Source organism: Anastrepha ludens, chromosome 3, assembly GCF_028408465.1.
Source record: "Anastrepha ludens isolate Willacy chromosome 3, idAnaLude1.1, whole genome shotgun sequence".
Taxonomy (NCBI): domain Eukaryota; kingdom Metazoa; phylum Arthropoda; class Insecta; order Diptera; family Tephritidae; genus Anastrepha; species Anastrepha ludens.
Genome location: NC_071499.1, coordinates 41511954 through 41584042, shown reverse-complemented (window position 1 = coordinate 41584042; position 72089 = coordinate 41511954). Strand labels below are relative to the sequence as shown.

The 72089-nt window shown below is 37.4% G+C and overlaps 1 protein-coding gene across 1 annotated transcript; it reads left to right on the top strand.

Moving 5' to 3' along the window:
* Positions 1-24557: 24557 nt before the first annotated feature.
* On the top strand, positions 24558-47189 carry LOC128857813 (SET domain-containing protein SmydA-8). The gene is made up of 2 exons (XM_054093590.1): positions 24558-25816; positions 46274-47189. The coding sequence occupies exons 1-2, from the start codon at positions 24965-24967 to the stop codon at positions 46718-46720; spliced, it is 1299 nt and encodes a 432-aa protein (XP_053949565.1). The 5' UTR covers positions 24558-24964; the 3' UTR covers positions 46721-47189.
* The last annotated feature ends 24900 nt before the right edge of the window (positions 47190-72089 follow it).

Below are 72089 nucleotides of genomic sequence, written 5' to 3'. Positions count from 1 at the left end.
TCGACCATCAAAATATAGTGCCTTTGGAGCAACGACATTGACGCGATATTTGAGTTGAGAGATCAAACCAACATCTTTAAGTACTGAATTAACAAGTATTGCCGTTGCTCTATCACTTACGTCATATCGCTGGCTTATAACTGCATTTTCCTGTAATCTCATACGCATTTGAGAAGTAGAGGGTAGAATCAAAACCATGAATAAGTTCAGCTGACTAGTATCAGAATTAGAGGTGTGACTTTCTGAACCATCATTCACTTCCGATATATTGCATCCGCAAGTAAGGCAAGGGGGATTATTTTCTGGACCACAGAATTTTTTTATTAGTAAAATGCTTGGTCATCTCTATAAGTTTCTTTGTTTCAGGTATGTCCACTATTTCGATACGGCCTATACGAGCACCTCTTTGGTCTGACAGAAAAGCTTGCTCTCTTTGAGGAACTTTTTTCTCTTGAACATGAGCAAGTTGTAAAATCTTGTAACTTGACTAGCTGAAATATCAAAAAGTCGGGAAGCATTCGCCTTAAAGTCATCAGCACGTTTTTTCAAAGCAGGACTTCTATGTGCAGAATACAAACCCTTTTTAATTTCTCTGTACTTTTTATGATACTCATTTATCACGTATATTACGCGTGAATGTGAAACTGTGGGAATAGAAGCCTTGTTATAAATACAAATGATTTTCTTGGCAACTTGTCCGGCTGTGATCGAAAAGGCCGGCTCTCTGCTTCCTCCTGACTTTACTCCCTGTTCCCGTCTTTGAAAAAAACAACATCTCATTACATCTTCATAGCTTGGAAGTTGATGATCTGCAAATCTTTAGCACTTCCAAACAATGGGCAATTAAACTTTTGTCTTAGGGAAAATTTGGTTAATGCCATTTTCGTCATATAAACTTTTAATAAAAGATACAATATCTTTTCAATAAAGCGGAGTAATGGCTGTAACTTCAATTCAACTCGCAGTGCAAGGACGAGCTACTGTGAGCTCCATAAACGTATTGCTTGATCAAACAAACTGAGTGGAGTGTAGTGAATTAAATTGTTTCGGTGGGCCTTTTCATATAAAATTTGTATTTAACATATACCAAATAGTATTTTTAAAGAAGTTAAATTTCTTCAGAATTTAAACTGAAATTTCTAAATTTGAGGTCTCTGCTGGGGACAGAAGATATCGCTCGATTGGGCTGAAATTTGGCACACACTTTTTTAGTCTAACAGTGCAACTTTTCCGCACTATTAGAATTCGATCCTAAAAAAAAAATTTTTTTTTGGCCCACCCTAATGTACATACATATAATATATGCGTATCAACATATAGGAAAATTTACTGTTCGCCGAGCAGCTGCAAGCAACCGCAAACGATGTACGTGCCACATTATACAATATTTATGCACTTACCTCACCCAATGATTGCACTTACAGAATCGCTTTAATCATATTTTTTCGCTTAAATCAACTTAATTTAGACGCAATTAAAGTCATTAAAATGTAACATTGCATTCGAATCGGCAATAATTTTCAAATTATCTTCAAGACTATTGAATTTATGTGGTAAGCAAAATTTACAACCATCAATCCGCAAGGATTTGGTGCACGGACATGTTTTTTTGCACATACACACACATGCACATACACGTGCGTATGTATTTATTTGTTACATACATCTACTTGTAAATTATAGTCATTTATTATTGCTTTATATAACAAAATTAAAATTTCACAAAATGCAACAGCGTCAAATTTTAATGACAGTCCAAGTCACCACCAACGACGAATGGACAGTGGCAGCTGCATTGCGCTTAATGCATTAATTATTCGGTAAAAATTTAAAAAGTAAGCCACAACAACACCAGCAACAAGATCAATACTTGCTCTCAACACAGAGATTAAAATAAAGACACATGTGTGTGTGTGTGTGTGTGGTATGTGTACAGCGGCTGTCAAAAATAAGTAAACAAACTCATCAAGTTGGCTTTGCTTTAAAAAAACTACGCGCTTTGCTCTTCATTGTTGAGAATTTTTAATTATTCTAAATAATCAGCTGCTTCTTTCTTATGATGAGTGAATGAAATGCGTTTGGCGCATTTTAAGTTTTTTGTACGAGCAACAGAAAGTAGACCTAATTTGCGAACAGCACTAGAATAAGTAAAAAATCATAATTGGCAAGTTCTTTTAACCCTGCTAAACCATCGACGGTCTGGTGAGACCATTTAGATAAAAGGTAAAAATTAAGTATTTGGATGGATGTTTTGTGTGCTTGAGTCGTGAGTTGCATTTTCATCGCTGAAATCAGATGTGAATTATCATGAACTGGTCGTGAATTCAAACATGAATGGTAGGTGAACGCGACAGGGGTTATACACGAATTCGAGATATAAGTAGAAAAAGATGACGAGATAGTAAAATGGAAAGAGATGGCGGGCAGAGCACAACATTAAAAATACCACTAACAGAGCAAACAAACCAACAATGCATGTCAATAGTTAAGAAAAAGAAGGAAAAAACTACACAAACAAAATACAAATGTATAAGTACAAGTACAGTTAGGTATCTTCGAGGTATCTTGATACTTGACTCCAAACTCCATTGGAAGCTACACATTGAAAATCGGGTAGAGAAGGCCAGTTGAGCCTTCTAATTCTGCAAATCTATATTCGGCAAAAAATGGGGACATAATCAACAGGTCGTGCTTTGGATGTAAACGTAGCGGTTCCGCCAATTTTAACATAATAATACCACTAAACTGTATTGCCATCACCGAAGCATGTAGAACTTGCCCCAGTGCTGCCCTGAATGCCGTTTTGCGCTTACATCCCACCAACTTTCACGTTACTTCCATCGTTGCTCAAAGTGCAATCAGGTTAAAGGAGATTGGCTTCTGGAGACAATCTCTCAAGGGACATAGTAGTATTTTGAGGCAGTCAACACCGTATTTCGCTGAACTTCGGACAGATCACTCTATCCTCCAACTGGAGTTTGGAGGTCGTGCAGGGCAATATTTTCAAGTAGGCCGGATTGGAGCGAGGGAAAAATCTGCACCGAAGCTGGCACCTCAGTGTTCACTTAGGGCTTCCAGATGATATGGGGAGTCGGAGAAGGGGTTTTTTCTAAATCAGCCAATTTATTTCTTTAAGGGGGTAGTATGGTTAATTCGGTGTAAAACAAGCATATTTTTCGAAATTTTTTTTGTCGACACAGTTGATTTATTCAAAATTTTAAAATTACTTCATTATAAAGTCATATTTAAGGAATATTGTGTGAAATTTTCATTGATTTTTATGAAGAAATTAGTTGGTGGCAGCGAATCTTCGCGGACGTCTCATAAAAAAGTTTTATTGCGGTGCCCCTCAGAACTCATTACTGGATCAACTAAAATCAAAAAACCAAATTGACTTCATCAGCTAATAAAGTTTCGCAGGTAACAACGTCGAATTTTTTTTTTTTTTTTTTTTTTTTTTAAATTTTTTAAAGCGCTTTGAAGTCAAAACACCGATTTTTCATAAAAAAAACTTGAAAACTTTGTTGTTTTAAAATATGACAAAATTTAAAAAAAAAAAACTCGACGTCATTACCTCGTGAATAAAGTAAAGAAACAAAAAAACCAAATTTGAAAAGAATCGGTGCAGTAGATATGAATCTACAGTGGACACCGACCGTAAAAAAGGCAAGTGTGAGAAAAACGCGTTTAAAGATTTGTGAAGATTTTTACAGCGTGAAATCCGGTTGGAGAGGTAGATACTTAATCCTTTGTGTCTTTGTCAATTTTACTCTAATGCACTTCAAACTTTCACACAATAATCTTAAGATGTTATAGAATAATTTGCGATCCTGCAGGTATGCAAAACGCTTGGGGAATCTGTGAGTGAGGGAGATATTAACATTTTTACCGATAGCCAAGCCGCCATCAAGTCTCTGACAACGCAGATCTAAACTAGTCAACTCATGTAAGTTGAAGATCCAATATCTTGGGAGTGCAGGTAACATTTATCTGATCTGGGTTTCAGGAAATAGGAGTATAGAGGTAAATGAAATTGCTGACGAGCTTGCCAGGAAGGGGACTGAATTGTCCTCAGAGACCTTCTACCCGGCCATGCACATCTCCCTGGCTGTTTTTAAAGGAGAATTACACAACTTATTTCTTGGGAAAGCGCAGAAGAGATGGATCTAAATTTTTTCATGTGTTATTTTGATAACCCTTGGGCCCCACAGTACAATAGACGGAACACTGAGAAAACCTAGGGACCCATAGAATTCGATTTCTAAACTCGTTGCTGTGTTTACCGGTCATTGGACGATCGGCTCCACGCGGAAATGCTAGGTTTACCATTTAACCCCCATTGCCGAAGCTGTGGGGACTTTTCAGGGAAGGAGACTGAGAGCATTTTCACTGTTAATGTCCGGGCTTGCCAGCTAGACGATTAAGGTCACTGGGCGCTCCTTTCTTCGACAGCCTGGGGCAGTGCGCCAACCTAAATCCAATCAATTTCCTCCATTATATCAAAAGCTCTGGCTGGCTGTAGATATCTGCCTATTGGAAGTCTCATAATGGTATCAGAACGGCGCTTTAGTGCTACTTGGGAAGTGTCAAAGAGGTACTTGAACCATTTCACCTACCTACTTATAAGTACATAGGCTACGTGAACCACCTTTATTGCCACAAGATTTTGTATGCCCAGGATTGGCGGCGAGTACACGCGATTTAACTACACTCTCAGAAGATCTGATAAGGCCAGAAAACTTAGTCGACAACATGATGATTTCAAGATATGCTTCGGATAAGATTTCGTCAATAATGAGTGATATGTAGCATGCATTAAAGCATACAGAAATGTGGAGGGCATTCGTCAACGAGGTCTGCGGCAGCGACAGATGAGACTAGACAAAGAAACGGTCTTTTGAAGTTTACAGGAGACAAGTATGGTGGAAGGTTGCGGCGCGGCGTGGTTTCTGAAATTAAAAAAAAAAACGTTAGGAAGATTAAAGTATATGCAACTTTTGATTGATTGCTTGCGATCAGTAACTGACTTAGTGCCTAGTGCTCAAAGAGCCTCCCGCTGATTTACTTAACGATAGTAGCGCGAGTGGCTGCCTTAGCCGAATGGATTGGTGCGTGACTATCATTCGGTAGGGTCTGGGTTCGAATTTCTGGTCATGAAATAACAAAGAATAAAACCAATTATTTCTATTAGCGGTCGACACTCGGCAGGCAAAGGTCAACTTTCGAGTGTATTTCTGACATAAAAATTCTCCTCATAAAAATCCATTTACCATTCGAAGACGGCTTAAAACTGTTGGCTCCTCCATTTGTGGAACAACATTAAGACACACACCACAAATTGTAGGAGGAGCTCGCAACTACCCAAAAAGAGGTCTAAGAGCCATCTATATATCCATATATAGAGTCGGGAAAAGATCGGTATTTAAATAGAAGCAGGTCTAGTTCGGGTTAAAGACCAACCGTGATTGAGTAAAAGCTTTCGATACTTCCTCATAAAAAAAGTCCAATAAAATGGTTTTAGCAACGATTATTGTTGGCGTGCAGTGAAAAATGGCTTTAAAATCATTCAAGGGAATCTACAGTGCACTCATTGGTACAGTAATAAAATCTGGAAAAGTGTATTAAATACTTTTTTTACCTCCTGCCATAGAATCAATATCGGAAACGGAGTCATCCGACCCGGCGAAAAACGCAGTGCCGTGAAGACATGCGAGTTGATAGAAAATTTAAAAGAAATTATATTTTGCAATTAAAAACAGTGTAAAATACAAATAAAAAATAAATTGCATCACCATCAGTGGTGCTGGCGGAGGTGTTATCTGACTGACACAGCCCAGTCGCAATTACTACAAATGATGGCATTTGGAAACACCAATTGAAGTACCACTGCTTTTTATCAGTCGAACCATTTTGAATTAGAAACAGCACTTCTGGAGCCTCTTATTAGTCGAGTCCTCTTGATTTGACTATGAACCTGCCTATGTCGTTTATTTTCTTTTCTGCAATTTCTTTCAAGTTAACCATCGAGAATTCTCCCAGTATTCTTTGTCGTAGAGCATCCAAACTTAGGCACTCATACAGATAGTGAAAGGCTGATTCCTTAAATTCTTCTTGATTGCAGATTCTACATCAACCGTTGTACGGCCACACCATCTTTCTGGCATGGTCTTTCAAAGCCCAGTGACTGGTTATTGTTGACGTAATTCTGAATATGTTTGCTGATGACTTTCTTAACAAATCGTCCGTACTGGATTTGTTGAAATTGAAACGTTTATTTATTTTTTTAGTATCCTTGTGAGTCCATCTGTCAACGGCCTGCTTCTGGAATAGCGAGAAGATCCTGCTTTTGCGCACGCCTTACAGACAGCCTATTTCTACTGCTTCGGATTCGTTATAGGATGCTCCTTGCCTTGCCTTGCCAGTTCAGTAGCTTTCTCATTTTCTTCTATGTTTCTATGTCTAGGTACCCAGATGAGAGTGATGTCTGTCGTGCACACACAGGCATTAAGCTCCTCTTTGAGTTGTCTGCCGATTTTTGAATTGGTTGTAAGTGACTTTAAGCTAAAAACAAAAACATACTTCCGGTAGTCGTTGTGGATGGTTTTTAATTATCCCTTACGATTCCTTTACTCCGAGAACTTCTGTTTGAAAGATACTATTCCGATTTCTCAGGCGAAAAGACTTGGAGTTTTGAGGTCTTTTGAATACACAGCGGCGTCGAATCCGCAATCCATCTTGGATCCGTCAGTGTAAAGTGCAGTGGTATTCTCTTTGACCACTGAATTCAAATCCCATTTATTTGGCGTGGCGAAATATTGGAATGGTGAATTCATCACCAAAAAATATTTCACCCATTAATTCACACCTGAATGGTACTGTTAAGAATTACGCCTATGATGAATTCATTAAAAAGGTAAGATAATGAATGCGGAACCAATGATTTTATCTGAGATGCGCCTTGCAGGCTGTGTTTGGGGCATAAAGCTTTAAAAAAGTTCATAAGACGAAGAGGACGCTCTCATTTTTTCTTATTTATGTAGCATTTATGTAGCATTGATTTGAATTGCTTTGTTTTAAAAATAAAAATTATAAAAAAGCGCATTTTAAAATTTCAATATTCATTTTAGATCAGCAACTAATGGAGGAAATACATCAAAAAACATTCATTGTCATGCCTTAAACATATTGGATTCATGAAACTTCTGATGCCCCAGAAAAATTTACGAAAATGTCCAAAATATAGTAACTGTATCACTGAAAATGTTATCGCTCATTTGCATTATATTTTTGTCATGGATTGTATGCACATCCATATGTAAGGTAAATAAATATTGTGCTTAATCTATGCTTACGCCAAATATGTAAATATTGCATTAACTAATTAGCGAAAATGTTTTCAAAATCCACCAAAAAAAATATTTACATATACATAAATCCATCTACTGCGTTTAGTTCACATATTTGTTTATTTATATTAATTTGTATATACATATGAAAGTTCTACGACATGTCAGGCGTGTGACAAATTGTACATGTAAACATTTATCAATGTTCTAAAAATGGTGTAAATACGATGAACAGTGGACAACCATTTTAGTGAGAGGCTGCTGTTAGTGTCAGAGCTGATAGATGATTCTGAATGGCCTCGGAGCAGTGTTGGAGAATGGTTGGTTAGGAGGAAAATCTGCATATGAACAAATTGAATTAATTTGAATACATAAGTCAATATCAAGTGAAATCCTTGATCTCCTTGTGTTTATTACTTGATTTTTAAGCTATTAAATAGAACCACTTTTTAAATTTTTGATTTTACATTTTATTCAAACTTTTTGTCTATTTTGGTTAACTGAATTTTTCAAACTTTATTTTTGCTGAATTTTTTTAGATTTGTTTCTCTGGATTTTTCTACATTTATTTTTCTGAATTTTTCTAACTTTTTTCCCAATTTTTTAAAATTTATTTTTCTGAATATTTCTAATTTAATATTTTTGAATTTTCCTAACTTAATTTTTCTAAATTTGTTTTTCTGAATTTTTCTAACTTCATTTTTTTGAATTTTTTTAAATTTCTTTTTCTGAAATTTTCTAGCTTTTTTTTCTGAATTTTTCTAACTTTATTTTTCTGAATTTTTCTAATTTTATTTTTCTAAATTTTTCTAACTTCATTTTTTTTGAATTTTTTTAAATTTGTTTTTCTGAATTTTTCTGACTTTATTTTTCCTGAATTTTTCTAAATTTATTTTTCTGAATTTTTCTAAATTTATTTTTCTGAATATTTTTAACTTTATTTTTCTGAACTTTTCTGAATTTTTCTAAATTTATTTTTCTGAATTTTTCTAAATTTATTTTTCTGAATATTTTTAACTTTATTTTTCTGAACTTTTCTGAATTTTTCTAACTTTATTTTTCTGAAGTTTTCTAAATTCATTTTACTGAATTTTTCTAAATCTCTTCTGAATTTTTCTAACTTTATTTTTCTGAAGTTTTCTAAATTCATTTTACTGAATTTTTCGAAATCTTTTCTGAATTTTTCTAACTTTATTTTCTGAATTTTTCTAACTTAATTTTTTTGAATTTTTTTAAATTTATTTTTCTGAATTTTTCTAGCTTCTTTTTCTGAATTTTTCTAACTTTAATATTCTAAAATTTTCTAACTTTATTTTTCTGAATTTTTCTAACTTCATTTTTTTGAATTTTTCTAACGTCAGTTTTTTAAATTTATTTTTCTGAATATTTCTAACTTAATATTTCTGAATTTTTCTAACTTTATTTTCTGAATTTTTCTAACTTAATTTTTTTGAATTTTTTCAAATTTATTTTTCTGAATTTTTCTAGCTTCTTTTTCTGAATTTTTCTAACTTTAATATTCTAAATTTTTCTAACTTTATTTCTCTGAATTTTTCTAACTTCATTTTTTTGAATTTTTCTAACTTCAGTTTTTTTAATTTATTTTTCTGAATATTTCTAACTTAATATTTCTTAATTTTTCTAACTTTATATTTCTGAATTTTGCTAACTACATTTTTTGGAATTTTTTTTAAATTTATTTTTCTGCATTTTTAGCATTTTTTGTGAATTTTTCTAACTTTATTTTTCTGAATTTTTCTAACTTCATTTTTTTGAATTTTCTTAAATTTATTTTTCTGAATTTTTCTAGCTTTTTTTTCTGAATTTTTCTAACTTTAATGTTCTAAATTTTTCTGACTTTATTTTTCTGAATTTTTCTAATTTAATTTTTTTGAATTTCTTAAATTTATTTTTCTGAATTTTCCTTACTTTATTTTTCTGAATTTTTGTAACTTCATTTTTTTGAATTTATTTTTCTGAAAATTTCTAGCTTTTTTTCTGAATTTTTCTAACTTTGTTTTTTTGAATTTTTTTTAATTTGTTTTTCTGAATTTCCATAGGACCACAGCAGGTTTCAGACCCCAGGTTTTACCAAAGGCTCTGCGGCATTGTTGAAAAACCCTTAATGCGCGATTCACCTTCAGTGAAACGTGTGTCTCTCAAGTCAGCTTCTTATCAAATATTACGCGTAGATATTTAACTTCATCGGAAAGACCCAGTGTGACACCTTTCAGTGTTGGAAGACTGAGTCCATCCAATTTTAGTCCAAGTCTATGGTGGTTTTGTTCGGATTAACGGAAAGACCTTATCTCATGCACCAGTCATCGATTTTGTCCAGAATCCTCTGCACTTACGTGCAAAGGCTCCTTAGGGATTGCCTCCAATGTTAGCGCACAGACATCCTCCGCATTCGCTTTGACATGAAAACCGAGTTCCTGCATGTCCGTTAGTAGAGAAATCTTCCATTTAATACAATAACTTTTCTTCACTGACAAAATTCGGCATTTCGCCGCATTGTGGGAATAAAACTAAATTTTAACTTTTTCCATCATTAAATATTCTAATGGAATTTGATCAGAGCAGCTATTTACTTACAAACGGCATTTAGGTGTCTGAAAATTAAAATTATGATAACTTGAATTTGCTTTTATTTTCACTCGCCAAAGTTCAATGAATGGGTTGCAAGCACATGTGCAACATGTTAATTTGCGTGCAAGTGCAATAAACCGTTAAACACTTAATGCATTACTTTATGTGTTTGAAAAAAAAAATTACATGAAATTTCGAATAAAAATTTTCATCGAAATACTTCAAGAGTGTAACGTAAAAGCTTTTGGATTTGTTTTGCCTGAAGTGCTCCAAAAATCAAAACAAAAGCAGCGGAAAAAATCTGGCAGCCACTTTGATTGGCATGTAAACAATTGTGCGTCAACAACAAAAACAACAACAACAAGCGCATTTACTTCGTGAAACGCTAAGTGAAAATTCTGGTTGTGCATACGAGAGTGTGTGTGTGTGTATGTTTTCATAATGTGCGCACAAATCACCTAACAATGACATGATGGAGCAGCATTTGTTTATGCCGTACCATCGCAAGCAACAGCTAAGCAAACAAATCGGTGAGCACACCGCTAGACACCAACGGAAAATCGGTCAAATTGGCTCAGTGTGTGGGCGTTTAATTTTATAATGATACAGTGCGTATACGTAACATAACTTCCGACACACATTCTTACATACAAACATAAGTTAAGTGACTGTCAAGTAACAGTGATACAAATGAGCGGCTGCTGCCAAATGCGCTAAATGTCGCTCACTTTCCGAAAGGCTGCGAAAAGCAGAAAAATCACTCAAAGTGCACACCCCCTTCTCGCATTAGCTTTCGTGCTTTTTCAGCGGCAACAGCAATTAATTTCCACAACTTCCGCAATCTGTCACTCACTTCGGCCAAACATTTAGCCAGGCAAAGAAAATAAACGTTCTGGCCATACAAGTAAACAAATTTGCACATTTATGCAATATTTACTAAGCAAACAAACAGCAGCTAAATGTAGGTGGCATATTGAGCTTTTAAGAGTCGGATGTGAGTAATGAGCGTCGGCGGAAGTGGTGCATGCCGTGGTGTTGCTTCGTGTTTTTAATTCAGTTGGCCTCTTGTAATTTTATGTTTTAATTCTTATTTCTTGCAATTTATGTGTGGCCTGCAATTTTTGTGCATTAATTTTAATGACTTGTTCTTTTTCGAATCACCGTTCGTTTTTTCTTTTTGCAAACATTTTTACTTCTTGGAATTCTGCATTCAACTTTTAGTTCACACTGCAAATTTGTCTGCGCTGTCATATTCGAGCGCACACACCCACACACATGCACACATGCACATAAATCACGCTCGATTAATAAAAATGTTCACGCTGACTTGATTGCATGCTGCCTGACAGGCGACGTACCAGCAACAGCAATAGCAACAACAATGGTTGCGCTTCGTATGCGGCAAGTGTGAGAGTGAATGCTGTGGCCCAGCATTGCTGTTGGTTTGAGTGCCTTTCGTGTGCGGAAGTGCGTGGTGCCAACGCCGACGTGAGGCAGTGCAATCGCACCGGTTATCAGAGGCGCGTGAATAAAAATGCTTGCATTTATACATAGAATAAATAATGCAGATACTTGCGGATTCCGTGAACTAATTCAAAAAAAACTGTGTTCATTTGTCTAGGCGTTTGCAATACTCGATGGGCTTATGCATTGTTTGTTATATATTTTTGTCAACTGACAGCTAGTTGTTGTTGTTATAGCAGTGTTGCTAGTGTGCTAAGCTTACTGTGCAAATTTAATTTCCCAACTCCCTAAATCAAACTGGGCTTCGTTTAAGTTTAATACAACAACAAAAAGAAAAAAGGGTTTTAATTAAGAGCGATCGGACATTGAAATTAAATAAAACAACTAATGCCATATGCGTGTGGTGAATATATACGTACAGTAATATCTGCGGCCCCCATAGCTGAATGGGTTGGTGCGTGACTACCTTTCGGAATTCAGTGAAAATGAATAAAGATCTTTTTCTAATAGCGGTCGCCCCTCGGCAGGCAATGGCAAACCTCCGAGTGTATTTCTGCCATGAAAAAGCTCCTCACAAAAATATCTCCCGTTCGGAGTCGGCTTGAAACTGTAGGTCCCTCCATTTGAGGGACAACATCAAGACGAACTCCACAAATAGGAAGAGAAGCTCGGTAGAACACCCAGAAAGAGTGTCTGCGCCAATTATACCTATATATATATATAATACCTGCGAATGACCACCGCAGCTTCATCCTAGCGCATGCAAAGTCAGTGTCGTCGCAGTTTGGCGACAACTACTCCGGATGAATGTGTTGTTGCGTTATTGTGGAGAAATAGCACCTTCTTTTTCGCCAAATATGGCCGTGTCTCCTTCAATTTATTGTGAAAGCGGGCCAATAACTCACTGTAGTATTTTTCAGTGATCGCTCTTCCTTTTTCTAAAAAATCCAAAATATCACCATGACCTTTCCGGTCAATGGGACTGTCTTCCTCTTCTTTGGAGCAGATTCACCGGGGAAAATCCTTTGCTTTGATTGTTGGTTAGTGTCTGGTGTAAAAAGATGAATCCAGGTTTCTTCAATGGTGACAACTCGATACAAAAACTCCTTCAGATCTCGCTTAAATTGCTCCCTCAACACTGCTTCGAAGTTAACAGCTCCATCCGCTTGCTGTTGCTTGTGAACAATCGCGGCACCCATCGGGCCGACAATTTTTTCATCGCCAACTTATCGTGTAAAATATCCACCTTCCGGTGGACAAACCTACGGCCTCTGTTACTTAGCGCAGCTCCTCTGGGTAGCTTCCGAACGAACACCGGTTCGGGAGTGAGCTAAAGTGAGAAGGCTGGGATGTTCCCAGGATAGCTGGTTGTGCGCAGGGCTTCGGACCCGCCATTTAAAAACCTCGCCCAATGAAAACATACACAAAGCCTCGGATAAGAACTTCCAACACTGATGGCGACCCCTGCAAACGAACTAAGGACTATGATTTGAGGGCATGCACCTGGAATGTTCAGCCCCTTAATGGAGAAGGTGCCTCTGCCCGGCTGGTTGATGTCCTCCCCCTGGACGAGCGTCTCGCAACAATCCGCATCAAAGTCCGTTTTCTTAACATATCGCTAATTTGCGCCCACGCCCCGACGGAAGAGAAGGACGATGCGACCAAAGATTCCTTCTATAAGCGCTTGGAATGTTCCTATGAGCGCTGCCCCCACCAAACCGTGCTTGGCGACTTCAACGCCAGGGTGGGCAAGGAGGGAATTTTTGGCCCCACAGTCGGAAAATTCAGCCTGCACAACGAAACATCCGGTAACGGACAGAGGCTGATCGACTTCGTCGGGGCCCGAATCATGGTAATATGCAGCACGAGATTCCAGCATAAGAAAATGGATAGATGGAAGACACGCTTCCAAGGACCCAACATCGACTCGGATTATTACCTTGTTGCAGCCAAACTACGCACGCATCTGTGCAGCGAAAAGCGTCCATCTAACTACGCAAAGAATGTTCGACATCGAAAAGCTGCAATCACTACAGAGAGCCAGAAGATTCGCCATTCGACTCTCACTCCTGCTCTCAGAGAGTACTGCCCAACAAACCGACTTGCACGAGCAATGGAGCAACATTTCTCATTCCCTACGTACCGCCGCCGAAGAGGAAATCGGATTCCGGCGAGCCCGAAAAAATATATGGTACGACGAGGAATGTCATGCTGCCGCCGAAAGAAAAGATGCTGCCTATAGGGCCACACTGAGATCGGGCGCAACGCGAGCCATGTGGGATCGCTACAGAGAGAAAGAAAGGAAGCCAGGCGTATTATCCGACAGAAGAAACAAGAGGCCGAAATATGTGAGTGCGAGGAGCTTCAGATGCTGGCCAATAGGAACAACGCCCGTAAATTTTACCAGAAAGTTCGGCGGTTTACAGAAGGTTTCAAGACCGGGGCGTTTTCCTGTAAGAACAAAGACGGTGATCTGGTGACCGACATCCAGAGCATTCTTAAATTATGGAGGGAACACTTCTCGAACCTATCAAACAGTGACAGTTGCGCATGTCACCGAGAATGTGTATCTCCTGTCATCAAACAAACAGTCGACGCCCTCGAGTATTGGCACCCACTTCACTGGCGACAGGTATAATTTGGAGGCTGTAAAAGACTTCGTATACTTAGGAACCAGCACTAACACCGATAACAATGTCAGCATTGAAATCCAACGTAAAATCTCTCTTGTCAACAAATGCTACTTTGGATTAAGTAGGCAACTGAGTGGTTAGGTCCTCTCTCGACGAACAAAACTAACACTCTACAAGGCGCTCATCATGCCCGTCCTAACGTATGGCGCAGCAGCGTGCATGATGACAACATCCGATGAAGCATCCCTCGGAGTGTTTGAGAGAAAGATTATGCGTAAGTTTTTTGGACCTTTACACGTTAGGAACGGCGAATATCGCGTGCGATGAAACGACGAGCTGTATGAGCTTTACGACATAGACATACAGGGCTGCCCATATTCGACGGACTCGACGGATTTCGATGACTCTTTGGGCCCATTCCAATCGACGATGCTTGTCCGCAGGCAACAATCTTTGCGTCAATTGAATCTTATACGGGAATAAATACAAATCAGTGCGGATAATTCGTTATAAAGTGGTCCGAGCAATGCCCAACTGCTGAGAACGGCGATTTTGGGATGTCCTTGGCGACGCCTTGGTCGGTTTTGATTTGGCCTCTTTGGATTAGAAAGAGCATCACCAATCGAAAACCTTTCGTACAAACGTTTAATAGTGTTCTTAGAAGGCGCACTTTTCACATTATTTAATTTTTTATACGCACGTTGAGTTTTCACAATTGACTTCTTTTGTTGAATGTAAATTTCAACAATTTGGGAGCGCTCGCGTGGCGTGTCCTGTTCCATGGTAAAAATTTGCTTGGACTGACGCTTCCAACACGGTATGTCATTAAGCGATCTGACGTCTCTGTCAAAATATACAGAGTTGCCAGATGGGTCCGTCGAATATTGGCAACCCTGTAGACATAGCGCAGCGAATAAAGAGCCAGCGGATAAGCTGGCTGGGTCATGTCATCCGAATGGATACAAACGCTCCGGCTCTGAAAGTATTCGAAGAGGTACCAGCAGGTGGTAGCAGAAGAAGAGGATGACCTCCTCTGCTTTGGAAAGATCAGGTGGGGAAGGACTTGGTTTCACTTGGTGTGTAAGCGGTTATCGCGCCAATGAAGAAGAAGAATTCTTTACACTGTAGGGTCTTACAAGGAAAGTCAACAACAAGACACTAAACGTAAATTGGAAAGAAACTCGGTCCTAACTCCTCTTAAGGTCCTTAACGATACCTTCAATCATCAGCATCATCATCAATAGCTCAGGGTGAGCTTTAGCTTCGCCCACAATCATATTCTAATCTTTACGCTTCATAGAAAAAGAGTTCCAGTTCCTTACTCGTAGCCTTTTCAGCGCGGTTATGACTCAGGTTAACCTTGGACGTGCTCGTGTCCGCGTCGTGAGAGAGTTTGTTGTTAAAAAGGGTTTTTGAGGGCGGCTGCTCTCCATGCGCAGAGTATATCCTAACCATTGAGGCATTTGGGATTTAATGTGTTTAACGACATCTTCTCCCCGACACTTTCATTATTATTACGTCAGACCAGCAATCAGAATGAGCCAAAGTTCTAGCAGCATACAATCAGCTTGAACGCAATAGGTGCACACATTTTATTCATATTTTAGAATTAATCATTGATTTCGGCAAAATAAAAATTTTTTCTTAAAACATATTCGGCAAAAAGCATTTGTTTATCGAAAGCATTTAAGGCTTTTCATGCTAGCCTCTACTACTTATGCATATATTTAAAGAAACACTTACTATTGCGCCCTAGAAAATTTCACGGCAATGCAAATATAATTTCCACACTGAAAATATTGATATTTCGAAGCTTTACAAGTTTTCTCTAAGAAATTTCCCAATCGTAAGCAAATTTGTAGTGATTTGTTGATTTAACTGCTAATTGCGGCTAAATGTACGAAGCTGCCTGTCGGAGCAATAAAAAAGTGCAAAACCCAAAAATTGCTAGCGATCCCTTGCGCACACGCATGACAGTTGCAATTAATTTCACGCAGCAGCACAGCGTTTCATGCATAGCAAAGCTGCGGCAACAGATATTTAAATTAATTATAAATATATAATCGAATGCCAACAGCCACCCACCCACCCACACTACTATACACACACACACACGGACACATGCACTGTGCGACGACCACCGACCGACCGACCGCCAAGCCAAGCAGCAGCGAGCGAAGACGTGCTGCGAGACAGGTAGGAGTAGGTGGCAACAACAAACAATATTTCCAATAATTTATAGTGGAAAAACAAATTTTCAAATTTGCATGAATTTTTACACATATTAATATATTTGTTACGGAATTTTTTTTTATATTCTCAAATTTTTTTGAAATTTTACAAATAAATTTTTTTTCTTGTTTTTTGATTTTTTTTTTTTTTTGTGTTTTTGTTTTTTTTTTTTATGTTTTTTTTTGTTTTTTTTTGATTTGGCAAAATTTCCGTTTCGCTGCAATGAAAGTGCAAAATTTAATTGATATAAAAATTTAATTGACAATTTTCGAATTTGAAATGCACGTAAATATTATTGAATTAAAATATAGAATTTTGTGATGTCCATATTTCAGCTGAAAACATATAAATTTTGATATTTTGATATTTTTGCCAAAAACCAAATACAAAAAATTCACAAAGTTCTATTGCACTGTTGCTGTAATGTGATTTTGCAATCGAAAACGTGATTATACCAACGGCACTTTTACTGCTTGCCCAACAGTAGAATAGCAGCAGCAAGCAACAACAATTTTTCGAGAATTTGCATAGCGATGAGTAGAGAGTAAAATATGCGAGAATTACGTATTTGTTGATCTATAATTATTTGCGTCAAACCACTCGTGACAAAAATACTAAGATACACTTAAAATTCATGTGCGAATGCATATATGTGTGTGTGTGCCTCTGTGCAGATGGCCTGAGATGGCCCTACGAAGACAAAAAAAAATGTTTTTTTTCTGCTAAATTAATTTATCTAATCAAACGCCTACAAAATGCTCTGACAGCAAGCATATTTGTAAGGATCACAAATTAAAATACAACAAAAAAGTAAAAAAAAGGAATCGCAATCAAGCAAATCGTGGCGGTGGCTCAAGAATATTTTCTGATATCTAAAGCAAATCGCAATTTCACGCGCGCTTGGCTGCTAGCGTCAAATTCATAATTCCACAAGGCATCCAACGGCAAGTGAGCGCGATTTTTTTTATGGCGCCACTGCACCGCTGCCCATCAAAAATGATGAGCAAGAAGATTCTGCAGCAACATGATGTTGGTTTCGTGCACCTCACCTGTAATCAACAGCAAGCAACTCCTATGCAAGTGTGAGTCTGGGGCGCTGCCAACTGATTGAGTGGTGGTTGGCCGAGCGCTGGCATCGTGGGAGCTGTCCGTGCAGTGAGAGTGAAAAATGAAGGCATAATGAGACATAGTGTTGGGGCGTGAGTTGAGTGAGGAACCGGTTATCCACAAGTATTTTTACACACAGGGTGGCGCAAAATTAATCATCCAATTTTATTTTTGAATAACTTTAATTTAAATTTAATTTAAATTAAACCAAATTTAAAATTTGAAAATTTTTTTTATTAAAAAACAAAAGAAAAAACTGTTTTGCGTAATGGAAATCTTTATTTTGACCTTCGTGCACTCTATTGCTTATCTGTTTGTATGCTGCAGCTGTCTAGTTCACGACACCATTTGCAAATATTTATTATACATTTTTCGATAATTTTGCGCCACCTTGCATTTATCTATCCAAAGGGTGATTAAATTTCAAGTGCCGATATTGAATGTGAACCACACCTAAACACCAAGTGCTTTCTGAATTTTATTTGACATTTTTTAATTCCAGATTAACTCAATTTGAACTGTGCAAAGATATATAATCGAGCAACGCGTTAAAGTTGTTCAGGCTTATTATGAAAACGGGCCTTCAAATCAAAATGCATATCGCGCACTTCGTGTTTTTTTTCGGTCAATTTAATCGTCCAAATGTGGGTACAATCGGAAAAATTGTGCAAAAGTTTGAGCAAACCGGCTCTGTAGAAGATGCAAAAACACCAGTGCATGCTCGTACAGCTCGTACTGCAGAAAATATTGCTGCTGTTCGCGATAGTGTGGTTGAAGAGCCGTCCGTCCACCTCAACTCGTCGTCGTGCCCAACAATTGCAATTCTCACGCTCGTCGTTGATGAACATTAGATATGCATAAAGACTTGCATTTACACGCTTACAAGGTGCAATTGACTCAAGAACTAAAGCCTATTGGCCATTTCAAGCGTCGTCAATGGTCAGAATGGTGGCAGGAAATGGCAACAGTGAATGACCAATTTTCGAAGAAAATCATCTTCAGTGATGGGGCACATTTTCACCTCAGTAGATTCGTCAATAAGCAGAATTGCCGCATTTGGACGAATGATAATCCAAGAGTGATTGCCGAAAAAACTATGCACCCACAAAGAGTGACTGTTTGGTGCCGTTTATGGGCCGGCGGCATCATTGTGCCGTATTTTTTCCAAAATGAGGCCGGTCAGGCCTCAAGTTACTGTGAATAGTGTTCGCTATCGTGAGATGATAACGAACTTTTTATGGCCCGCATTGGAAGATATGGATGTGGACGATATGTGGTTTCAACAGGACGGTGCCACTTGTCACACACCTAACGAAACAATGGCTCTTTTGCGCGAAGAATTTTGTGGCCGAATAATCTCACGTCGCCTCGATGTCAATTGGCCGCCAAGTTCATGTGATTTGACACCGTTGGACTTCTTTCTTTGAGGTTATTTGAAAGAAATGGTGTACGTCGATAATCCAGCAACAATTCAAGAGCTAAAGGATGAGATAATTCGGCACATTAACGGCGTAGAACCTCAATTATGCCTCAGCATCATCGAAAATTTGGACCATTGGATGGAGGTGTGCCGCCGGAATTGTGCCATACCAATCATAATTAATTAAAAAGACATAATCATAATGAAGAAAAACGACAATAATTTCCAAAAAAATTGTATTTTATTCAAAACCCACACCGGCCTAAAAACTGTACCACCCTTTATATGCGCTTAATCCGCGAAGACACTTTTTTGTTGGTCATTTGATTCACCTTATTTGTTTGATCTTCAAAATTGAGCAATCAAATTAAAAAGCTTGGCCTGTAGATATATGAACGCCGGTCGTTTGAAGTGTTCGTGCAGAAATATAAACTTGTTTGGGGTGAGTCTTTCTTTATTTTTCGGCATATTCTCCCATATTTAGCTTTATACACCTCGTCCAACGTTGTTCAAGTTTGGTGATGCCTTCCGAATAATAGGATTTGTCCAAGTCTAAAAGATGGCCATTCGTTACTGCAATTGCCTCCTCGTTTAAATAAAATATTTCTCTCGCCAGCTATTTCTTCAAATTGGGGAACAAATAGTAGTTCTTGTGATCCTAGTGAGACTTGGAATGAGAATTGGAAATGTATTTCCATTAATTTTGAGGCCACAACTGCTGAGTTGTAAGCTGGGGCGTTGTCGTGATGATAAATGAAAATCTCCCTGCTTTCTCGATTCAAACGAAGGCCAAACACAAGGAAGTAACTGAAACTTGGTTCGTGTTCTATCAAGAGATGCTGCTAACTAAACATAGACTCGATACCTGCCAGCTCTCTGATTTTGCTCGGGCTTTTCAAACGAACCTCGTATATGCAGTAAGGCTTTACTTTTTTCATTTAATTTGTCACATTTTCGCATACTTATCTATGCCAAAAATAATAGTTTTATAGTGCCATAATGATCTATGATTATGCTATGATTTTAGATGGCCACGTTATAATTTAGCCATTATTATTACAATAGCCATTACGCCTTTTTTAAATTCCGGTCAGTGTATTGTGAAAATCTTGGCGCACCAGGAGATTTGGTGGCTCCTAAAACACTCAGGCTAAAAACCCCTTTGTAAAGGGTGGTTAAATTTCAAGGGCCAGTGTTGAATGTGAACCACACCTTAACGTCAACGACACCGTTGGACTTATTTCTGTGGGGTTATTTGAAAGAAAAGGTGTACGTCGATAAGCCAGCAACAATTCAAAAGCTAAAGGATGAGATAATTCGGCACATTAACGGCATAGAACCTCAATTATGCCTCAGCGTCATCGAAAATTTAGAGCATCGGATGGAGGAGTACCGCCAAGGCCGCGGTGGCCATCTGGCCGATATTTTGTTTTATACATAATTGAGCCATACCGATATTATTGTATCATAATAAAGAGAAATGACAATAATTTTCTAAACAACTCTATTTTATTCAAAATCAATACCGGTCTTGGAACTTAACCACTCTTTATTTAAAGCTCTGGGTGAAAATCTTGGTATGAAAAGAATTCTCCCTACTTAAGGGGTTAGGCCACTCTAGGATTTTCAAAATATCGAAATTTTTTTTTTTTGCTTAAAAGATGCTTTAAACTCTTTAGAATATAAAACAAAAAGTCCTATGCGTGAAAAAAATGTTTATCTCTAATATTTCGCACTTTTGCGCGAGCGCCTCTGACGTCTCTCACACGACTATTCAAATTTAAACCGTGTTTATCTCAAAACGTGATTTTTCAAAACTGCACGCAGCATAACACAAACAATTTTTAATATTTTCACTTGTAATTGTACAAGGATCTTTAGAACATTATTCCGCACTGAAATACGTACGGATTTTTTTATTATTAATTAATTAGAAAAATTTTTATAAACAATTAACGGTTCCATTTTAGATGAAAAATTCTACTTTTGACTTCAAACATCTGCAAAATACACAAATTTCAATATTTCTAAAATCCCGTACGTATTTCTACAGCTATATTCATGTCGATTGAGAAGAATTTTTTTAATTTGGATTAGGTGGACATTTACGTCAGTTGTACTGCGTGCCGTGAAGTGCCTTTTTCGCAGGGCGCATTCAGAGATTCACTCCAAAGGCGCCATTTTGTAATATTTTTCAATAAAAATATTTGTAATTACACTTAAATACATGCTTAATAATATACTCAAAAAGTTTTTTCCTAGCACCTTTCTTTCAATGTAAAAAAAATCCTTAAAAAACTGCTTTTTTTACAGTAGCTAGAGTGGCGTAACCCCTTAACTCAAAACTGAAAATTTTTTAGGAGAGGTAAACAATTATTGTTTGTAAATATAAAATTGTGAGACTTACTAATTTTAATACGGGTTTTAATACGGTTTTGATGTAGGAACCGTTTTCAACATTTTGTGAAAATTCTCCAGCTGTTAGCTATTCAATGAATTCGCTAAAACAAGTGTTCGCTTGCCGACATTGGGCACGTCAGACATATACCCATCATTCTCCTTTTAGAAAATGGAACTGAGCTCTGGAAACGCAGTCGATATGGGAACACTCAACATCATAAAAAACTGCCAAGGACTCGGAATTCTAAAACTACAAACTGTATTTTGTCGCTCTGCAAAATATTTGTTGGATTACAGTCGGTATCCCACATCATGCAGCAAAAATGGGATTAGTCCATAGGGATGGGTGCAAAATATGCAACGAAACGAATGCCAGTGGTACTTTGGAACTTCCACTTTTCCACTGCCGTGCTCTTTGTAGGATCAACGTATTTTTCATCCAAAGAATTACATAAAATCATACCTTCGACTCCAAATACATAGCACTGGCAACAGAATGGATCCCAGAGGTCTAAGTGGGATTTTTTACAGATCAGCCAGCACTACCTAACCCAAGCTAGCACCATTCGGCTAATATTTCCCAATTGAATACATGAACAGGTGGTTTTTGTCGATAAGTTTAGTTCCTTCTTTTCAAATAAAACCCAAGAAAATTAAATGAAATGGTTAATAAATATTTCGGCTAAGAGCTCACTTATGAAAACTGTTGAGGCATCTTGAGCTGCTTTCGATACTGACCACTCGCATTGTAGCTCCCCTTATCTTTTTTTTTTTAAGTTTCAAATTTATGGCTCAGTTTAAAGTGAAGAAAAATTAAGGGAAACTGATCTTTGTTACTGACTCTACTAGCCTTGAGGTTAATTAGGATAGTTTAATGGTTCGATTTATTGGTTGAAAGGTTTAGTGAAGTTCACTTTATTGGTCAGATCGGAAAACAGACCTTAGAAATCCATATCCGCCGTCGTAAAAGAGGTGTCGCTGCTGATACTATTTTGGTGTTCGATCTAGTAATATTCTGGTGATTTGAAGGTGTATATGTGATCGAGATCCGATCGAGACGGAGTAGTTGACATTCGTTTGAAACGTAAAGATCCTTTTTTATCTGACGACAAAAATATCTACGTTCGTCCCGAAAAAACAGCATTTGCGGAAAATCATGCTTCATTATTACCTTTTAAAGAAAAGTGCAGCTGGAAGGTGTCGTATATCGATCAATATTTACGGTAATCACTCTCCATCAATTAAAACTTGAACATAGTGGTTTCGACACTTTCAAAGAACCCTTGATGATATTTCTAAAGAGTTGAATGTTGACAGATCAATCGTCGGTAAACGTTTTCAAGCGATGTGAATGGTCGAGAAAGCAGGTAACTGGGTGCCACATCAGAGAGAGGGATATCGAGAGACGTTTGGTGACGTGTGAGATGCTTCTTGAACGGCAGAAGGAAAGAAAAGGTTTTCTGCATCGCATCGTCACTGGCGAAAAAAAATGGATCGATTATGAAAAACCTAACCGTCGAAAATGTTGGAAGCTGCCAGGTGAACCAGGTCCATCGACAGCGAAAAAAAAATATTCATGTTTCAAAGGTTATGTTGTGCATCTGGTGAGATCAGAAGGGTGTATTTTCTTATGATCTCATTAAAGTAGTCACGTAACCGTTGGCTTAGATTCAGCAGCAGGCAGGCCTTCTATAAGACATGTATTTGTCCCTCCCGACTTTATTACTTAGTCTTGAGTAGCCACTGCCTCCTTCGTCGAGGTCCATAATGCTTTCCCACTCACATCTTTCTGGGAAACGTGTGGAAATATGAAAAACAGAATTGTGGAGCAGTGTAATTTAGCTCCCTATGTATTTCGGGAGTGCGTAGAGTCGAATCTTTGTGCATGAAACACCAAAATGAAGAACAAGTGTTTTCTAATAGCGGTCGCCCCTCGGCAGACAATGACAAACTTCCGAGTGTATTTCTGACATGAAAGAAGTTCCTCCTAAAAAATATCTGCCGTTCGGAGTCGGCTTGAAACTGTAGGTTCCTCCACATGTGGAACAACATCAAGAAGAACGCCACAAATAGGAGGAGGAGCTCGGCCAAACACATAACAAAGGTTTAAGCGCCAAATATATACATTTATATATAGAAAAGTGTTCGAGCACACAAATCTGAAATATTTCCAAGGTAGGCATGCATTTGAAGGCGTTTCAATTAGCCCGGACTCTGCCATAGCTATCTCGAGAGCCTTGGTTGGGAGAAAGCCGGCGCTCCTGTAACTAACATATCTAACATACCCGGTTCAAAACGAAGTCTTTTTTTACATCGAATCGTTAGGGGTGATGAAAAATGGGTGCATTTCTCCAATCCCAAGCGTAAACGATCGTATGGTCCGCCCGACCATAAGCCAAAAACCACGGCCAAACCAAATCGCTTCGGCCGCATGGCAATGCTGTGTGTTTTCTAGGATTAGCGTGGTATGATTTGGTACGAGCTATTAAAACCAGGTAAAACAGTTGACGGTGCACGCTACCAACGACAATTGGCCGATTTGAACAGCGCGATGCACCGAAAACGCTCAGAACATGCCGATCGGCGTCACAAAGTAATTTTTCTTGATGACAATGCACCGCCACATCGAACAAGAGCGACCCGGAAAGTGGTGGAGTCGTACAATTAGGAACCGTTGGTGCATGCGGCTTACTCACCAGACTTGGCGCCTTCCCATTATCATTTGTTTGCATCGATAGGCCACACATTTTCCGAACAGCGCTTCAATTCTCACGAAGAAGCCAAACAATGGCTCGATGATTGGTTTGATGTCAAAGACGGCTAATTTTTTTGGCGCGGCATCCACAAATTGTCTGAGAGATGGGAAGAATGTGTCGCTAGCGATGGCTATTATTTTGAAGATTAAATTTAAGGTAACCACTTTTGTTAATAAACGTTTGAAATTGAAAAAAGTCTCATTTCATAGGTACCTGTATGTGTGGTGTTACGATCGTTTTTGGTTCAGAAAGAAATTCACAACGCACCACATTGCTGAATATTGTAAAACAGTGAATTTCGAGTGATATTTCGACGTGATCTAGCGATCTAATCCACACCATCTATCGACTTGATCAACCATTTGCCGCCACTTACTAGCCGAGTACTTACCTACTCAACTATCACAACCACTCAGCCAATCGCATCACTATTCGCAGATGCCGGCAATGGTCTAGACCACATCGAACACTCTATTTGAATCGAATTAAAGTCAAATTAAGCAATTTGAAAAGAATTCGTTAATTTCACTCAGATGTTGGCACTCACTCTCAGCGAATGTGTATGATGTTCGTGCTCGGTGCGGCAATGGTGGTTGGATTACGGCGATCGCGTAGTCATTTATTTTGAGATCAAGCATATTTCACAAAGATATTTAAAAAATTCAGATATTTTCGAATAAAAGCGTTGTAAACTGGAAAACGGCGACAGTTTGCCAACGGCTACGTAGCGCGAAATATTAAGAAAAGAAAATAAAAAAATTGTCTGAGCAAATAAATAACTGTTTGATAAACTTAAAGAAAGTCGTGTGCAAAAAAGTGAAATCAGTGTGTTGGAAAGTGATAAACTAATTTTGAAAATTTAATATAAAGAATATTAAGACAAAAAATAAAAAAAAAATAAATAAATTAGAGTTGCAATTTTGTGCTAGTGAATTTATATATAATTTTATTTCGAATTTTATTTTCGTAAGCAACCACACAGGCGCACACACATTTGTATACATACAAACGACAATTATGATTTGTCCGAAGCGTACAGCAGAGTTGATCGCGCTCCATTTGGCGCCCCTCAAGGATGCCGAACCTGCCTGGGAGGTGGGAGTTTCTAAAATAGCTGGACGTGGCATTTTCACAACGCGCGATCTTAAACGCGGCGATGTGATATTTCGCGATATTCCGCTGCTGATCGGTCCTTCCGCGCGCGCCGAGGATACGCTCAATACGTGTTCGGTGTGCTTTAAAAGTTTGCCTGATACGAAATTTATGTGCCGTCAAGGCTGTGGTTTGCCCGTCTGCTCGCTTTGTGGCAAAAAACAACAACACAAAGTCGATTGTACACTTTTCAAAACGTGGAAACCCTGCGAACCGGATGTGGCCAACTCTTTGCTCATTCGTTTGTTGTGCGTCGGACGCGCCATCAATTTGACAAAGGATCAACGTGATCTTATCTATTGTTTGCAAGCGAATTTGGATAATAATCATCGCACTGAAGTGCGCAATGCCGCCAAAGGTTTCAATGAGTTCCCCAACGATAAGAAAATTATTGAGATTATGAATCGTACTGTGGCCGTGTTGCGTACGAATGGTTTTGATGAGACCGCCGATCGCACCAATGACAATCAGGAGTTTCCCCATCGTGCATTGTATCCATTGTTTGCTGTCATGAATCACGATTGCATTCCCAATTCATATTACACTTTCGAGGATAAGACCAGGAATATGGTGGTGCGAGCCTCAGTGGATATACCAGCTGGCACGGAGGTCACCACCACGTACACGAAATTGTTCACCGGAAATATTGCACGACATCTATTTTTGAAAATGAAGAAGGGCTTTACATGCAAATGTCCGCGCTGCTCCGATCCGACAGTAAGTGTGATCTCTGTGAAGTTTCTATGAAAGTGTGAATGAATTATTTGTGACTCAAGCGCTAATGAGTGTAGATGTAGCATTAAAAATAAAGCGACAGCCAATTGATAGATGGTATATGTTGTATATAATGAACGCTTACACTCTTTGAGGATGTTTGGCTGAGCTCCACCTCCCATTTGTGGCGTGCGTCTTGATGTTGTTCCACAAATGGAGGGACAGTTTTAAGCCGACCCCGAAAGGCACATATTTTTTATTAGGAACTTTTCATGGCAGAAAAACACTGTGAGTTTTGCCATTGTCTGTCGAGAGGCGGCCGCTATTAGAAAATCCTTTTTTTTCTATCATGGGCGGGGTTTCATGCACGGATATTCGAAACTACGCACTTCCGAATGATAGTCACGCACCAACCCATTCAATCTTGGCGCGAATGGGTAATATTTAGAGGAAATAGCTAATATTTACTTGTGTAAAATACTTTTAAAACCAATTTCCAAAAGTCCAGATATTGCGTCTGAGGAGCATAAGTAAATATTTTGCATGAATCGTTTTGATAGGAATAAAAATTGCGTAAAATTATTTCCTTGAGATTGAGTTAAAAAACATTACTTGATTATTAGCAAAAATGATGTTTTGTAATGGTAAGGACCGAATTGAGCAAAATTTTAGAAAAAGGGACAGTAAAATTACCCCGTTACTAAGTTGGTGTTGTGACAACATAAAAATTCCTTATAAAGGGTGGTTAAGTCTTAAGGGCCGGTGTTCATTTTCAATAAAATAAATTTTTTTTAAGAAATTATTCTCATTTCTCTTTGTTATGATAATATTGGTCCAGTTCAATTACGTATGGATCAAAATATTGACGAAATGACTGCCGCGGCCTCGGCGGCACACCTCCATCCGGTGGTCCAAATTTTCGATGACGCTGAGACATAATTGAAGTTCTATGCCGTTAATGTGCCGAATTATCTCATCCTTTAGCTCTTGAATTATTGCTGGCTTATCGACGAATACCTTTTCTTTCAAATAACCCCAAAGAAAGAAGTCCAACGGTGTCAAATCACATGATATTGGCGGCAAATTGACATCGCCGCGACGTGAGATTATTCGGCCATCCAATTTTTCACGCAAAAGAGCCATTGTTTCGTTAGTTGTGTGACAAGCGGCACCGTAATGTTGAAACCACATACCGTCCATATCCATATCTTCCAATGCGGGCCATAAAAAGTTCGTTATCATCTCACGATAGCAAACACTATTCACAGTAACTGCCCGACCAGCCTCATTTTGGAAAAAATACTGCCCAATTATGCCGCCGGCCCATAAACCGCACCAAGGAGTCACTTTTTGTGGGTTCATTGGTGTTTTCACATCTCCTACAGACCCGGTTTGCTCAAACTTTTGCACAATTTTTCCGATTGTACGCACATTTGGACATTAAATTTCCCGAAAAAATCACGAAGTACGCGATATGTATTTTGATTTGAGGGCCCGTTTTCATAATAAGCCTGAATAACTTTAACGCGTTGCACGATTGTGTATATCTCCATGATTCAAATTGAGTTAGTCTGAAATTGAAAAATGTCAAATCAAGTGCAGAAAAAAACTTAACGTTTTGGTGTGGTTCACATTCAACATCGGCCCTTTAAATTTAACCACCCTTTGCATGCACGGGGAATGCTGCTCGAATGACTGTCCTTGGTAATCGTGGATATAAATCCGAGTCGTTCCGGTAACCTAGAATCAACTGTTGTGGAAAACCATTTTCAAGTGTTTCTGCCCGGCTATAAGAGATCTCCCTACAGTGCAAGGAGCTCAAAAAATATTGAATTTTCAAAAAGTTTTTTTCGGACGGAATAAAAGAGAATCGAAAAAGGCTACTAATGAAGAGTTTCGCTAATCCATTGTGCTGATAAAGTTACTAAAAATGTTTGCTTTAAACGATGTAATTTTAGTTATGTTAATACTGAAATTTCGATTTTGGATTGAGACAGACAGTGAGTCTGAGCTGGAGTTAATCTGTCAACTTGCAGTGATATTTTTAAACGAAAATCTGCGATCATTTTTGTAAATATAATATGCACCGTCTACTAGTAGTAAGAGCTATAAAATTCCTTGGTGTACATTCAAATTAAAAGAAGCTTAAGAATTTGAGGAACAAGTTTTTTAAAAAATTTAAACTTTCTAATGCCAAGTTTCATGAAATAAATATTTGCGCTTTGCTAAAAAATTCAAGTCCTTAAGTAAAGTTACACAGCATAATTATGTGGGAGGGTTTGAGGTTGAAATTAAAACAAATCCTAAAACATTCTGCCGTTATGTAAAATGCAGAAAGTCCTGCTCTAGCATTCCCTTTTACCAAGGAGGCTGTTGAACTTTTTGCGAACTTTTTCAGTTCCAATTTTGAACCCGCGTCAGAATCAATTCGATATGACAGAGTGAATACTGCTTCTTCTGTTAAGTTTGCTTCTCTCCGGCAGTTAACTGTTGATGATATTTGGAATGGCATTCAGCATATCAAAAGTTTATGCCAAGTGGATGTTGATGGATTATCATCTTTTCTTGTCCAAAAATGTTCGACTCTTGCCTATCCACTTCTGCTAACCTTTAATAAATCGTTAGCTTGTGGACAATTCATAGATGCTTGGAAAGTTGCTTGAAATAAAAACGACATTGCGAACTACAGACCTATTTTTAAATTTTCAACGTTTTCAAAGCTCTCTGGACCTTTTCCACTCACATTAGCTGAAGGGATGAGTGGGCGAGGTGTAACATTTGGCGGCAAGGCATGGCAAACATGTTCACGGATGGCTCGAAGTTGGACGGAACGGTTGGTGGGGGAGTATTCTGTAAGGGGCTCCCCATCAAGTTCAAATTCAGGCTTCCGGACCACTGTAGTGTTTTCCAAGCGGAGGTACCCGCAATTAAGGAAGCAGTGGATTGGTTGCTTACTTAGGTAATTACCATTAAGGCAGTAAATATTTACTCCGATAGCCAAGCGGCAATTAGGGCCTTGGGCGCATTGTTTGTGCTTTTGGGATCGGTCGGGGAATGTCTAGCTTCTCTCTCGATTGTATCCGAATACTTCGATGTCAGGCTCATTTGGGTTTCCGGTCACAGCGGCATAGAAGGAAACTTCTGGGCTGATGACCTGGCTAGACCGGGAACTTTAGAGACGGTTTCGTCGCGAAATGAGAGGATTGGGGTTCTCTTAAGAACCTGTGGAAAGATGGACCTCGAGTCAACTCAGAGAGCGCTGGGCTAGTGCGCAAACGTGCAAAATCCCGAGATCCTTCTGGCCACGGATGGATCACGGACGTTCGATGGAACTCCGAAAGCTAGCAAAGCCCCAGCTCTCGAGTTTGGTGGGTATGCTTACCGGATATTGTGCGTTAGGTATCCATGCGGTGAGACTTGGGATTGCCTCAAGTCCGTTCTGCAGAAGCTATCTTGAGGATGAGGTGGAACCATCTCAACACATTCTTCTCAGCTGCCCTGCTCTCTTCTGGCAAAGATTCGATATAGCGGAACATAGAGCGAAAAGAAATCGCTGATGAGCTTGCCAGGAAGGGGCTGAATTGGTCTCAGAGACCTCCTACCCGGGCATCGGCATCCTCCTGAAAGTTGTTAAAGGGGAACTGCAGAAATTATTTCTCAGGAAAGCGCAGAAAAGATGGAGCTCCATTTCTTCATGTGCTATTTCGAAAACGCTTTGGCCCCAGTTCAATATACGGAGGACTCAGAAAGTCCTTTGGACTCCTCGCCATTCAATTTCCTAACTCGTTGCTGTGTTTACCGGTCACTGGATGATCGACATACACGCGAAAACGCTAGGGTTGCTGGTTGTATTTGTTGATGATGACCGAATCATGACTGAGTTGCGGTGGTGGTAGCCGCTTCATATTGCTGAAAAAGCTTATCAGGTTTTTAACCTATCAAGGTCGCCCATAGAAGTGACTCAACAAGGACTCGAAGTAATGCCGAGTCTCACAGCATGCATACCTCCCGGCCAATATCCTGCAAGGATACCCACGAAATTTGAGAGCTGAGAATTTGTTAACCTCAGAAGATTCCTCGAGCCTCTTCGATCCACATGCAGCCAGAAAGATTTGGCGACCTTACAAGTTTGTGTACTTGCCCAGCGCTCACTCACCTCGCAGTTTTCTGCAATATCGCTACGACCAGGTACCCAGATGAGCTTTATATCGAATTCGGACGCGATCGTAAGTGAAGCCTGGTATTCTCCAACCAATTTCGAGTGCACTATTATCGAGCTCAGTCTAACGATTGCCGCTTTGCTGTCGACTCTAACGCCGCGTGTGACAGTTATTACACAAGTGAGCAGCGAACCAGCTGCTTCTTTAATTACCAGTATCTCTGCTTGGGTTCTGCACTGCAGGGGTTCGGTAAGCTGAATTTGAGTCTGATGGGTAGCTCCTCCGCCAACCCTTTCATATAACTTCGAACTTCAACGCGTCCTGACTCCAAATTGCTGCATTCCGCCCTCTCTTCACTTGAAAGAATGTGAGTGAGGAATATTCCGCTTGGACTAAGCAAGGGTGTGCAAAAATAAGATCAAGGGTTATATCCAATTTATTAGTGTATTTATTAATCGGTATTAGATTAAGGCTTGAGAAACTATCAATATAAACAACTTCATCCTTGAAAACCTACAGAGTGTATACTTACATATGTATGTGTGTATTATATGTATGTATGTATGTTTGTATGTAGTTATTTTAACATAACATCGATAATTTATGGCTCATTAGCATCAAAATCGGCGTAAATAAATTCATAAATAAGCAGACAAATATATAAAAAACGATGCGACAAAAATAGGGCCGCAAGAAGCTCAAAATGAACGTATTTAAAGATTTGGACAGCACAGATTTTAAAGAAAATATATAGATATTGATATATAAATATGTGTACATACATATATACATTGAATTTCACTGCCACTCTTAATAAACACTTAACATTTAAGCAGGAGCATATAAAATAAATTTGTATAGGATTTAGACAGTCAACTAGGTTTTTAGCGCTTCAGAATGGGTTAAGGAGTCTGATTTGTGAGCCAATTGTTTTATTCAAAAATTCCAAAGTGATTTTTCAGCATTCAAATATTTATTATGTTAATTATATTAGCGCGCGTCCATTTTGCCTACGTTGCGTGAGAAAGTATGTAGCGTAGCAATATTTTAAAATTTATGTTCGCTCCGCAAATTATATGCATGTACAGTATTGTGCAAAATGTTGGGGTCCATTGGGGTCTCTGCTGAGTCAAATATCTTAATGCTTTCGAAAGGATTTAATATAACTTTATAGCACGTTTGAAGCCTAGACCTAGGTTTTTGCCATACAAGTTAATATTTTTGCTTTTGCTGAAAAGGCAGTCACTAGAAAAAAATTTAAACATTTTTTTTTTTGGAAATAGGTTTCTCGCGCTTTGACTGTTTTATTTTAAGTTAGAAAATCATTAGAACAATCATGATTTATCCCCAAAATATTCTGGCGAAATACTATATCGAAGCAGAAGCCAAAGCTATTAAAGATTCCAAAGAGAAAATGGGGCTGTATCGCCCATGTTCTGCTCAGGGAAAATGGTGACATATCAAGGGCGGCGATCGATTGGAACCGCCAAGGCAACCGCAGACGAGGAAGATCAGCGAGCAACTGGAGACGACTGCTGGAGTCAGAAACCCACCCATGCGCCTTAGCTGAAATGATGCTAAGGGATTGGCGCAAAATATACCAGAATGCCAGAAATTCGGTGTGGCTTTATGCTCCATACTGCAACTCTAGCAATTTTTGATGATTTATCATACAGACTTGAAAATAGGTATGCTCAAAAAATTGTTTTATTACTGAAAAGTTGAAGCATATCAAGCCCTACTGGTAGAAAATCCTTCTCTCTATTACACAGTACAACTGCACTGAAATATTTCTACGGTTACTAAATTTTCTTTATATAAATTGAGTTTATTGAGTTTAGTTTATTTTGCAAACATTTTTTTAAAATTTGTTGTCTTATTCGCCTTTTGTGGAAATAAATTTGAAAAATTAATTAAGGGGTTATATACCTTGTGAGCCCGAAAAAATGGACGATTGTCATAATTTTTTTTTAAACATGTTTTAGAACTTTTATTCAAATGAGGCATATATCATACTGAAGGGTAACTCTCGAAGAATACATTTTGGTGTTTTTATTTTAAAAAATGTTATTATTTATTGTTGAATCTGAACGGTTTATTTACTCAAAAAAAAATTTTCTCGATATGAAAACCGCTTTGTACCAAGAAAACGATTTTTGAGGGGTTGAAAAATGGAAAAAAAACAAAAATTATTCCAGCGAACTATGCAAATATTTATAAAAAATGAACCGTTCAGATTCCCGAGGTTGTAACTTCGAATAATTAAAAAAATAGTTTAAGCAAATCAGTTAAATAGTTTTTGATAAATAATGATCACCGCGACGGTAATATTCAAAAAACCCGACTTCGAGATAATCGCGTCTAAAGTTTTGCGTGCACTTCTCGTTCCAAGAAAGGTCGCGCGCTTCCACGGTCTGTAACTTTCGTTCTAGTGCTCCCATCTTTATGATTTTTTGAATTGATATTTTTAAGATGATGTACTTTTAGAATATGCTATAAAAAAATTTCGATTTTTTAATCCAACACAAGGTATATAACCCCTTAATCGTCGTAAAATGTACGGCTGCTGTGAGAGCCAGTGCAGTTAACATCAAAGATCATACGCATCGCCTGCAGTTACTATGCAGGTGTGAGCTGACTGCTGGGAGAGTGAACAGAGCAGTTAACAGTAAAGAGCAATTAAATGTGAAGTTCACCTTCATCCGATTAGTATTGGTTAATGGGGGTTCTTTTCAAATGGACCAGCTTGGAGATGACTACGATTGCTAGCTTTGCTAAGCCTACAAGATTATTGTAAATTCTTTTGCTAAGAAATAAATATTTTATAATTTATGTACCTCTATGCCTTTATATTACTAAAATACTATATTATCTCATATGCATTCAAAGATAACCGTGATAAAAAAAGGTGTAGTAAGTTTAACTTTCAAAACATTTATTTATTCTCTTAAATCTTTAAATCTTTAAAAGCAGAGTGATTCTGGTTTTAAATATCCTACCCGATTTATAGAGTACGCGTATTTTAAATTTACATTCTTTTTACATATTGATTTCAGAGTACGTTGTTGAGTATGTTATTTACAGATCATATTACAATTACTCTATAAAAAGTCTTAAATACATTCAAAATACTTTCGTACGCTTTGTTCGCCGTTCATTAATACCCCTTGATCTCGTTTGTTCGTATGACATCGCCTAAAGCACCATACAGAACAGAGTATAAAAGTGATCCTCTCCTTTACCTTCGTTATTACAAGTGTTGTGGCTGACTCTCAATTTCCTCTTGCGCGCATTCATTTCCAAAGAAGTTCTCAGAACTACAACTTTTTTTCTTAGAACGAGTCAGACAAGCCATTGTTTTTGCGATTGTTTGTCTTGATTGGCAAAGTGGTCTGCTTTTTTGTTACTGCTTTGCTTATTCACATTTTCATGGAAATTTTGCCATTGAGAATCACTTTTTGGTTGGTTGGTTAAAGTGGTGATTCTTCCAGAATCCAACTAGCGCTTCGCACCATTTTGTTGCCACATTCTCGTTACCAACTTGTTTAACGGTTATTTACAGCATGACTATATCCAGTCTGTGCGGTTCAGGAACCTCTTTAGGTTGTTGACGTCTAAGTCAGACAGTTGTTTGAGATTATCGAACAGCGGTCGGCCCAGGGTTAACATTCTGTCCCTCCATAGGGCAGGCATTTACAGAGGAAATGGAAGATTGTTTCCGTTTTCTCCGGTTGTTTACAACTGTGACAGTATGCATTATTAATGCCGACGATTGCTTGAGGTTGTAGATGGGCCGTAACGTTCTGCTAATTTTGCATTTCGTCTGGACTTTCCACCTACAGTCTGCGATTCGGAGGTATTTTAGGGAAATTGTGCTTTTGACTGCACCTAATGGTGTGAGTACCGATTCTGCAAGAGCGTTATTCATGGCAGATCCCCCTCTTGCCAGTTCATCTGCTTTTTCGTTGCCTTCAATGTTCCGATGTCCCGGGACCCAGATTAAGGTAACTTTATGGTTTTCACCCAAGATGGTGAGGCTATTCCTACTTTGTTCCACCACTTTGGAGGTTGTTGTGGCCGAACCCAGTGCCTGGATTGCAGCTTGGCTATCCGAGAGAATAGCGATATTACCCTTAAAAGAGAAATCTGCGATTAGTAACCTACAGGCTTCCCCAATTGCCAGTACTTCCGCCTGGAAGACACTGCTGGTATTAGGGAGACGCACAGATTTCTCAATTTTAAGTCTGTGAGAATATATTCCAGCTCCAATACCGCAGCCCATTTTACTTCCATCCGTTTAGACTGTAGTGTCGAAATTGTTTAGAGAGAATCCCTTATTCCATTCTTCCTTAGATGGAAAGAGCGTGGCAAAATTCCTATTGATTGTTACCGTCGGGATGATTTAGTCAGTTCTCACCGAGATTAACTGAGTTTGTCGCAATAATAGACCAGCGTGGCCATACGTTTTTTCCTTCCAGCGACCCGCTTCATTTAACCTAAATGCACTCATAGTTGCTGTCTTCTTAATATGTAGGTCTATTGGAATAACGTGTGTCAGTGCATTGAGGGCCTCTCTAGGACATGATCTGATTGCACCGACCGTTATTGCACATGCTGATCTTTGTATTCTGCCGAGTAATTTGGTATTGTACTCTCTCCCTAGAGCTTTCCACCAAATTACCGAACCATACGATAAAATAGGTCGTAGGTCGAACACCCAATCTTCTTCCAAGCATACGTTTACAGGCATATAAAGCAATTTCTGCCTTCCTTACCCGTTCTTCAACATTTAATTTTCAGCTTAGCTTGGAGTCCAGAATTACCCCTAAGTACTTTGCACTGGGTGATAGTGAGAGAGTTTGCCCGTTAATATTTGGTCGAGTAAAAGTTGGTACCTTATATCTGGTGGTGAAAAGCATAAGTTCTGTTTTACGCGGGTTTAAACCTAGGCCACAGCCAGTGGCCCAAGAGTTAATCTCGCCTAACACCCTTTGAATGATCCCACTGATCGTATTGGGACACAGTCCTGACACCATTAGGACCACCTCATCAGCGTACGCCACCGCTTTTACCCCCCTCTCTTAAGTTTTGTTAAGACTTTGCTAATAACGTATAACCAAAGAAGTGAAGACAATACTCCCCCCTGTGGAGTGCCCCTGTTGAGAATCACTTTTACAAAATCAAAACACGTGGTGAATGCGCCTAAGAGCCTCAAAATAATTTTACTGATTTTATATGGTATAAACATAACTTTCTATCAGTGATCAGAATATTCATACCTTAAAATATTTTGCACTGTCATCCACGGACAAGAATTGTGCTTTTGCTCTTTGCTCTTTGTCTCTTTGAAAGTAAATCTATTTGAGAGAAAGTGCGTTCGGTGAGTCAAAAGTTTACATTATATTTAATACAATTTTTTTAAAAATAACTAGATGATTTTTCTAGATTATAGTTGAAATAAAGATTTAAAATTAAATTAATTAATTGCTAGCTTTTCCTTTAGCGAGATGGAAAAATAAATCAAAGGGAACTGTAAATGAAAAAATTAACCACAAAAAACATGGTTTAAAAAGGAAACATAGACGAAAATCTTTGGCTAAAGAAAACAATTTGCTTAGGCCGTGCACAATACTGTACGTGCTTGAAGCGTTAGAAAAATTTAAAAAAGAAAAAAAAAATTAAAACAAAAATAAAAAAATAAAAATACTCTGCTTGTATGTATGTATATCAAAAATGACATTTTGCCGGGCGAAAAATTTCACTGAACGTAAAATACCAAAACAAATTGATTTTGATAGAAAATTAGATTCTCAAAAAATGATATAAAATAACAAAATACAAGATAAGTATGTACATATGTATATACATATAAAGTATATATGTACGCGTACGCAGACAAAAATATTTTTGAATGCGCGCAAAATGTATAAAAAAAAAACATCATAGACGTTTTTCTTTGTTTTTCGCTTGGCTAACTTTTTGAGGTGTAAATTTAATTAGTAGTAATATTTTGGTTTAAAAATAAACATTGATGACTGTTGAGAAAATTGTTACGTTAAGATTTGGTTGTACCAAAATAAAAACGAAAAAACGTAAAATAATAAAATTTCGAAAGCAAAATATGGAATTGTGCGGAAAACTGAAATCAAAACAAAAATAAAAGCACAAGCAAAAAAGTGCGAGCAAGTGGTGGCGTCTTGAACGACATATGTACACTTGTCTGTCTGACTAATGATTGACTGACTGAGTGAGTGCTCATTGCCGACCTGGTGTTGTTGCTCTTGAACTTGGGCCACACGCAGGCAATCGCCGTTGGCTAAATGGCGGCTGTCAGTTGTGTAGGTTTAATTGGCTGGCCGTTTCTTAGGAATTCCACTTAACGACATAATCCCTATGAAAATTATGAACGATAAAAAAAGAAAGCTGTACTAAATGTTTACTTGCATTTAAAATGGGAAACAGTTTTTGCCTAATGAAAATTGCATGAATTTGAAAGCAAATTTCATAAATATCTGTGGCAATAAATTGTAACGGATTAAGTGGGCATAAACAAAAATTAATGAATAGCGTCATTACTATCAACATTGTTGGCGTTTTGATAGTTTAAAAACAGCTGCATGGCGATATAAATTATAGGGAAAATACAATGAAGTGCACGAATTAGATTAACACTAGGTAGGTACACATATGTAGGTTGGGTGGTTGTCGTAGCGACACACTTACACCTTTCGCAGGTCCATTGTGATACCACTGGAGCTTATCCTTACCCTATGGGTTCCTTTTCAAACCATCCCGTAGCTTTAATAAACGATTAGAGCTTCGTTAGTTTAGATGCGCTATGTCCGCTACATCAGTTGAAAATGAGGTATCAAGAGTGCGCAGCCTCCTCAAAGCTAAGCTTTCACACTCACATAAAAGGTGTCTAACTGTTTGCTCTTCCTCTGTATTAAGACAGCTTCTACAGAAATCGCCGGACGGAAGTCCTAAGCTTCTAGCGTGGCTGCCTATTAAACAATGACCAGTTAATACCCCTATCATTTTTCTTATAGCTTCTCTGTTAAATCTTAACAAAATTTTCGATCGACCGCTGTCCCAATTCGCCCATGTCCGTTCGCATGTTGTGAGGTTTTGCCAGCTTTATTATTTACAAGTGGCTATAAGCATGGGTATCAGCGTCTTATCCGGTCGAGCGTTGAAATACTGAAATACCTGAAATACGCTGCCATGATCAGGTAGGCGAAATGATTGGCATACTCCGAGTTTATCGGAGTGAGCCCCTCTTGTTGTTTAGTTTTGAGCCATCTGTATAGATATTTATATCATTTTTCTTAATTTTATACGCAAGCGCAGTAGCGGACATCAACTAGCAACAAATGAAATCACTTTAATGCTTTTTTTTCTTAATGGTTGTTTTAGCAACAAACAGATTACGACATTCTCCTATAGCAGGGCTTCGCTAAAAATTAGTGCTGCAAAGGGAGTTGCAGGGAAGTCTACCTTTAGAAACCGAAAATAAGCTTTTTGGCCAATGTTCATTTGATCTTAAAAAACTAATATGCAAGAACTTCTCCTGAAAACACAAAAGTTGTACAAGCTTCGATTCCCACTACGAAAAAACGGAAGAAAATTCCATTAAATATCATCGGAAATATAAATGCTTGAAGGCCAAATTTTGTGCTTTGATTAAAAATGCCAAAATGTGATACACAAGAAGCCAAATACTAAAAATATTATCTGCCCCATATTCAAAGAAGATATGTGATTAACAAAACATTGAGATATCCGTTTTAAATATGGAGGTTATGAAACAAAATGCAATTAATTGAAGTGCGTAAACTTATACTTTTTTATATTTTCTTGGCGCATGGATCTTATGGGAAATAAGACATTAGCATAAAATTTTATACGCAATAATCTTTTAAAGATTTTTTTTGAGGCGGTTGAGAAAACGCAGATGATAGATAAATAAATGGCAGCCTTGGTATGCAGTGTGGAAAAATATAATAGAAACGACTTGCAGAGATTTTTAATTCAATTATTTTATATTAATGCCAGTTATGCACTTTGGCTGGAACTGCGCACGCAGCAATAATAGCGGCTAACGGTTGTTTATTTGCAAAGCATTTCATTCCGCTCTTTTATAGTTTAAGTGCCAAAAGTGAACATTCGAATAGATGCACCTGGGAAAAATAGAAAGAACGCGTGCTTGGTGATATTTTTGCATGCCAATGGGTACATAATTGTTTGCTCTTCCTGGCGTTAAGAGTTCTATTCATGGCGAGTTCTGTTAAGTTTGAGAAATATTCAGCATTTAAAGAGTAACTCAAATAGCTGGTTTTGTTTACATTTGAGGTTTTATTGACAACAGAGGGTTGTCAGAGTATAAACCAGAATTTAGTTGCTCCCGTATCGGAAAGTGAATTGAAGCCTAAAATTCAAACAGGAAATTTTAGCTTTCCATAAGTATAATTTTAAAGGAAAATGGTCAAGATTATACTTCAGCAAGATTAAAAAAAATTAACGAAATTAATAAAAAAAAAATGTTAATTAAAAACTTCTTTAAGAAATACATTGGATGATCACTTTGCAGTAACAGTAAAAATGCAGTAAATATAATTTTTTACTAATGCAGTAATTGCAATTAAGAATTACTGATTACTGAAAAACATTTAGTAAAAATATTTTTTTACTGATAACTGAAAAAAATTGCAATAAAAATATTTTTTTAATGATTAGTAAAAAAAATGCAATACAAATATTTTCTTACTGATTACTGCAAAAAATGTGCAATACAAATATTTTTTTTCTGATTATTAAAAAAAAGTATGTATGTCGAAATTAAAAAAAATAAAATTAAAAAAAAATTAAAAACTGTTTTAAGAAAGACATGTGATGAACACATTGCAGTAACAGTAAAAATGCAGTAAATATAATTTTTTACTAATATTGCAATTAAATTTGCATTACCAAAACAAAATTTCAGATTCCTGAAAAACTCTAGTAAAAATATTTTTTTACTGACTACTGAAAAAAATTGCAATAGAAATATTTTTTTTATTGATTACTGAAAAAAATTGCATGCAAATATTTTTTTATTGTTTACTGAAAAAAATCCAGTAAAATATTTTTTTCTGATTACTAAAAAAAATTGCACAAAAATATTTTTTTATTGATTAGTAAAAAAAATGCAATACAAATATTTTCTTACTGATTACTGCAAAAAATGTGCAATACAAATATTTTTTTTCTGATTATTAAAAAAAAGTATGTATGTCGAAATTAAAAAAAATAAAATTAAAAAAAAATTAAAAACTGTTTTAAGAAAGACATGTGATGAACACATTGCAGTAACAGTAAAAATGCAGTAAATATAATTTTTTACTAATATTGCAATTAAATTTGCATTACCAAAACAAAATTTCAGATTCCTGAAAAACTCTAGTAAAAATATTTTTTTACTGACTACTGAAAAAAATTGCAATAGAAATATTTTTTTTATTGATTACTGAAAAAAATTGCATGCAAATATTTTTTTATTGTTTACTGAAAAAAATCCAGTAAAATATTTTTTTCTGATTACTAAAAAAAATTGCAATAAAAATATGTTTTTAATGATTAGTAAAAAAAATGCAATTAAAATATTTTTTTATTGATTTCTGCAAAAAATTTGCAATACAAATATTTTTTTTCTGATTATTAAAAAAAAGTATGCATGTCGAAATTAAAAAAAATAAAATTAAAAAAAAATTAAAAACTTTTTTAAGAAACACATGAGATGAACACATTGCAGTAACAGTAAAAATGCAGTAAATATAATTTTTTACTAATATTGCAATTAAATTTGCATTACCAAAACAAAATTACTGATTCCTGAAAAAAATCTAGTACACATTTTTTTTACTGATTACTGAAAAAAATCTAGTAAAAATATTTTTTTACTGACTACTGAAAAAAATTGCAATAAAAATATTTTTTACTGATTCCTGAAAAAAATCTAGTAAAAATATTTTTTTACTGATTACTGAAAAAATTTCATACAAATATTTTTTTATTGATTACTGAAAAAAACATCCAGTAAAAATATTGTTTACTGATTACTGAAAAAATTTGCAATACCACCATTTTGTACTTCTTCTTCTTAGCGTCACAGTCCTTGGTGAACCATTGCTTCCTTCACAACTCCTTGCCATCGATCTCGATTTACAGCCATTTCCCGCCAACATTGCATTCGCATTTTCTTAAGATCAGCCTCCACATCTTGTAGCCACCTTTTCCTCGGGCGTCTCCTTTTTCTTTCTCCAATTGGGCGAAGATCTAGTGCCTTTCTCGTTGATCGCTCCCTTGGCATTCTAGCCACTTGCCCCAGCCATCTAAGTCGTTGAGACTATAATAAATCTTATTATAGTTTCTTGCTTAACTACCTATGTCTTCAAGTTAAGCATTGAGCCTAATGCGATAAGAGCCATCTGCCAGTCTAAGCGGACCATAGATCTTTCGGAGCGCTCTTCTTTCAAATCACATCAGCTGTTTTGTCTCGTTAGCTTTCAGCGTCCATATTTTACAGCCATATGTAAACACAGGTCGTAGCAGGATTTTATACATTCTTAATTTTTGCTCACGCAATAATATTTTAGATCAGCAATCAGTCCACTTAGATCTACTCTTTCCTCCAGCTTTTTGAACGCAACCTGCAGTTCGTTTTTAGTTTTTGCCATTATTAATATATCATCTGCATAGGGACACACTTGCAATGGCTTGTTGTAGATGCTTCCATTCGGGTTTATTTTGTTTAGTATTGCATGTAACACCAGGCTAAATATCAGCGTTAAGAGCTCATCTGCTTGTTTAGCTCCTGAGGCAATAGAGAACGGTTCCGTACATTCACCTTGCACTATAACGTTTGCTATCGTATTTGTAAAGGTCATAATAACAAATTCAATATGGTTTGTGAAAATCCATAAATAGGCAATAAATATCAATGACGACGGGTGATTTTTTAAGAGCTATAGGAAAGTTTTTCAAAAAACACACGTAAAATTCAGAAAAATGCATGAAATTTTTATTTAAATCGATAGTACAGTCCATATAATTTAATGTTTGAAGATTATTAGTCCACTTAGTTCAATTTTGGCATACTCTTTCCAATGTTTCGGCCGGTATCTCACATATAAATGCTTTAATGTTGTCTTCCAATGCGTTAATTGAAGCAGGTTTGTATGAATAAACATGAGCTTTAACATAGCCCCACAAAAAATAATCTAAAGGCGTTATATCGCACGATCTGGGTGGCCAGGTCCCGAACGTGAAATAAAATGTTCACCGAACTCGCCTCTCAACAAGTCCATTGTTACGCGTGCTGTGTGGCATGTGGCACCGTCTTGCTGAAACCACATGTCATGCAAGTCAAGCTCTTGCATTTTGGGCAAAAAAAAGCTGGATATCATTTCACGGTAGCGCTCACCATTCACAGTTACGTTACGATTCGCAGCATCTTTGAAGAAGTACGGTCCAATGATACCTCCAGCCCATAAACCGCACCAAACTGTGACTTTATCTCCTTTTCTGGATACATAGGTAGCTCTTGCAATACTTCTGGTTGATCTTCACTCCAAAATCGACAATTCTGCTTATTTACGTACCCATTCATCCAAAAATGAGCTTCGTCGCTGAACACAATTTTTCGACTTTAAACTTTCTTAACAGCACACCCATTTTTATAATAAAATGCAATAATTTGCAAGCGTTGGTCGTTTGTAAGACGATTCATGGTTAAACTATAGACCAAACTGAAGATGTTTGAGAGTGAAACAAAACACGAAACGCGCGTCAGCTGTTTAAACCAACCGTTCTTCTAGTTGGCCAAAAAATTCCTCCTTAATGTTGTCTTCACTATCTTCGGTGGGGGCATATAAGGGTGCGTCATCTCGAGCTTCGGTATGGAAATATTGAATAACTTTAGCAACTAGCAAAATTGAATGTTTGTTGGAGTTTTTTTTTTTGATTTTGTCCTTTACAATCTGTTTCAACTGCACTTAGAACACAACATCCAACAAATGACCACCTTTACGAGGCACACAATATTGTGCTCTTTTTTTCGAATTTTCCATTACTTTTGCTAGCATTTCGGGTGATATTGCCTCTATTTCAGATCTAATGTTGGCCCTGAGCGCTTCCAATGTAGTGGGCTTGTTGGCGTATACCCTACTTTTTAAATAGCCCCACAAACAAAAATCCGGCGGCGTCAAATCCGGCGATCTTGGAGGCCACTCAACATCGCCACCTTTCGACATCAACCGGCCAGGGAACTTTAGCTTCAAAAAGTTCATCGTTTTGATTGCCGTGTGGCATGGGGCGCCGTCTTGTTGAAACCAGAAGTTCAATAAATTTGATGATGATGATTTGCTACAGACTCCGATTCTTCAAAATTTTTAGTCAGATTGCGCATGGTGTTATCAGAAGGCACTTTACGACCGCGGTATTTTCGACGGTATGCACGTTGAGCACGCACAATTGAACGACCATTTTCCAAATACATGGTCACAATTTCCGCGCGTTCTTTAGGTGTAAAGTTATTCATCGTTAAAATTGTACTGAATTGACGTTTCCAAATTATTTTTTCTCAAGTCCTTCTGACAATGGATAGCAAAGTTATTCAATATTTCAAGGCGTGGCCCCAAACTTGCTCTGCGTAGATTTGAACCGCTTCGAACAACTTCCATTTTTATTTTAACGAAATGAATGGCTTCGCTGTGTAGGGTTCGTGACAATTATTTTTTAGCCGCATATCTTCTTTAATATATGATTCCCTTTTTGAGTAGTCTAAATGTTTATAAATTTGCGTCGTGCTTGACTGTGCTTTTTGCCTTGCCACGTTGATATCTTTTACTTTCATTTTGGAAAGAAGTTGCACACAGCGATCTTGCCAATCTGTAGCGGTGATGTTTTCTGCAAACTTTAGACCGAACTCCATTCCCATGTCGTTCAGTTGTTTAAGCCAAAACACCTTTTTACTTAAGATGCCTTCTGTTAGTTTGTGTGGGAGTCTGTTGCAATTATATTATATTTATAAATAGTTTTCCAGATATACTTCATGTGTAGTTCTAAAGAATACATGCGGCTATCTTCTAAATTAGTTTCTAATGTTATTGCATAATTTGGAGTGAAGTGGGGTAATTTGAGGATTATTTTATAAAGTAACATTGAAGTTTATTTACCTCATCGAATAAGGCATATCCCCAAACTTGCGCTGCGTAGGTTTGTATCGCTCTGCATACGACTTGGAACAACTTCCATTGTTATTTTAATGAAATGAATAAAAAATCGTTCCATGTGCAATTAATACTAGCTTTTGCTGAAGTATTCCTGGCTTCTAAGTGCTTGTCGAATGCCATTTTGGGTGTGCGAATGGCACCCAGATATTTGTATACGGCCACCAATTTAATTTCTTCCCCTTAGTACCACCATTTTTCAGCCTCCATTATCTCGGATTTATTTGGGCTTACTTCCATATTCCATTCAGCGCAGTATTTCTCCAGGTTAGTAATCATGGATTGCATGACTTTAGGGTTAATCGCCAGGAGAACAATATCATCGGCATAAAGGAGAAGACGTATGTAACAGGTGGCGCTAAAGTAATCCTCCTATCAGAAAATACTATAAATTTTGCGATTGGCCCCTAATGTCAATTCTGTTTTGACATTTGTGTTTTTGACTTTGGCACAACGTGAATTTCGTCGCAGATTTCCTCGCCGTCCAACGCCTACTGGTGAAACACTGCGACGTTTAGCCGCTCGCCTCGAAGAGACTGGCACAACACGAGATGCTGCCAGGCGTGGCAGACTCCGGAGTAGCCGTTCTGCAGAGAATATTGCTGCTGTAGCCGAAGATGTCATGGAAGCGCCGTCGACATCGACCAGACGACGTGCCACGCAAATGGGTATAAGTTGACGGTCTTTACAGCGAATTTTGGTACAAGATTTGAAGATGTTTCCGTACAAAGTCCAAACGGTGCATCAGCTGTTAGCTGCTGACCGCCAATCGCGTCGAACATACGCTCAAGCCACCCTTAATCTCCACCAAGAGGAAGATGATTTTTCATCAAAAATAATCATGAGTGATGAGGCCCATTTCCATCTTAGCGGGTACGTAAATAAGCAAAATTTATGCTTCTGGGACACTAAAAATCCGCGTGTAACCCACGAAGAGCCATTACACCCGCTCAGAGTCACTGTATGGTGTGCTGTTTTTGCTGGAGGAGTTATCAGACCTTTTTACTTCGAAGACGTCGTACGCTAAACGATTACTGTGAATGGTGAGCGCTACAGAGCAATGATCAACGAGTTCTTTTTGCCGCAACTTAATGAATTGGGATTGGAAAACATGTGGTTCCAACAGGACGGTGCAACGGCACACTGCACGTGCCACAACCGATATGCTGAAGGATGCATTTCCCGGGCGCCTAATCTCCCGTTTTGGCGATTTGCACTGGCCAGCAAGATCGCCTGATTTGACCGCTCCAGACTTCTTTTTGTGGGGCTTTTTGAAGTCGCGGGCTTAGTTCAACAAGTCTCAGACTCTTGCAGCTCTTATAGACAATATCCGTCAAGAATGTGAGGACCTATCGCCGGAAGTTTTGGCCAAAGTGATGGAAAATGCCATAAAAATGGCTCAAATGGCCATCAACTGTGGCGGCGGCCATTAACATGACATCATATTGTCGACTTGATGTAAAAAAAATTAAAAGACCAAATAAAAATAATCCACAAGAAGAATCAAAGTTTTTCTTTTTTTTTTTAAATTACATCCAAAAAACATCTCAAGGTTACTTTTGCGTCATGCCCTCAACCAATAGTCCACCTTCTAAATTGCCGTGCAAATCGTTTAGGTATAAAGTGAACAATAACGGCGACAACAGACATCCTTTATCTCACCACTATCTTTCCGTCTTATTTCCCGGAGGGCACATATATTTATTTTGTATTCTATTAATTCGTCAATTATTTCTGTAATTTTTCCTGGTTTTAGCATTGTGCGAACATTCCATGTACCAATTTTCATATTATTATCCTTTAAACGTTGCGAGGGTCGATATCGTTGATTGTTGTTTGGTATCAGAGGCTGTGTAGGGTTCGTGACAATTATTTTTTAACATGATATTAGGCAGTCAACCTAAAGACCAGTCCCTTTCGGAGGGCTCAGCTCCGTTCTTAAGATCCTAGTGCTTCCATCGAGGTTTTCAGTTTTCGGGGAAACTGGAATATTTTTTGTTTACTACTGATTACCTAAAAAAAAATAGCCGAGAGTAGATTAAAAAAAAAGTATTAATACAAAAACTATATTAAAAGTCTAGTCATTGTTTTTAAGCAAATTGAAAAATTTTTAATTTTTTATTTTAATATAAAATTTATGAATATTTCGCGATCTGATTATAATTTAAAAATTGAGCGAAAGTTGATAAAAAAAAATTATATTAAAAGTCTTGTTGTTGTTGTTGTCGTAGCAGCTTAAACATTCCCCATAAATGTACGGGGACTGTACTGGCCCTTGGAAAGCTCAGTCCGGGAACGTAGACCGACTGCCGTCAGATACTTCTGTTTGTATTATTTTCTCCAACACTGTGCTTATATATACATACCCTATGATCAGAAAGTACCAGGAATGTTTAAATAAAACCAAACAGAGTTAAATTTCAGGGAAATTTATTTTATCTCCTTCAAAATATGACCCGTCTAAAGCGACACACAAGTGCCAACGTTTAACTTAGTCCTCCATGCACCCCTGGTGGGCCGACGAAGGGATGGCCTTCAGCTCCTTCATCGCATTCTCTTTGATCTCCGTCGTGCAGCATCTCTTAAACGCTTCAAAACGGATAAATAATATTCTTTATTGACTTTATATTCTGGCCCGATAGGAGGTACTCATGGTGCACTACGCCTTGGCAATCGAAGAAAACATTCAATTAAACATTCCCGGTACTTTTAGATCATAGAGTACATAAGACCTTTATCTTTAAATTTTTGTTTTAGATTTTACAAAAACATATTACGCAACATTATTTCAAGTAAACAAATATTTTTAGTATGAAATGAAACAGAACCATTTGGAGATTATTTACAGAGTCTATTTTCATTGAGAAAGGCAAATCATAGCGCTGTATGAGTGGTCAGTAATTCATTCATTAAAATTTCAAAATATTTTTCTTTGATCAAGCAAAATTAACCAAAATTATTATTATTTACTTTTTGTTCATTTTACTAAAACAAATTTCTATTTGCATATCTCCTCTCTTTACCAACAAAAGGAAAAAGGTGCCTTCATATCTGCCCTCTATTGTCGCGACACCAACTGCAGCGGACTGGCCGTGCCCGAGACCACCGGTATGCCGCATCCGAATTGGAATTGCTTGGTTTGCAAACAAAAATCGACGCATTCGCAAATGGCTAAGGCGCAAGATTTTGCAGCTGGTGCTATTAGTTCCAAATTCAATTCGAAGTCACTCAAATCGGTGGTGCTCTACTTGAGAGACAAAAGCTCTGGCTTTATACCCGATAGCAATCATGCGGTAATCGATGCGAAGCTGCAAGTGATAGCGCGTCTGGCGAAGAAACGAGAGGATTGCACTGATGACGAAGTGACAGCAAAAGCGAAATTTTGTGATGATATATTGGAAATCATGGACAAGCTGGGGCTGGGTGATTGTGTGATGCGCAGCTATTTGGAGACTCAGAAGGCAAAGGAAGTGAAGTAGAAGCAGAAAGCAGGAAGCGGCAAACAGGAAGAAGTGAATTTTTGTATAAAGAAATTGAAATATTAAGAAAGAATAAAATACAAGATTTTTTGCGATGCAGATGTTGGGAAAATCAATAAAAATATTTATGGTTTCTTTCTGGAAGAAACAAGTTAAGAAAAAAAATTTAAGAAGAGTTAGCATAATTAAATATTTTTCATTTGATAATTTCATTACATGCCCTTTAACATTACTCATTCATGTCATATAATTTGAATACGAAAATTTCGCTGCAAATCAATGCTGACACAGGTTTTATAAAAAAAAACAACTTTATGTGCAAAATAAAAATCTTTTACAAAGAAACTTACGTGCATATGAAATATACTACGCCTCGAATATTCAATGTAAATAGTTGTACTTGTACTTTGTGTTATTTATGTGCATAAAAATAAATGTATTTTAAATAAAATAAAATAACAGCAATGAATATGACAAATTCTTTATTTTTCGGAAAAAATATTTAAGGAAATATTTACTCATATTTAATAGAGAATATTTTTCTTTTTTAAAATTAGAAAAGAAGTAGGTTTCTCACTTTTTTTTGCTTTTAAATAAAACAAAAACAAAATATTTATTTTTCATTTTCTATTTCTATTATTAATTTCGCTTTCTTTTTGCATTCGCCACATAAATTCCTGCTTAGCAACTAATCCCCGCCGATCACTTTTTAATCCCACATAATTTTCAAGTTATTCACCCACTTAGTCCCGCATCGTAGTCCGATACATACGTACATATACAGTGGCCGACAGAAGTCTACATACACCCCTCCCTTTCGTTGTTTACAAAGTACAAACACTTTGCTTAAATAATGTGTTTATGCAATTTCATTTGAAATCTTTTTCTAATCGACTTAACTAAAACAAATCCATTCTTTAACAAAAAACAACACAGTTATGCAAAAAAAAAACGCAAAAACAGCGTTGACAAAAGTGTACATGCAGAACCGCTTTCCTAGCTTGTACTCTGATATCCTATGTTGTGATAACGGTAAAATACCGTTTGTATATTTCTTTCTTTCTTATGTTTGTTGCTTTGCTAATATTGATTTTAGTTGCAATTTGAATAATTAAGCGTCTACAAAGGCTCCTCGAAAAGAAATATCAGTTGACGTTAGAAATTTAGTTTTTCAGCACAGGAAAGAAAAAAAATCATATGGCGAAATTTCAAAAATCTTAAACTTAAGTCGTGCAACAATCCAGACCATTGTAAAAAACTTAAAAAATGGTGGTTCCACCGAAAATAAGCCGTGCAGTGGCCGCCCGAGCAAACTATTTCGCAGAGACGTCAGCTTGATTCTAACAGAAGAGGACGAAAAAGTTTCTGCTCCGAAATTGACCGAGGATATAGCAAGCTCATCAAACAAGTGTGTTCATCCAAGAACAATTCAAAGAGCTCTGAACAAAAACGGCTTTCATAGTAGAACACCACGAAAAAATCCTCTTATTTCTGAAAAAACCGTAAACTTCGTTTGGAGCTCGCCAAAGCACACAGGGAAAAGCGGAAGGCTTTTTGGCAAAAAGTTTTGTTTACAGATGAGTCGAAGTTTAATATATTCACTAGCGATGGAAGAGCAAAAGTGTGGAGGAAAAAAAAATACTGCACTGAGTCCGAAGAATTTGGTATCAAGAGTGAAGCACGATGGCGGCAATGTAATGGTTTGGGGAGCTGTTGCTGCATCTGGAGTTGGAAGATTAGTATTTATTCAAGGTAATATGGATCGTTATAAATACAAATCACTATTGGAAGTCAATCTGACATCTTTGGAGGATGATTTGAAGCTTGATCTAGGTTGGGTCTTTCAACAAGATAACGATTCAAAGCACACAGCACACATTGTGAAGGATTGGCTGCTTTACCATGCATCAAGGCAATTAAATACGCCACCGCAAAGCCCAGATTTGAATATTATTGAATATGTCTGGGAAATTTTTGATAAACAAATTAGAAAAAATCCCATTTCAAGCGCTTCAGTACTCAAAGAACGACTAATAGAAGCTTGGAACAATATAACTTCTGCAGAGTTAACAAATTTAGTCACCCCGATGCTACGACGGCTTCAAGCTGTAATTGATGCTAATGGTGGACCAACTAAATACTAAGAAGCAATATTATTTAGAGTTAAGCGAAGATTTTCAGACTGGAGTAAGATATTTGTGTACTGTATGTAGAATTTTCTCAACGTTGGTTTTAGTTTTTTTTGCCTTTGCTATTTTATGTTAATGTATGGATTTTTTTTAAGTTTATAATGATTAGAACAAGCTTTCAAATAAAACTGTGTAAACACATTTTTCAGTAAAGTTTTTGAACTTTCAATCCAGTGGAAATGGGGGGTGTATGTAGACGTTTGTCGGTCACTGTATATGGATGTTATGTGTGTATATAAGGAGTACCGCATACCGCATACCGCATACCAATATTTCAATATGTATTATATTTGTACAATAGATTCGGTCCATTTGATTTTTAATCCTGTATGCAACAATTCGAGCGTTACGAGTACACTTGACAGTACAATTAATGGACAGAATTAAACATATTAAAACAAAACACACACACATGCACACAAATATGAGTGTGCATGCCGGCTGTTATGCTTTTGTTAGTGCGTGGGTGTGTGTGCTTCTTATTGTCCACCATATACAGGGCCCGCCATCTATCGTTACGGATTTGAACTAGGTATTATTTGAAGAATGGTAACACTTAGCTGTCATCTGATTTGACCGAAAATTAGTTGTATTCTTCTGCTGAACGAAAATTGTTGTGTATACGCGCAAAGGACCGACTACCCAATGCGTTTTCGCTTCGCTTCATGGGCTTGGGATCGACTTGAAGAAGATGAAAACTTTTACCGAAAAATCATCTTTTCGGATGAAGCTCATTTCCATCTCAGCGGGTTTGTTAACAAGCAAAATTGCCGCATTTGGGGCTCAGAAAACCCGCACGCACTCGAAGAAAAGCCGATGCATTCACAACGAGTCACTGTTTGGTGCGGATTTTGGTCAAGAGGCATCATTGGTCCAGTTTTCTTCGAAAATGAGCGAGGAGTGACCGTAACCGTCAATGGAGAGCGTTACCGGGCCATGTTGAACAAATTTTTGTTCCGACAAATTGAAGAGGATGATATTGGTGACATTTGGTTCCAACAAGATGACGCTACTTGCCACACAGCGAATGCTACGATCAATCTTTTGCGCACTGTCTTCAAAGATCGCATTATCAGCCGAAATTCTGATATCGTTTGGCCGCCTCGGAGCTGCGACGCCGCTGGATTATTCTCTTTGGGGTGCCGTCAAAGAGCAGTGTTATGCCAACAAACCAGCAACAATTGATGCACTGAAAGCCAACATACGCGATGTCATAGCTGAAATACAGCCGCATACAATCGAAAAAGTGTTGGAAAATTGGACCGATCGTATGGGATGGTGCATGGCTAGCCGAGGCAGCCATATGAATGAAGTGGTGTTCCATCATTAACCGGAAGGATTGTACTTCAAAATAAAAAAAAAACAGTTTGGAAAAATATTGAGTAGTTTCTTTTTTATAGCATTTTTAACCCTTTATATATGAACATTAGGGCGTCATACGTCATTCATGGTGGTGGTGGTGGAGGTGTTGTCTGAGTGACATAGCCCAGTTGCAATTAGCACAAAAAATGCCATTATGATAAACCACTTGTAGAGTCAATACTTTTTCTTAGTCGAGCCATCTTGATTTGACTATGAATCTGCCTGTGTCGTTTATTTTCTTTTCTGCAATTTCTTTCAAGTAAACCACCGGTAATTCCCCTAGTATTCTATGCTGCAAAGCACCCACATTTAGGCACACATACAGGCGGTGAAGCACTGAATCCTTAGATTTTTACTGATTGCAGATTCTACATCCATCGTTGTACGGCCACCCTATCTTCCTGGCATGGTCTTCCAAGGGCCAGTGGCCGGTTATGGTTGACGTAATTCTGAATATGTCTGCTCGTGGCTTTCTTCACAACTCTTCAATTCTGGATTTGGTGAAATTGGGCCACGTTTGTTTAGTTATTTTGCAGGTATTCGTGTTAGTCCCTCTCTCAACGGCCTGCTTCTGGAATAGCTAGAAGATCTCGCTTTTGCGTACGCCTTAGGGACAACCAATTTCTACCGCTTCGAATTCATTATAGGATGCGAGTTCAAAAGCTTTCAGTTATTTTTTTTTTTGGTGGTGAGGTTGGGTTAGAAATGCCTTCGCTCCATATACATAGTAACCTTCGCTACTTCGTGTGTGGTGATTCCCTCCTCTTCTCTTGGATTTTTCCCACCACCCCTGCTTCCACATTGCTTCGAGGTAGAGTGCCAAGACGGCGTCCTAAGAAGGTCACCTACTTACTCATTCTGCGTCCAGGGCCGCCTGTTTTGAGAAACCTTTGCTCAATGCTCTTCAGCATAACTTTCCATTTCACGTTTCTTTTTTCGGATAATATCCTCCACGAAATTTGCGACGGTATTCCATTTTTCTTCGCCTATCATAATTTTCTCGATTATTTCTTCAGGTGTAAATACACCAATAGCGCATCATCATACTCAGTATCTCCACATATGTATTTGCTGTGACGGAGGGCTGTCAGTCAATAGGACTAGTATTAAGAATGCACTTCTAAAACTTGTAGTAGGACAGAAAAGATCTTTTAGGTTGAAGTGTCGGCCATTGCGCACACTGCAGACACTAAAATTGTTATTATCTCATGCAAGGTGGGGAAAAATTTATCATCCAATTTTGTTTTTGAATAACTCTTTTACTAAATACAAACACAAAATATTTTTTATGATGGAAATCTTTTTTTTTTGATCTTTGAAAAAGTGGAATACTAGCTAATTATGTCCCAAAGGGATAGGAGCAGGAATAATGGGGCCGAGAGCACACAAGTCTTTAACACTGAGTACAGAAACTACGACTTTACATGCGGAGCTTTTCGCCATATTGGAAACAGTGGAAATCGTATCCGAAAGAGAGTTCGAAAAAGTAAAAGCTAAAATACTTTCGAACAGTCAATCAGTCCTCAAAATCTTAAATAGCTTTACATTTAATTGAAAAGTCCAAATTTTTTTTTTTTCTTGTTTATTCCTCTCGGGAGGGCCTCGAAGAGACTTAGTCTTGCGTTGGTTTCGTTAATCTATTTTGATTTTTGACAGGGTAGGAGAATAACCTACCAGTCCTAAATGGGAATGTCCACCTAAGTATCGTTGCTTGAGAACAACGCCTTCTTACTGCTTGGAGCGTCATTTGTGTTTCCCATTTTTCTGCCAGAAGGCTCGCACAGATGCTTGAGGACTTCGCTAAATTTCGAGTGTCTGCGCTATTACTGTGCTTACCCACTTCCTCTGGCTGGCGCCACTCATGCAATGCGCAACTGTGTGTTTTTCTTTGTTTTTGCTTGTTTTACCAGCCAAAATGCGAATAATGCACTGACTATTGTGCGGGATAAGTATGGAAGGATAAGTTTTTGGATTTGAGGAAAGTATATATGTAGGTAAATTTGGAAACGTGCGAAAACCGTGCTTTACGAACCCACAATCTCTGAGACTACCGAGGCCGCTCAAAAGTCTTAGATGTTTGTAACAAAGCTCCCAACAAACTGGGGACTCTTAATAAACACACACAGAGGAAACGAGAAGGCAGACTTTTATGCCTAAAAAGGTGCAGTAGGGCCATATATTGGACCAACCTCCATAACAAAAATAACCTAAAATAGGAAAATACAGAATATATACCCAAATAAAACCCGTATTTCACTGGAACGGCACAAACGGTCTTAGTGACTCCAAAAAGTTCCTGAACTTTAATGCCAACAGGGAAACATTTGCTCTAACCTTAGATGAAAAGGGCCTCAGATTACTCAGTGGAATACTTACTGGGCACCTTGCCTGCAATAAGTATTTCAATTCAATAAGACTATCCAGCACCTCAGGGTGAACGATATGAAGTGTTACCTTTTCAAAACACTATAACTTTTTTGTGTGAAATTAGTTTTTATTGATTTCAAAGACAAAATTGTTCAAAAATGATTACAATTTTAACATTTATTCACTTTAGCTCGATATGACCACCTTTTGCCTTGACTATAGTCTTCAAACGGTCAAAAAATTAGTTGCATGCTGCACGAATGTGATCTTGAGGTATTTTGATCCATTCTCGTATAATCGCTTTCTTCAGCGCATCCATACTGGCATATTTTTTAGTCCTCACCTTGCTCCCCAAAATGGACCATATGGAATAGTCCATCGGATTTGCGTCTGATGAGTTCGAATGCCATTATGTGGACGAAATGAAGTTCGAAACGTTGTTTTTTAACCATTCTTGGTTCACATGAGCTTTATGAGACGGTGCCGAGTCCTGTTGGAACGTCCATAGTCTACGACCGAAATGTTTGCGTGTTCACGGCTCTAAAGCAGCTTCTAAAACATTTTCCCGATAATAAGTCGCATTCACTTTGACACCAAGCTCGATAAAAACGATTGGAGAGCGTCCATCAGCGATCAGCGATGGGAAATTGCTTCAAGTGGCCAAACGTAGACTCAAATTCTTGTATGAGCGTTCGGTCAAGTAAACACGACCACTTTGAGTGTTTATGAACTGCTCAATTGGGAAATTTTTTCATCAGGAAACACAATGTTAGGAAATTCGCCACGTTCGTGCAATCGCAACAACTCCTTTGCTCTTTAGCACCGAACTTTTTTTTGCTGGGGTGTAAGATCGTGTGCTTTTTGGAACTTGTAAGTCTTGACCTTGAGCTCATTTTTCAATATGCGTCGAATGCTGTCTTGCGATATTTTCAGTTCTTCGGCCATTTTTCTTCCACTTCGACGTGAATTTCGTTCAAGTCGAGCCTTCACTTTCCGAACCATTTCTGGCGTTGATGCGGTTTTTTTTTTGGTCCACCTCCATAGCGTTTTGCGATGCTACCAGTATCATTGTAACGTTTTATAGTACGATACGCAAACATTTTATTCACTTTGAAGTGCCTGAGCTCACGAGCAATGACTGGTTGTGATTTTCCAACCAAATATAATGTAATCACACTATTACGTTTGAATTCCATCACAGAAAAAAAATTTAACAAAACTGAGACGCAAATGCTTTTGATGGCTTATAAAAAATATTTTGAACTGTCATTAGAACAATTTTGACGTTGATGTTGAAGTTCACCCTGTTTTTAAGCAGGTTCTGCTGCGGTAAAGAGGAGCCCATGGGACACTTAATCACCAATTGTGAAGCATTAGGTCACAGGAGACACCGAATCTTGAGCTCGTACCTACTAGAGAATGAATACTTACAAATGCTCCCTCTTAAGGAGCATGTTCGATTCCTCGCAATACGAAATAATTTGTAATTAAGTAATTAGGGGTGTGCAAAAGAACAGTCTGTTTGGGGTGCATGAAGGCCTTAGCCTAACTCAATACTATAACCTTTACCATTACCATTACCTTCACCACAACCATTACTTTGACCTTTGCGCTCTATTGTTTGTCTATTTGTATATTGCAGCTGTCACTGTTTAATTCACAAATGTCAAATATGATTGACGCACGACGCCATTTACAAAAGTTATAAATCTTCGGATAGAGTGATTGATAAATATTGCGCCACCTTGTATTATTCATCCAAATTTCATTGAAAAATTATGACTAACTACTTTTCTGATTTTGATTTTTCATATACAATTTTTTACTTTGCATCATCTATAAGTATTTATTTAATACCCACTTCCTATTCGCTAATTGTAAAATTTTCGTGTAAACCAAATGTCTTTTGTGAATTTGTCTTACTGCCAACTTATGGTTGCCAAATGTGCCGACAGAAAGTCGTGTTGTTTGCCAATTGAACATGACAGTAAAAACAAACAGGCAGCGACATCCAACACAAGTGCCCATTCATATCCATTTCCAAATCGATACATTTTCCACACTCGGCCGACTAAAATATTTGCACGTTATACATACATACATACATATATGATACACACATACATACCAAATACATACCTAAGTGTTTACAAATATTGTTTTCGAGTTTTCTTTTTTTTATTATTTTTAATAATGCATATTTTCGTTACTTTCTCGTCATGCGGCGGCCACATCTGCTCACAGCCACAATTTAGTCAACTTGCGCGCCAAATATTTTGACTAATTTGCCTTCGAATGAGGCACGAAGATTTGCATCTTCTTCTTCTTTTGTTTGCTCAGTCATTTGCTTTATATTTAGTATTAAAATTATTTTTCCTTTTATTTTTAATGGCAGCAACGGCTTATGTAGATATGTCTCATATTTTACCCGCTTGCAACCATAATAAACTGGGTTAATTTCAAGTGTGTTTATGTATGCAGCTTTACATTTTATGCATAATTAAATTAATTATTTTACTCGCTGCAACTTTTAATGAGTCAACTTACTAACTTAACAAATAAATATGTCTGCGCATATGGTACACAAAAATATATTTATTGAAATGTTTTTGGTACATTTTAGATGAAAGAAATATTTACATGCACACGTGCATATATTTTATTGCGCGAAAAATATATTTTATGTCTTAATATTTTCTTTGGATATGTAAAAGTAAATGTAGTCTAAACCGCTACTAGTGACGAGAAATAATTTTTCCACAAACGGTGACGTAAATTTTGTTAGAGCCAAAGAATTATCGTAATTTTTTTTTATAAAAAATTATTAAATACATTAATATTTTCCATAGCTTTTAACCCTAGAAGGACATTCATATTTTTAATTAGTACACTAAAGACATTCTTCGTCGAAACGACGACCACTCTTTTTAAGCTTTCTTCAGATTGCACCTACACTCAAAAAGAATAAAATATAAATGGAGTATTTTACTCTAAATATTTATTTAATAGTTTCAATGCTTGTTTATTTATTTTAATATAATATAAAACTTAAAATTAAAAATATTCATATTCAATAAAAAATTTTTTTTTTGCTCATAGCCTCTGACAAACTTCAACAAAAAAGTAATATTAATCAAATTAAAATTCATTAATACTTTAAAAAGGTACATTTTATGCTTAAAACTAAAAATAAAACTCTGTTTTATAGGTCTTTAACTTTATTTTGCACATGAGGCACAGAGATCAATTTTATGCTCTCCACACAAGCTTTTTTGACATTTCGCGCATGAAGATTTGGCCATTCGACGTTTGGATGATGGACAAATCGTGCAAATCTTTTTTTTTTTGCTTGCTGATACCTCACCACTGTTTCTGGCCTTCTCATGATGTTGAACTAGTCCGCTTTGTATATTTTGTCGAGCTGCCGTTTTAAAAGTTACCACATTAGGTATTTTATATAAGTGTTTTTGAATGAGAGCAGAGTGTAAACCTTTCATAAATTTTCTGCGACTAAGTGGTTTCTGTCCCAACTGGAACATATTATGGGTGTATATAACATAACTATTTATATAAGCCATATTGAGTATGCCAAAAAATACTGCCATTAGCCAGCGGTTGGTGTTTCGAGCGCAACTCATTACGTTGCACATTTGGTCGAAGGTGTCTACACCACCTTTTGTTGAATTGTATATTAGAACTCGATCATATGTGGCGTCTTTGTCATGCTATTTACAGTTCCAAATTTCATTGCATGAGGACAACAAGTAAAATATTTTATTCGGTTTTGGCTTATATGACAAGAGCGTCCGTTCGTTGTCATAGGCGAACATTGAAGTGCCACATTTTCGACCTTTGCTGACTTTCATCTCTGGAGTTATCTCTCTGGAGGTATATCTCGCAATGTTCCAACCAATGTTAATTTATAATATATGGTTCTTTTAAAAGAGATTTAGCCAAGGAGACTGAAGTGAACCAATTATCCATGGTTACAATTCGAGTAGGACCACGTACTTGATGTACAATATTTTGTCCATATCTATGAGACGTAGCTTTTTGCGTCGACCACTTATGACGGTTTTTTCCACGTAATATGTTTTTTGAGAAAGTAATTATATCAGACTCTTCAAGCAACACATTCAACGGGACATCGTCTTCGTCTGCAGAAACCTCTTCAGAAGAATTTTTTTCGTCCATTAGCTCTCCCAAGTCCGTCTCAAGTTCACCAATGGCAAAATCATCTTCATACGAAACTATAAGTCATCGTCTTCAGCAAGAAACTTCTCAATTTCCTTGTCATTTAAAAAGGCTTGTTTTGTCATGTCGAATTGAATTATATAAAAGTTTTAAAGACAAAAAAAATCCTAAAAGCGATATATTATTTTGTTGCAAAACTCACACAAAAGACATTCTTCGTCGTTTCGACGACGCAAATTTTTTAAAACGGTACTTACAAGCAACTATCACAGATGAACGGACGCTCACAACTAAAGCTCAGCAACAAATAAAGCTGTACGAAAAATTAAAGAAAAACAATGAGCGGAAATTATGATAAGCAGTTAAATGCAATCGAGCGTCGTCGAAACGACGAAGAATGTCCGTCCAGGGTTAAATGACACACTGCAGCAAAATAAAAATGAAATCCAAAAATTTTTAAGTCACCTAATGGACGTCGTAGAGTAGTCGAGTACTCGAGTAGTGCACGAAAAGATGATTTATGATTTGAAGATTTTCAACACTCTCAAATTCTCAATTATTTGTAAAAAACAATTTAGCATGACCCCGCCCAAGGATGATATAGGGTCCGGCTCTCGAAGAGTAACTAAATTTAGACTGCTTGCGCAGCTGATGCACGGACATCTGTTAGTTGGCTAAATGACAGTTTAGAGTATTATTTACAAGCGCGCGGAAGCATTTTGCCGATAGTAAACGCGAAAAAGAAAATCAGTAATGGATTTCAAACGTAAAAGTGTGATTGCATTATATGTATATATTTGGGTGGAAAATCACAACCAGCGATTGTTTGTGAGCTCGAGCATCTTAACTCGTTACAATGGTACTGGTAGCATCGCGAAACGTTATGAAGGTGGTCATCAAGCGACTGCAACGTCACGTGGAATGGTTCAAAAAGTAAAAAAGAGGCTTGAGGGAAATCCCCAACGAAGTGCCAATTAAATGGCGAAAGAACTGAAAATATCTGACCGTAGCAACCACCACATACTGAGAAATGATTGCAAAGTCAAGCCTTACAAATACGCACGTCGTAACAAAAACGACTATAAATATCTTCTCGGATAGCCAGGAGGCCATCAAATCAATGAATGCGGTTTTACTAAGATCGAAGGTTGCACAGCTGCCGGGCAGCTCTAAATGATATTAGTGACGTATTCAAGGTCAGCCTTATTTGGGTTCTGGGACATAGAGATATTGAGGGAAACTGTAAAGCTGATGAGCTAGTCAGAAAAGGTTCTGCTTTCCAACTGCTCAGTGATAAAAGTACCATTGGAATACCTTTGGCAACGAGTAAACTAATAATAAAAAACCACATTATCCAAGAAGCCAATAGGTCATGGAGAAATGAAGATACGTGTCTAACAGCTAGGCTACTATAGCCGCAAATAAACAAGAAAAGAACAAAGGAATTGCTTAGTCTCTCAAGAGACAATATCTCGAAGGTCGTGGCTTGTTTAACCGGTCACTGGCTATTTGGCAGGCATTCTTCGAGACTAGGAGTTTTCTCCCATGAATATTGCAGAAGTTGCAGAGATGAGGAAGAGGAAGAAACAGTCGAGCACTTCCTTTGAAATTGTCCAGCCCTAGCTAAAATCAGAGCAGGTCGTCTAGGTAAATACTTTTTTAATTCTCTTACAGATCTGTCTGGCGTGGGGTTGGCATCAATACTACGTTTCATAAGAGCAACAAAATGGTTCCACGAGGAAGATAAATCAGGTTCCCGAGTAGCACAGTGGTATCACAACGGACCTGTAAGGTCTAAGTGAGTTGGTCTTGCACACCGACTACCACCGTAACCTAACCACACCTTACAAGATCCAAAAGGTGCATGATCTCACACCAAAACAGCAACAAGTTAAACTTGAGAGAGCGAAGAAGTTGCTTCCCTTGGCCGAAAATGGTCAATTTCCGAACACTGGATTTTCTGACGAGGCAATTTCCTCAAATTGAGCAATTTGCAAACTCCTAAAATGATAGGACTTATTTGACCGGCCGTTCATACGAGAATTTGAGTCATCGATTGGCCACCAGGAGGCAGCACTCATCACCGGTGATGGTTTGGGCCGCTGTAACCGCAGATGGGCGCTCTCCAATCGTTTTCATTGAGCCTGGCGTCAAGGTAAATGCGAAATATGTATTATCGGGAAAGTATTTCCGAGGTTGCTTTGAAGCCGTGAGCAGACAAACATTTCGGTGGCAGACCATGGATGTTTCAATAGTACTCGGCACAGCCTATAAAGCTCGAGTGAATGGCTAAAAAAAAACGTTCCGAACTTCATAACGTCCACACAATGGCTCTCAAAGTCGCCAGACGCGAATCCGATAGATTATTCTTTTTGGGCTATTTTCGAGATCAAAGTGCAAACTAAAAGATTCCAGTCTCGAGGCGCTAAAAAACGGCATTGTCCGCGAGTGGGCAAAAATACCTGCAAGTCACATTCGAGTATCTTGCGATTCGTTTTTGGACCGTCTCACGGCCATCGTCAAGGCAAAAGGTGGTCATATGGAGCAAAAGTAAATTGATTCTTCATTTTGTATTATTTTCACACATTTTTTATGTACTTTGAATTGAATAAAAGTAATTTTCCAAACTAAATATATGGTATTTTAAATTGGTTACACTTCGAGTGCCGGACCCTGTAGATCATCAGGTTTGGCCATCAGCTAGAGTGAAAAAAATTTTTCGGGAGTAGCTTCAGCTGCCATATCATCGGGGACTCGGCAACAGAATTCTGCGCACTCATTTTACATGTACTAATTCCAAACTGTCATAGTTCAGTCTAAGGCGAATTTATTGAAGGTGGTATCCAAGAATGATAGAATACACGATTGCACTTTCCGAATGATGATGCCCATGCCCGCGCACCAGCTGCGCGAGCGGTCTGAAGTTGGTTACAGTAAAACGTTTACCGAAACCTTTGAATTGATGAAGCAAGTTTATGGCGCTGATTGACTATCTCGGGCCAGAGTTCTTGAGTGGTTTACACGTTTCAGAGATGGTTGTGAAGCCATAAATGACAATGAATATACGGGCCGCCTAAAATCAGTAATCATCGAAAACTCCATCGAAAGTGTTCGTAAATTTATCAAAAATGAACCGAAATCATCGTTGAAATTCATAGAATCGGAGTTGAATATCTCCAAAACCGATTTATGGCTTTTTAACTGATCATTCGCGTTTACGAAAGGTCTGTGCACGTTTCATTCCGTACAAGTTAACTGAGGACCAAAAATTGCTCAGAATTCAACATTCGAAGAACCTTATTAGACATTAGGGCATTCCGGTCAATAACCTGAAATACTCATTCGGAAAGCTTTTAGATCGGGAAAAACAGCGTATCGAGACCAGACGGGACTATTTAAATAAATAAATTCGAAGTTATCATAACAAAGCTCCTGTCGTTTTTATTTTTGCTTAGTCTTGTTTATTTTGGACTTCACCTTATATTATTATCATATCGTAGTGCACTGCCACTTGTGCTTATCTGTGAACTTTTAATTGGAGGCTTCTAATGAAATTGAGCACCTCCACAGGGGTTTTGTTTCATATCGCCTATGTGCTCAGAGTCAGCAATATTTGGGTGTGCCGGTTTTAGTATTGCAAGGCATGCTGATTCACAGAGGTGGTGCTCTGGGGTTATGTTGTCCATCACGCAAAACCGGCAGACCCCCATGCATTCTTGAAATGTTAACTAAGACTACAATGCTCTGTATAGTATCCAGCGATAGTTTGTAAGTTCTTTATGTCGAGGTTTAGGAGCCTATTAGTAGCTCTTCTAGAAACAAAGATAAACTATTTCGCCGCCCTCTATTCGGGACTCTTCCTCCAGTGCGGTATGAATTCTGTGTACCCCCAGTCGTTGATGACTTCCTTTAAGTGATCTTTGGTTAGCCCACCAAAGTTTTCTGTTCTTTGGAAATTTTGATGTAACGCCAAATATCGCCGGATATACCAACGCTGATAAAGTAAGTCGAGCTATAATTTCATAAGTTTTGCGCTCATTTTTTTAGGAGGTAGGTATTTAGGACAAGTCTAGCGGAAATCAAGGATGCAATTAAGAGTGGCGGAGATGGCATACAGCCTGAACTAATGATTGCCGACCCGCAAATGTCTGCGGAAATTATTCACCTCCACATCATCGCCGTCTGGAGGAACGAAAAGCTGCCTCCGTCCTGAACAAAAAGCACCATCATGAAGATGCCCCAGAAAGGCGACCTGCGTGACTGCGACAACTGGTGAGGAATAACCCTACTTAACACCATCTACAAAATTGCAGTCGTGATCATACAAAGCAGGCTCAAAGATATCGAACGCTCCTTAAGAGACAAGAAAGCTGGTTTTCGCCCTCACCGAAGCTGTGTTGACCACGCCAACACACTTCGCATTTTAGTAGAACAATTAGTTGAGCGGCGCTCCCCGCTCTACATGCTGTTCGTAGACTTTAAGAAGGCATTCGACACTATCAAACAAGACGCAATCTGGCGGACACTGGGTAGAAAGGGAGTTCCCGCTAAGATAATCCGCTTCATTAAAGCCCTCTACGAGAACTCCGAACTGGCAGTACTTCACAAAGGCGATATCAGCGTTCCATTCACTACCAACGCAAGCGTAAGGCAAAGTTGTCCCGTGTCTCCCCTTCTCTTCGCCATCGTCCTTGATAACGCGATGAGTCAACTGGAGTTGCAAAAAAAGAAAACATCGTATGAAGTTTCACCAGACATCTTACGGACCTCAAATTCGCCGGTGACATCTGCCTTCTCTCTCACAAACTCTCTGAATGCAAGCGAAGGCGGAAAAACTAGTCGCACTGGTATGCACTGTCGGACCAAGCCCAAGGCTATGAGAGTTAAACACAATACCGCAAGGCTGATATTGGTTGACAGATGCCCGGTGGAATTCGTCGAAAGCTTCTGCTACATCGGCTGCATCATCACGGCAGATGGTGGAGCAGATGAAGATGTCAACTGCAGGCTAAGCAAAGCAAGGGCGCATCATCTGCACTATATTCTGGCCAAACACTATTAGTAACGACCCACTGTAGGGATTAACGAATGAGGAGCCCATCCTTAGGCAAATCAAACGCTAAAAGTGGCGATAGATAGGTCACACATTGAGACAACCACCAGATAGCAGTCGATGGTGCACGAACTAGCAGATGCCGACACCTCATGGGATGGTGCAAAAACAGCAGCACAGAACCGTGTACGATGGAAGAGTCTTGTCGAGGCCCTATGCTACCGAGAGGAGTGGACATCATAAAATTTCTGTTGTGTAAATATACAATTTTTCGGTTAAAGATCCTCTCAAAGTTGATATCGTCGACGGTATCGTACGCTTAAAACGCTCGTTGTTGAGAATTGTAGTCGCGCCATCTTACTCTTCCGTCGAGAGTGAGGTGTCAAATAGTCTCACTTCGAGAAATCATAAGCCGATCACTGGCGATAGCTGCATCACTACAAAAGGTGTGTATAACCTTCTGAGACCCCGATATCACGCGAGTTCAGTTAATTTTTTTTCGGAAACCTGTAGATTAATATTATAAATAGTTATCGTTAAAAGAAAATCGATTTATCGCTCATTTGCTAAAATAGTTGTCAAAATGAAATCACTAATATAATATAACATGTATACGAGTATCAGGAGGGAGGATATTTTTCAATAATAAAGAGCGGTACTTAAATGGCTTAGTCTTGGGTCTCTGTTTGAATTAATCAGATAAATCACGCCGACAAGCACGTAATTATATAACTCGAACTTTGAAATGTAAATGCTTACAGATATCCTCATTGTAGCCGAGTTTTACGGAGCGAGGTCTGCTAAATAAATAATTATTTAAAATTTACAAATTTCTAAAAAAGAAGCAACTCTTTTACTAAAATTCGCGAATGACATTCGCCACCAAAGCTCAATTGGCTACAATAGACACCTATTTGATTTGATATATTTTTCAAGTGCTTTCAAGTATTCAAGAAACATTTAAAGTTTATAGTAAAAAGTTCACATAGAAAGCTTTCTAAGCTTATTTAAGTTAACTTTTGACCAAAGCTACCCTGTATCCGTTTCCTTACAACTTTGCAGTATAATTTTCATCAACATAAAAACTTTTTTCAAAAGTAAAGCCTACATTTAGGCCGTAGGCTTTAAAAATTCATGTATTTCAATTCAAAAACTCAGTCGGACTATGCAGAATGAGCTATCGATAGAACGCTTTTGGAATTATTAATTAAGCTTAGGATACATGTACACTTGCGTGCACAGTAATAGCAGTGTGACATATATATTTATACTTATTTTACTTTTTTATAAAAATATTTCATTTTGTACAAATTTTGTTCGCACGGCAGCACACCTGTTCGATACACGTTACTAGAAAATTTTCCAGTATGAGTTCAAGTATATCCAGGAATATAATATATACATATATATATAAAGGGTTTTCCAATTAGAGGTGTTATTTTGATATTCAAAGAAAAATGCTATTTTTTAATATAAATGATCGGATGTTTATTTCATTATAAAGAAAATAACATCAGGCAAATGACCACCACGACCACGCTACCAGGACAACAGTCTTTCCATGAAATTTTCCATAACCGAATTGCAAAGTGGCTGCCCCAGCCTCTCGAATTCCTTCTCTGAGGTCTTGAATTGACCTTGGCTGTTGGCGTAGAGCTTCTCTTTCACGTGGCACCAAAGAAAAAAGTCACAAGGTGTTAAATCACAAGAACTCGGTGGCCAATTGTGATCACCTCTTCGAGAGATAACACGGCCCGGAAACTTTTCCCTTAAAAGATCAATGGTTTCGTTGCTTGTGTGGCACGTAGCGCCGTCTTGCTGAAAATAAATGTTGTCCAGATCAATACCATCCAATTCCGGTCATAAAAAATCGTTAATCATCTTCCGGTAGCGCAATCCAATTCAAAATAACACCTGTTATTAAAAAACCCTTTACTTTTTTCGTTCTGTAGATTTAACTTTTTTTAATAGTTCATATAAGTTTCGTAAAATGCTCTTATAGCTGCATATTTTTAAAACATTTATCATTTAAAGTTTAAATATTAAAATCCTAAATTTTTAGTCCTAAATTAATAATAAAAAATAAGAAATTTAGTTGGTCTTATACTTTTTTCGTGTGGTGTACATGCGCGAATCCAAATATCGTCGATGTTTCGCAAATCAGCAACAAGAACTCTAAACCCTACTTTATTAGTTTTATCGGTAATAATTTTTAGCATTGATGGAGTGAATGACAATTCAAATGCCACGAAATTATTATGTGAAACTTTTTAAATAACAGCCACCATGGTGATCTAAATAAATTTTGTGACGTTATTATATATAAAATAGAGGCGTCGACTTAAAGCAAATAAAATCAGAAGGTCGGATGAGTATTCATACGAGCAATTTTTATCGGATCGGCTTAAAATGAAAGTGTTCAATGTGTATTCTATTAAAGAAATATCTGTACATCTCTCATTGTGTACTTCACATGTTCGGTAAGGTTTGGCAGGTGTGTCGCACATCGGGGCAGCAATGCCTCTTAGACCACAAAATGATTCCGTTGTGAGCCACAGGAGTTAGGCTACATTTCCCTGAACTTTGGTCAAAGCTTAAAATGTTCTTGATACCTAAAGTGTATAGATCATCCATATTCATTAGGAAGTAAGATCTTAAATATCGGTACCTGCTTCTGCCTAGAGCCGGGCATGAGCAAAATCGGTGTTGCATTGTTTTCAACTACTCCTCATTTCTTCAGCACTGACAGAACTCATACATGTAAAGGACTAATCTCCTTGCGTGATTTTCTATGAGACAACATAGAGGCCACTACTAAGGTCCTAATTTGAAGTCTACTCAATTTTATTTTATTTTTTTTTGCGCAACTAAGTTCCCGCTGTTTGACAATAGATGACGCCAGCAGTGTATGCTAGTCGATTCTAACATAAAGTTTATGGAGGTGCTGCTTTAAGTGTAACAACGTGCCGAGATTGGTTCCGTCGCTTCAAAGACGGTGATTTTAATGTTGACGACCGTCCGCGTGAAGGAAGGCGAAAAACCTTCGAAGACGCTGAATTGGAGGCCTTGCTCAATGAGGATCCATGTCTATTAGGATTTCCCCGTCAATCCATTTCCAAGCGATTGCATGCTTTGCGAATGATTCAGAAACAGGGGACTTGGGTTCCTTATGAGTTAAATCCAAGGGATGTTGAACGCCGTTTTTTCGCCTGTGAACAACTGCTCCAGCGGCATCGCATCGTGACGGGAGAAAAGAAAGTCATAGGGACTGCCCGGTCATGCTTCTACGTCGTCGCCTCGGCCGAATATTCACGCTGCGGAGGTTATGCTATGTATTTGGTGTGACCTAGTTGGTGTTATTTATTATGGAACTGCGCTAGAAGCGGCCGCAATACGCGGAGAGGTATGAAAAAGTAATTCTACAGCATGACAACGCTCGGCCTCATGTTGCCAAACCCGTTAAAACCTACCTGGAAACCCTGAAATGGGAAATCCTACCCCATCCGCCATATTCTCCAGATATTACGCCGTCCGATTATCACCTGTTCCGATCGATGGCACGTGGTCTAACTGACCAGCAGTTCCATTCATATGAAGGCATTAAAAAAATGGCTTGATCCGTGGATAGTCTCAAAAGATTAACAGTTTTACCACGACGGTATACGAGATCTACCAGAAAGATGGGAAAAAGTAATATAGTTACCAGCGAAGGGCAGTGATTCAGTGATGCACTTGTAACCATTTTTTCAGAATAAGTTGTATTTTCATCAAAAAAAAAAAAAAAAACAGTGATAACTTAGTTGCGCACTTAATATTATTATTTTTTAAATCCTATTTGAATACCCAATAGAAAAATAGAGCAATAAAAATATTTTACTTGTATTTCTTACAAAAATTTTGAATTTGAAGCTGCATGCTATGCATGTCCGAGTTCTTTATAGCGCCTCTGTATGTAGGTGCAGCTGTGATGCTACAAGTCGTGCATACTGTTTTGCCGGTAGAGTAGTATTCATGAGAGTTTCCTCTTCGCATGCGTCATCCCGGAAAAAGATTTTTTTTAATAAGTATTGTAATTGGTTCCGCACGCGTTCGGTCTCGAACGCCCAGTGTCAAGAACTCAACACTACAACAACAATTGACGTAAGTATAAATGCCTTTCCAAAGCACAATTTCTCGCCGTGCTTCACTTCAATGTTGATTTGGTCGCCACTGTGATATTTTCAGCTAATTGGTAGTATTTTTTACACTTCATTTATTTGTGCAGAAGCCAGTCGTGTGTCAATCAGTTGAGCGATTTTTCAAGCTTTCGAATGAAATGAAAGGAAGTGACATCTTCTTCAATATTTTGACAGTGTGGTGAAATATGAGAATAAATTGTTTTTTCGTTTTTTTTGTTAATAGATATGTACAAGCATATATATATATGAATGTACATATATCCATGTACAATTGATAGCACATCAATATTTTGACCAGTTTTGAGAAATTTTCTTTCGTTTTTTCGAATTGCATGACTTTTTTTTACATATGGAGCAAATGCGCAACACCGTAAAAAACTTGAAAAATGAGTAAAAAATCGGCGGGATTTTCCAGCAGCTTCCAACATGCACTTTATGGTACTAAAATTTAATCAACTAATATACATTCTGCCGAAAAAGAACCTAGAACTGTTCAATAAAACGCAAAATAATCATCAAAATTAATTTGATCGCCTTGAGTAAAGGCTTCATTCGAAGCAATGCCAATGATGAGTCCAGTCATCAAAGCACCTTTTAAACGCGTTTAAAGAGATATTCTTCAGCTCCTTCAGCGAATTCTCCTTAATGGACTCTATCGACTCAAAGCGGCGTCCGCGGAGTGGCAATTTAAGTTTTAGGAAAAGGAAAAAGTCACAAGGGCTAAATCCAGTGAATACGGTGATTGTTCGATGATATTTGTCGAGTTTTTGGTCAAAAAGTGTTCACGATATGAGCCTTGTGAGACGGTGCTTTATCATGGTGCAAGTTCCATGAGTTTTCTTTCCACAAATTGGGCAGTTTTCTACACACATTCTCTCTCAAACGCCGCATAACTTCCAAATAATACTCCTTATTTACCGTAGCACCATTTGGAATGAATTCCGAGTGCACAACACCATGATAATCAAAGAAAAAAAGTAGCACGACCTTCACTTTTGACCGACTTTGAGGTGGTTTTTTTAGGTTTATGCTCATATGGATAGCGCCATTGAGCCGCCTGGTTGCATGTTGACTGGTTTGCATGTCAAACTCATATACTTACGTCTCATCATCTGTTATGATGCGCTGGATAAACGTTTGGTCCGAATTCACTTGCTCAAGCATGTCTGCAGTCATCTTCTTCCGATGAATTGTTTGAAAGAAATTCAACTCTCTTGGAGCGAGTCGAGCAGCCACGCGTCTCATGCCCAATTGATGGAGTAAAATGTTGCAAATTGATTCGGGAGACGCGCTAAGGTCACGAGCTACCTTCCTCAAACTTAAATGATGATTTTCCAGCACCATTTCCTTCATTTTGTCGACGTTTTCATCCGTTGAAGACCGTTGAAGTAGTAGCCAGTGAAGGGCAATACTTTCAATGATCCACTTGTAACCACTTTTTCAGAATAAAGTTGTATTTTCACCTAATATTTTTTGTAATAATGTACATTAAAAAAAATCCTTTAGAAACTTGCCATATGCTATAGTTTTCCCGCAGGGCGCATGTGAGATGTGATATAACAAAAGATCAGTGATCCAAATGGCACCAGTTATGTGTTAGTAAAGTTCCTTAGAAACACAAAAAAATTTAATTTATTGGCTAATACAATTATGTGGAAAAAGGAAAACGAATTCTTGCATGATTTTTCATTGAAAAATTCTTCAGCTTATCGGAAGATTTATGATTTTTTCAAATGGTGTCGTACGTCGATATATTTGGAGCGCGTAAAGGTGAAAATAAAGATTTCCATCACGCAAAATCATTGTTTTTTATTTAGGAAAAGATTTATTCAAACCCGAAATTGGTTAATTAATTTTTTATTTCGTTTACGGCTGAACTAAATCATATGTTTTCACATATATACTTATACATATGTAGATATAACTTTTTTTACAAGAAATTCCAAATTTTAGTCTACATATGTGTATGTTTACATGTGTACTTATATGTGTGTATGCATATCTGAACTGAAATTGAGAGGAAAATTATTCGAGTGCTTTATGATGTAATTTCTCTTGAAGTTTTCGCATCATTTCAATATTTCCAAATGAACCAGTGCACTACAATATCATCTAATTTTGGCTCCACTGCTCGTCCCGTAAACATATGTATGTTTATATGTATGTAAGAGGTGTCTTTTTAGGCATGCGAAACCTGCGATAGAGATATCTGTCAATTCACTTTTTTTGGCATTTCTTCAGTAAACATTAAAAAAACTGCCACACAGCAACTTATTTAGGCACGAAAAATATGTATTTGAAAAACGTTCAAATTTATGCCCATAATAAATGCGCTGCCAAAAAATTTATACAGAGTTCGTGTTGCCCAATGTTCAGTTTGATGATGAAGCACTGCTCCGGCTGAGTGGAGCTTTTCGCGACACTTTCCAATCAGTGGCTTATCCACTCATTTTTTATCGACCACGTGGGCCCAATGGAACCTACTAAAAGGCATATAATTAATTACATTTTGGTAGTAAAAGATGCTTCCTGGAAGTTTATTTGATTCTCTCCAACAAGGACAACACAGACGCAGAGGTCGTAGTCGACAGATTGCGGAAACAGTCAGCAGTTTTCGGGAACGCAAAGGGAATAATCACTGACAGAGTTTCCGCTTTTACCTCAAATCGCTTCAAAGGCTACTGCGAGAGCGAGTAAATCGAATATTTGCTGATAGCGACTGGAGTGCCACGTGGTAATGGACAGGTCGAGCGAGTACATCGAGAGGTGAGGCCAATGATGACAAAGTTGTGTCTGAAGAATTCTGGAAAATGGTACATGCCGCAGGTAAGCCGCGTCCAGCAATTTCTCAACAACACCCCAACATTACTAAATCACCGCCGTTTAAGGGGCTACGGGTAGTTAGAATTTTCAAAAAATTCGATTGTTTTTTTGTATTTTCATAAAGTATAATATCTTAAAAATATTGTGTGAAAATTTGAAGTGAATCCGACAAAGGGCGCTCGGGCGCTCCGGAGGAGATAGCAAAACTTTAAATGCGTTTTTCTCAAAACTATGTGTTTGGAACTGGTGATCACTGTTACTTAAAAACTGCTCGTTAGATTTTAATAAAATGTATACTGCTTTTGAAAAAGCGCTGCTGATGGAAGGATTTTTTTTAATATTGTTTTTTTTTCTCGAAAATCTGAAAAATATTTCCTGAGGCCGCCATATTGTTAATTTTAAAAAAAAGCTTCGATAAGGCAAGATTATCTATTCATAAAACTATTTTTTCTTGCCCAATTGATTTTAGATAAATCTTCAAGGACTTGTGATGATCACCGCAAGGGACTTATGGAGAAACGGGCTGCACACAAACAGCGATAACTTTTACCATTATCATTTTTTTTTTTAATTTTGCTTAAGTCAAGTCAAAAATGATTTATTAATACTATGTTTTTAGTTTTGTAAAATAAAGCAATTGACTAGCAAAAAAAAAAAAAATTATTGAGAATTATCATTTTTTTGGGCTTCTGACTAACCCCGGAAGATTTTAACAGGTTTAGAGACGCGAGCCGTGGGAATTCCGCAAATGCAGAACTTTTGGAGAACAAAGTATTGAAACACAAAATTGAATAAATAACTTGGCGCCACCTTGTATTTTTAATCTCAAACTTTGTACACAATTTATAAAAATCGGCAAATTTACAAAAAAAAAAAAACTTACAAAAGTTTTTGTTAGCATTTTTAGACAAATTCCGGTACACAGTTTAGAGTTAATTAAGTTTTAGGATAAAACAGTGCAAGTCTCCCTGATTTTTGACTTTTTTTCACTGTAGTATTGCGCATTTTCTCCGTGTAACGAATGCGCAATGAACGGACTCGCAAATGGGCCCAAAAATTGCCCGCCTAAATAGGGCAATTTAGCTCCCTTAGATCACTTTTTGCGAAATAACTGAACTGTACTAATAAGGCCCATAAAAAGTGACGCACGCCGGTAGACGAGTTGGTGCCATACCAGAATTCATGCATAAACACTCGCAAAAGCAGTCAAAGTATTCGAAAATTTTGCAAATTCCATACCTCCTCTAAAAATACACCCATTACATAGATAGGCATACATGTGCATATTTATTTACATACACGCGCCCACATAAATTCGGCCAAGTCTACACATCCATTAAATTGTTGGAAATGAATTCATAAAAACATTCGCGTAAATCCATTTCAAACTACAAAGTAAATAAATTATACGAGAAAACAGTGGCTGTATCGTAAGGAGGCATGGCATTGTGAAAGGGCTAATTATGGCACTGATTTTATTATTCCATGTGAATTGCTCAAAAAACTAAGTTTAATAGAAACATTTACTAATTTTCTGCTTTAAAGAGAATTTTTAAGCTTCCTCAAATGCTTATTTACTTAATTACAAAAAAAAAGTTTTCTATTTGGAAGATATCATAAAAACCGAATGAAACATTTAGTTTTTATCCAAACTTTTTTCCGAATTCTTTATGTTTTACCAAAAGATCATTCAAGATATTGGTTAGGGGAGATCTTCATCTTACCAGAGCCAAATAGTAATGTAAGTGTAAGGGTGCTGTGAATGTGCACTTTGGTATCCATTTCATTTTCGGCATAGTGTTACCATATTGCTATCATTACAGAGCAGTAAAAACGAAGTATTCACCTATTTCAAAGTATACTAAAAAATGCTCTAAGAAATATGGCTGAAATTTGTTTCTTTTTTTCTTTTTTGTAAAACATTTACAAATTTAATCATCTTAGTGCCAGTATGCGTAACAAAAAAAATGGCGGAATATATTTCTACATTAAAACTATGTGGCAGGGCCACTCAAAAAATATTTTCTGATTAAAACATTCTGATTTGCCTCATACTCATATCTTAACAGCTAAGTAAATAAATTTTATGATTAAATTTTACTTTTCCATAAAAACGGTGAGAATACCAAAAAAAAAAAAAACAGTGTTTGAAACGTTCGTAATCAATTTTTGCGAATACTTATATCTTATTATTTAATTGTCTTTATAGTTAATTACCGCTTTTGCGTTAAAAGTTAATAGGCAACGCGATATAAGAGCATTTTTTAATTGATACAGAATGTCTTTCTTTTGAACTTATTTAACTAATTTTTCTAATTAATTTATATATTAATTTTTTAGTTAATGGAAAATAACACTAAGTGGCAACACCATAAACTTAAGCTGAAAAATATTTTCAGCTTAATGCATTATTTAACACCCTACATTTCATAAGCATAAACAAATTATATTTTTGCATTAGAAATAAGGTGGCAACGCCATCATTTTTTTTCTGATTAGAACATTCTTTTTTCTTTTGGAAAACATTTCTTTTGGTCGCATATCCTAATATTTAATACATTTTTGTAATTAATTTATATTTGTGCATTAAAAAAGGTGGCAACGCCATTCAAAAATATTTTTAAAGCATTCCATGTCATCTTTTGCGTGGTACTCATAGACCATTGCTTAAATTTGCTATGTACATAACAAACAATTTCCTATCAAAAGTAAGTTGGCAATTCTAAACATACATTTTTCTAATTAAAACATTCTTCTATGCTTTGAAACACATTTCAATAGATACCCTGTTCCTAATATCTAAAACATTTTTGTAATGATTGCATTCAAAATAAGATGGCAACGCCATTAAAAATATGTTTAAAGCATTATATATATTTTTTTACGTGATGCTTATAGAAAATTACTTAAATTTGCTATGTACATATTAAAAGTTTTCGTATTAAAAGTAAGTTGGCAACTCTAAACATATATTATATTTTTTGAGTAAATCGTTCTTCTCTCCTTTGAAACACATTTCGTTAGATCCCATATCCTAATTCTTATACAATTTTGTAATTCATTTATATTTGAGCATTAAAAAAAAGGTGGCAACGCCATTCAAAAATATTTTTAATGCATTAAGTGCCATATTTTAGGTGATGCTTATAGACTATTACTTAAATTTGCTGTGCACATAATAAAACATTTCGAATTAAGTAAGT

Excerpts from the sequence above, each read along its gene's own strand:
- LOC128857813 (XM_054093590.1), top strand. The coding sequence starts at position 24,965 with ATGATTTGTCCGAAGCGTACAGCAGAGTTGATCGCGCTCCATTTGGCG. Across the intron at positions 25,817-46,273 it reads CGCGCTGCTCCGATCCGACA|GAAAAAGGTGCCTTCATATC; the intron begins GTAAGTGTGATC and ends TACCAACAAAAG.